At 54.4% G+C, this 57150-nt stretch overlaps 3 protein-coding genes across 4 annotated transcripts; 1 reads left to right on the top strand and 2 right to left on the bottom strand.

Moving 5' to 3' along the window:
- Nucleotides 1-2613: 2613 nt before the first annotated feature.
- On the top strand, nt 2614-12617 carry SLC25A42 (solute carrier family 25 member 42; the record flags this gene model as incomplete). Its single annotated transcript, XM_079701669.1, has 7 exons — nt 2614-2694; nt 6977-7082; nt 8679-8704; nt 9395-9561; nt 9961-10077; nt 10575-10726; nt 12310-12617. 7 exons carry the CDS (start codon nt 2614-2616, stop codon nt 12615-12617), a joined length of 957 nt encoding a protein of 318 aa, XP_079557795.1.
- Nucleotides 12618-21681: 9064 nt separating this feature from the next.
- On the bottom strand, nt 21682-29716 carry TMEM161A (transmembrane protein 161A; the record flags this gene model as incomplete). Its single annotated transcript, XM_079701504.1, has 12 exons — nt 21682-22198; nt 22577-22673; nt 22792-22966; nt 23108-23221; nt 23325-23468; nt 23565-23625; nt 25761-25912; nt 26760-26916; nt 27029-27126; nt 27522-27602; nt 28029-28132; nt 29627-29716. The coding sequence occupies 12 exons, from the start codon at nt 29714-29716 to the stop codon at nt 21945-21947; spliced, it is 1527 nt and encodes a 508-aa protein (XP_079557630.1). The 3' UTR covers nt 21682-21944.
- A 10023-nt stretch (nt 29717-39739) lies between these two features.
- MEF2B (myocyte enhancer factor 2B) lies at nt 39740-44650 on the bottom strand. Of its 2 annotated transcripts, XM_079701662.1 has the most exons (8): nt 44555-44650; nt 43814-44017; nt 42457-42591; nt 41246-41393; nt 40948-41057; nt 40766-40859; nt 40497-40608; nt 39833-40197 (listed from the first exon to the last, which is right to left on the bottom strand). In XM_079701662.1, the coding sequence occupies exons 1-8, from the start codon at nt 44606-44608 to the stop codon at nt 39972-39974; spliced, it is 1083 nt and encodes a 360-aa protein (XP_079557788.1). In that variant the 5' UTR covers nt 44609-44650; the 3' UTR covers nt 39833-39971. The 2 variants fall into 2 exon arrangements, with proteins under 2 accessions (XP_079557787.1, XP_079557788.1); XM_079701661.1 differs by lacking the exon at nt 40766-40859 and having other exon boundaries at nt 39740-40197.
- Between the last annotated feature and the right edge of the window lie 12500 nt (nt 44651-57150).

Here is a 57150-nt window from a genome sequence, read left to right as displayed (position 1 = left end):
AAGATAGTTTCTCAGACTTTCTTGGTTTCGACGACCTTGACGGTTTTGATGAGAACTGGTCAGGTGTTCTGTGGCCCTTGGCCCTTGGTTGGGATTTGTCTGGTGTTTTTCTCATGGTTGGACTGGGCTTTGGAGAGGAGGACCTCAGAGGGGAAGTGCCTTTCTCATATCTCTCTCTCTCTCTCTCTCACACTCTCTCTCTCTCTCACACACACACACACACACACACACACACACACACACACACACACACGTGTCCAGGGCACGTGCCGTCAGTGTGACTTATCACTGTGGTGTTACCTTGATCACGTGGCTGAGGTGGTGTCTATCAGGTGTCCTCACTGTAAGGTTACTCCCTTCCCCCCTTTCTGTGCTGTGCCCTTTGGAAGGAAGTTGCCACATGGCCCACACCTAAGGGGTCGTGCTTACTCTTCCCTTCCTCCAGCACTGAGCCTCTGCGTAACTTATTTGGGATTCTTCTGCCTGGGAGATTTGTCTCTTCTCCCTCATTTATTTATTTATTCAATCATTTATTTATATCCATGTGGACTCTTGGCTATTTATCTTACACTTTGGTTACAATCCAACACTTCTGGGACTTCCCCGGTGGTCTAGTGGTTAAGACTCCGTGCTTCCACTGCAGGGGGCACGGGTTTGATCCCTGGTTGGGGAACTGAGATCCCTCATGCCTTGGTGCAGCCAAAAAAAAAAAAAAACCCAACACTGCTTTATTGATTTTGTTGCTCACAGTGTTCCTGCTTTGGCCACTAGGAGCTCTTTGATTTGCCTTTGTGTCCTATTTTCACAGTCCCATTGACTTTGGTTCCTGCCTGACGCCTCAGCGTGGTCCAGGCTCATCGTTGAGTTTCTGGCCCCGTCTTAGAAGCAGCTATTCATTCCCGAGCCAGGGACCATTTTAGGTAGGAAACAGCGGCAGAGGCCACTTGGAACAGAATCCTGCTTGTGCTTCCTAGGATGTTCCATACCAGCGGGTGCCTGGGAGGACCTGGAGGGCAGGAGGGGCTTCCAGAGCTGACTCGGGGGCATCTGCCTCATTTGCATCATTTTACAGGAAAGCATATTGATTCATTGGGTGATTTTAAAGCAAGGGATACCTCCAAGCATACCGGTGCCCAGTGGCATCTCCGCGACACCAGTCCTTCATCCTTTTTTCCTCCTGGTCCCCTCCCTGTGGTTGGCTGAGCTTTGAGTGCGCCTGTACTAGGAGGTTAAAGGTAGGTTTGTTATCCGAAAACTGGGTTCACGTCTTGGGGGGTGTCAAGCAAATAGACACAACTAAGTCGAAGATGGGGAGAAGGAAGGATGTATTACTTGAGGTTGTTAGGGTGGACCCCGATCCAACAAGACTGGTGTCCTTACAAGAGGAAAAAACATTCTTTCATAAGAGGAAATTCGGACACGAGCCTGTGTTACCTGAAAACTGGGTTCATCTCTTGGTGGGTGTCAAGCCAATAGACACAACCAAGCCAAAGATGGGGAGGGGAGAAGGAAGGATTTATTATGACTTGCAGCAAGTAAGGGGAACACCGGGGACCTTTCCCAAAGCAGTGTCTCCCCAAACAGCAAAACTGGGGAAGTTTTAAGCTCAGGGTACGTGCATATTCATGAAGGGGCTTGAACAGAGGAGGCTTCAGCATAGAATTGGGGCAGAGGTCCACAGAGTCCAAGCTTTAGTTGATTGAAGTCAAGAGGGTCAGCATCATTCCACCCTCCACCTGGGTGGGGGCCTTAGTTACCAAAGAACTCAAAGATATATTTATTATTATGTCTATCCCTTGAGGAGGAACTAGGACTCTGCTTTATCACTGCACTACTGTCTGACTGCCTTTTCTCTGTTCCTGCATTCCTTTGTTTGCTTTAGATCATTAATTACCGAGACCTGTTCAAGGGCAAGCATTGCTGCCAGGCTTAGCTCACAAAATGGCTTAGGCCAAAATGGCTTCTCTTATGTCAAGAGAGCCATTCCTGGTTCTCTTTCTCCGGGGACCCCCTAACTTATCTGCTTACAGGTTTCCAGGGAGGAATCCTCAAGTATTAGGACACTTTACTATAACTTGTCCGCAAAGGGCAGGCAGCCAAACAGTAGGACAAAGATTAATTTGCTAAAAGTATTTCTGTGGACGGAGTCTCAGGTCCAAGCTGGCATAAGCCCAGAGGGCATTGGGCTCCAGGGCAGGTGGAGCCCTCCAGCCTCCACACCCTATACCCTGCCACGCCCCTGCCTCCTGCTGTGTGACCTTGCTGTCAGCTTAACCTCTCTGAGCCAATCTGGGCGGTTGGTACTAGGGTAAAAAAACAGAGGACTCAGAGGCCCATTTGTGAGGATGAAATAAAAGAGCTGATGAGAAGAGCTTTTGTAAATGATTAAGCAGTCAGGTCAGGGGACTGTGGCATCCACATGCAGTTTCGGGTGTCTTTATCCCGCAGAGAGACAGAAGCCAGGTTAGGAGAAGCGTGCCACTGGGGCAGTGCTGGCATCGGGCCGCTTGAGGATGAATCAGAGGCCCCAGGCTGGTGGAGGAGGCCAGATTCTCACCTCGTTCCTTCTTGCTCCCCAGGACTGAGACTCCCACTGTCCTGAGCAGGCCTGGAATGGGTAATGGTGTGAAGGAAGGCGTGGTGCGTTTGCGTGAGGATGCCGAGCCCATCCTGCCCGCTCATGTGTCTTCAAAGGCAAGTACCCTGGCCCCCCCATTGGGCATTCTCACCCAGTCCCTCTTCTGTACTCGCACCCCATTACAAAGCACCCCCTAAGACGCTGAGGGCGAGGCCGGGGGCGTGGGGGGCGATGCAGGCCGCCTCCTATTCCGTTTTTATGGCCCCATTTGTGCTGTGGATCCTGCTGCTCTACCACTTGGCAAGAAGCCAAAACCTCGCCCAAATTTGGCTGGGATGTTGAAGGTGTCCTTGAGCCCCTTTTCTCACTCAGATTTGCCAACGCAGAAGAATTAGCCCAAGGTGGGGTGGGCTGCAGGGGAACTCCTCACTCCAGGGAGGAGTTTACCCTCAGCTCTGAAATTCATCTCCGATTACGCCCTTCAACTGAAGACAAAAGCCTTATTCCCTCATAAAGAAATTGGATCAAGGACTTCCCTGGTGGCATGGTGGTGAAGACTCCGTGCGCTCCCAATGCAGGGGACCCAGGTTTGATCCCTATTCAGGGAACTAGGTCCCACATGCATGCTGCAACTAAGAGTTCACATGCCACAACTCAGGAGCCCATGTGCTGCAACTAAGGAGCCCGTGAGCTGCACCTGCAGGAGCCTACCCGCTGCAACTAAGACCCGGCGTGACCAAATAAATAAATATTTAAGAAAAAGAAAAAAGAAAAGAAATTGGATCAGCCCTGTGCTTGTTCACCATAGAAGCTAGTAGAAGTTCTCTCAGCTGAACCTAGAACATGGACTAACCCACCTTCACTGCCAGGCTGGCTCAGGCACCCGCAGGCAGTTCTCAAAGTCCATGGACTCAAAGCCTGAAGCAGCATCATCCTCTGGCCCTCCTGACCTTTCCCCAAATTCCAAGTCTCCCTGTGGAACGCCAGGCGGGCAGGAGGACTGATTCTTGGGGCCACCGTCACCATGCTGGGGGCAGGGGGTGCAAGCCCCAGAGCAGGCACCCATCCCTCACAGTTCAGTGAACTTCGCGGCAGAGCGTGAGGGAGACATGGCTTTCCCTCCACTGGCCCAATGGGTCCCGCCAAGCGGACATGCCCAGCAAAGGCCCCCGTGCCTGGCGTGCACTGGGACACACACAGCGCCGGTTTTCCTCTGCGCTGGCTGCCACAACCCACGTCAGTCTTGGCCTGCTTGGCCAGCCCAGTGCAGGGAGCTCACTCTGCAAAGTCCCATTTCTTTGGTTAAGGAGCCAGGCATCTTCTCGTGATGTTCACCGCTGGTGTGGATCCCATCTGTGGATCACCTGTTTCCTCACCATCGGGCTGCCTGCCTCCTTTTTCATTTGCAGGATCTCTCCATATGATGGGTATGGAGACTTTGACCATTCAGTGATGCCTATGCCAACCAAGCTCTTTAAAGAATAAGCCAGCTGTGGTCATTTAAGAGTCAGTTGGGGGGCGCTTCCCTGGTGGCGCAGTGGTTAAGAATCCGCCTGCCGGAGCAGGGGACACGGGTTTGAGCCCTGGGCCAGGAAGATCTCACATGCCGCAGATCAACTAAGCCTGTGTGCCACAACTACTGAGCCCACATACCTAGAGCCCATGCTCTGCAACAAGAGAAGCCACCGCAGTGAGAAGCCCATGCACTGCAATGAAGAGTAGCCCCTGCTCACTGCAACGAGAGAAAACCCATGTGCAACAACGAAGACCCAACACAACCAAAAAAATAAAATTAAAAAAAAAAAAAGGGTCAGTGGAGACTTCCCCGGTGGCGCAGTGGTTAAGAATCTGCCTGCCAATGCAGGGGACACAGGTTTGAGCCCTGGTCCAGGAAGATCCCACATGCTGCAGAGCAACTAAGCCCGTGCTCCACAACTACTGAGCCCACGTGCCACAGCTACTGAAGCCTGCGCGCTCTAGGGCCCGTGCTCCGCAACAAGAGAAGCCACCACAGTGAGAAGCACACGCACCACAATGAAAAGTAGACCCCACTGTCATCAACTAGAGAAAGCCTGCGCACAGCAGTGAAGACCCAACTCAGCCATAAATAAATAAATAAATAAATAAATAAATAAGCTACGTGCTGCCCCGATGCCTCTTTTAAAAAAAAAAAAAAAAGTCTGGGAGCGTCTGCCGAAGGCAGCAGCAGCCTCCTCCACTAAGCATGTGAAATGGACTCACAGCATGTCCCTGGAGCACCATATTGAGAGCTAAGGTTTAAGGATGTGTGTTCCCCATGTGCAGAGCTGGCTTTGTGATTGTAAGCGCCACAGGTTGCACAGGAAGTAACCCGGTGAAGGAGATGGACACATCGGCTCCACTTCTGGTGCCCACAGAGCACGTGGACTCCCCATAGGGCATTCCCTGTGCTCACGGTGGCTCGAGGTCAGCTGTCACCACATTGATTCACAGAGAGGAAACTGAGGCACAGGGCCTTGGAGCTGGTGCCAGGAACACCACTGAGCCTTCTGGCATCAGATGTCCACAACCCTTAAAGCCAGTGGGACCAAAGGACAAGAACCTTGCTGTGTGATCCAGAAAAGGCAGGGGTCCCCAGTGACAGGCCTCTGTGAAGCAAGAAGATGGAACCCCATGGTGAAGCTCGGCCTCAGAAACAGGGGAAAACACTGCTGCGGGACTCTGTTCTTTTAGGGAGAGGTCAGCTGGGCTGGTGAAGGGAGCGCCGGGCCCAGACTCAGGCCAGGAGTGTGGACAGACCCAGCCCTTCCCCCTGAGCCAGCCGCTGAGCTGAGCAAACTTGGGGCGTAGCCCTGGACTCCACCATGCCCACTCGGACCCAGGCTACCAGTTGTACCCCCAGATGCCCCTTCATCCCGCCCCTCTCGCAGCCTCCCCTGGTCCCATCCTCTGCCATCTCCATCCTGGGTTTCACAGGAGCTGCCTCTTCTCTGGTTCCACTTAAAATAGCCTGTTCACCTTCCACACTTCTCCATTTCTCTTTAGGCAAAGACCAGCCTCCTTGTCAGGCGTCTACACTCTGTGGGGTCCAGCCCCACCCACCTTTCGTCTCTTCTGTCTTCCCTGTGCCTGTCCCTTTCCCTGTGTCAGCCACCCTGCCCTCCTTGTGGTCCCCCAGGGCCCCCCACTCCTTCTCACTGGGGCCTCTGAGTGTTGCGTTCCTCCCCCTCTAAGAGTGTCACACACGCGCGCACGCACACACACACACACACACACACACACAAGCCCTGCAGTTAGGTGTACCTCATCCTTCAACCTTGGTCCCTTACCCCTCACCCCGCATTCTCCTGGAGCCCCGAGCCCCCTCCTCATAGCCCCTCCCAGGTTGGTGATTCTTCACACATTTGTCTGAAGAGTTAGTTCATGTCTGGCTCCCCCCGTGGACTGGCAGCCCCGTGAGGGGAGTGGTGAAGGCCTGTACATGCCCCTACCCCGCTCCATGTGTCTCCAGGCCCCTGAGGGCACCTGGTCCGAGCGGACTTCACAGATTCCTGGGGTCACTGAGCCACCTGCTCCGCACCAGCCTTGCACGCTGCAGAGTGAGGACATGTGGGGCATGTCCAGAAGAGCACTTCCAGAAAGTTCAGTGGCTGAGTCAGCAGCGGGGATGGAGACTCCAACCCGATGAGCAGGCGGCTTCCTGTGTGACAACTCAGGGCTCCCTAGGCCTCTAGGGAAGGAGGGCTGTTGGAGCCGGGGCTTGGGGAGCCGCAGGAAGACTTGGGAAAGCACTGGCTCTGAGGCTGGCCACGGGGGTGCACAGTGCTGGTCAGCCACATCTGTCACCATCGCCCTTGCCTTGGCTGGATGAAGAGCCACAGATGCCAGCCAGCCCCTGAAGTCCTGTTAGAAAGTTGTGGAAAGGAGACACACTGAACAGTCAGGGTCTGCTTGCCTCATATGCCCCACCCACTCCCCAGACCACCAGGAACCTTCACCCTGAAACACTGCAACGGGAGAATCCCTCACACACAGGTGGTGGGTGGAACCAAGGCTTGAAAGTAGGACAGGTCAGGGGTGACGCTTATGTTTGGAGTTTGTCCCGTCGTAGGCCGTCTCCGAGAACTTGGAACCTCACGGGACAGCCCAGCCAGGGCATGACCTCTCATGTGGTTGGTCCCTGTGGCCTAGGAGGTTTTCACTGTGTCCCACCAGGCTTTGTGGCTGCTGGACCCACCATGGCTCAGCCTGTGCCCAGCATGCTCAGGGCCTAGCAGGGCTGTGTCACTCTGGCCACTGTGTGTCTGTCAGCCCTGGACCAGGGGGAGAAGGAAGACGCTCAGGAAACTTTCCCGAGCAGAACAGACGCCTCCTCTCCCTCTCTGATGACAGACCGCGTGTTCGTGTGTTTTCTTGCAGAGTGATCACAGGCAAGTTCTTAACTCCCTCCTGTCAGGGGCCCTGGCTGGCGCTCTTGCCAAAACGGCGGTAGCTCCCCTGGACCGAACCAAAATAATCTTCCAAGGTAAACGCTGCCTGTCCATCTATCCCATGTGATAGAGAAGCTGCCAAGCAATCCTCCTCCTCCTCCATGGCCCCCCAGGCTGCTCTGCAAAGTGGTTTTTAAAACGCCTCTGTAGATTCCACTTAGAAAGTCTGTTAGTGTTTAGGACTGATGTCACAAAGTACGACAAACCAGGCAGCTTAGAACAACAGGAATTTATTCTCCCACTTTCTGGAGGCCAGAAGTCCCAATTCAAGGTGTCTCTAGGATTGGTTCCTGCTGGGGCCCTGAGGGTGGACCTTTCCTTGCCTCTTCCAGCTTCTGGTGGCTCCAGGCATCCTTGGCTTGTGGCCGCTTCCCCCCAGTCTCTGCCTTCCCCTCTGTGTCTGGGTCCTCTCCTCTTATAAGGACCCATGTCACTGGATTAGGGCCCACCCTCCTCTAGTATGACCTCAGTTTAATTATATCTGCAAAGACTGTTTCCAGTTAAGGTCGTGTTCACAGGCGCGGGGGGTGAGGACATGGATATATCTCTGGGGAGGACACAGTTCAAGAATCCATCTCCCTCCCTTCTTAGGGTTGAGCAGGCACAGGGTCCCCTGAAGATGAGGACTTTCTGTCCTGCAGATGGTGGCCAGTGCCTGAGGGGTGCTGGGAAGGGGGACAGTCACAATCTGAGACCCCCACCCCTCAGCTGTTTGGGAGGAGCGGACTGCTGGGCCTCAGTTTCCTCATCCATATAACAGGAGCCTTGATATCAACCTCCTCCCTGAGGAGGAGGGGGTGGAGGAGTGAGCTGACGTGGGAAAGGACGGGCCTGCAGCTGAGCACACGTCCCTTCCCCACCACCACAGACACACACACACACACACACACACACACACACACACGCAGCTGTGTTGTTCCTGGAACAGATGCTCAGCGTAGCGCCCTACAGGGAGCTCGGGTGTAACTCCGAAGGCAGGTGGTGTGCATACGTCCATGCAGACGGGAGCTCAAGGCTATCCTGGGAACACAGCCGATGCTCGGGAAACGGGGGATGGGGGGGTGAGCCAGGCCGCCCAGGAGAGCGGGAGAGTGGGCACTAGGGTTGCCTGGGCCAGGCCGTGGAGAAGAGAGGGCAGGCTGCAGATGTCAGACACCCCCGTGGCCTTGTCCTGCAGGAGCCAGAGCCCCTTGGCTGACCCCCGCATGGCTGGTGGCTGGGATGCCTCCCCCAAAGGGGTCTGGCAGAACTGGGGTCCAGCAGGGGTGGGGACTGCTGGGTGTCAACCCCGGAGGGGTGCGTCCTCCCACAGGCCCCTACAGAGATCCTCACTGTCCTGGGGGTCAGGCGGCAGCTGGGCTCCCCTTCCTGGGGAGAAGCCGGTGTGCAGAGGGGCCTGGACGTGGGCCGGGGGCGGTAAGGAGGCTCCTGGGAGGAGGCTGACTCTGCTGCGGAGGCCCCCACCTCAGCCCTTGTAGGGGTCGGGGCGGGGGGGGTGGGCATTCCCAGGGGAGGCTCTCACTCCCCGTGCTCAGACCAGACCCTTGCGGAGCGGGTCATGCAGACTGGCGGGAGGGTCCCATCCTTCATATCTCACACTCTCTGTTGTGTTTTGTTTTGTTTTTTTCCAGTGTCCTCAAAAAGATTTTCTGCCAAGGTGAGCCACTAGGTCAGGAGCCCCGGCTCTAGGACCTTCACCTCCGCCCTGCTGGGCTGGCAGTGGCAGAGGAGGAGGGTGGTAGAGGTTGGGGAAACGTTTTTCAAGGTGCTTTTTCCCATTGGTTCTCCCCCACCCCCGCCCCAGGCCAGCTCCAGGGCCCCCGGGTGACCAAGGCCTCCCCTGCCAGGCACCAGGGCCAAGGCCTCCCGTCTGCACCCTGAGCTCTGCCTGGACACAGCCCACCCTGGGAATTGACGGGAGACCCCCCTATCCTTGGGGTAGCGGTGAGGGGACTTGACAGTCTAAACTCACAGTTGTCATATTTGATTTATTTTTAAACACGGAGCAGGTGTTACCTTCCTAATAAAGGAAAAGAAGAATATTTTTAAAAGCTAGACTACCAGACGCCAACAAAACACCCTCTGTGGGGCTCTGAGCCTGCTTTGCAAGCCTGGTTCCCCCTGGCTCGCTTTCCAGTTCCCAGGGCCGGAGGACGGGGGCTGGGCGTGCTGGGGTCCTAGCGCAGAGCCCAGAGAATGCGGGGGAGGGGGACGATGGCTCCCCCCAGGCGCAGGGCTGGGCCACGTAAGGTGGGCAGGGAGGTCTAGCGCTCTGCCAGCAAAGACACTGCTCAGGCGGAGGTGGAGGGCACTGACGTTGCCCCTTTCCCCTGCCCTCCCCCCCCAGGAGGCCTTCCGGGTCCTCTACTTCACCTACCTCAACGAAGGCTTCCTCAGCCTGTGGCGCGGAAACTCGGCCACCATGGTGCGCGTGGTGCCCTACGCTGCCATCCAGTTCAGCGCGCACGAGGAGTACAAGCGCCTACTGGGCAGCTACTACGGCTTCCGCGGAGAGTGAGCCCTCCCTCCCGCCCCCCCCCCAAAAAAAACCCCTCTCAGCGCGATTACATCACCCTGTTCTCCTGTCTTCCACCTGCTCACCGTTTCAGAACTTCTCTTGTTTATCCGGTCTCCCCTCAGAACCTAAGTCCCAGGACGGCCACTGATCCTACCTGTGCCCCAGAGCGGGTAGGGAAGGTGCTCGTTGCTCATTCATTCGTACGAGGAGGGGGAAAGGCAAGGCAGCCAGGGGAACTTCAAAATGGCATCCACCCAGAGACTCTCCCCCGCGCTGCCCGCTTCAACTTGGCTGGCTTCCTTGCAGCCGGTGCCCGTTCCTCCATCCCTCCCGCCCCCCAGACCTGTGGGCACCCGGGGCGTTGGTCTCTGACCTTCCCCGCGACCCTCTTTCAGAGCCCTGCCCCCTTGGCCCCGCCTCCTCGCTGGTGCACTGGCTGGAACGACGGCCGCTTCGCTGACCTACCCCCTGGACCTGGTCAGGGCACGGATGGCCGTGACCCCAAAGGAAATGTGAGTCCAAACACGCACGGCGACGTTTTCACCAGCAGCGGGGGCTCTGTGTCTAGTGGGGTCCCCGGGTGGGCTCCCTCCATTGGGCCCCTGGGGTTTGGGTCTGGGCCTCCACATCCAGCTGCAGACAGAGCTGGGCTGAGGCTCTGCTACCTCCCCCTCCCCCGGCACCGCAGGGCGGGCCAGGTGTGCGGCTCCACAGCTGTTCCAGAAAGGCCGTAATTGGGTCTCTTAGCTTGGGGATCAGTTTCTGCTTCCATCCAACCCGAAGTGTTCATGTGGAGTCAGACACAGCCAAGCGCTGAGCACGGCAGCGTGATCCCAGTGGCGAAGGTGGCTATGGCCTTGGGCATGCACGGCCCCCTCGAATGCCAGAACTTCTGTGAGGTTCTGTTGGTCAGCATCCAGGCCTGTCCCCGCTGACGTGGGAGGAGGCGAGAATTAGTGAATTGAGGCCTCCCCCGCACCCCCCCCCCGCACCCCGCTCTGTCCTGCAGGTATAGCAACATCTTTCACGTCTTCATCCGCATCTCCCGAGAAGAGGGGCTGAAGACCCTCTACCACGGATTCATTCCCACCGTGCTGGGGGTCATTCCCTACGCCGGCCTGAGCTTCTTCACCTACGAGACACTCAAGAGCCTGCACAGAGGTCAGGAGTGTGGAGCCAGGGCAGCACCTCCGCGGGTCACACAGAGCTGGAGGCGGGTGGAGGCAGAGGAGCACTTAGACTCCCCTGGGAGGGGCAGGCCGGGGGCCCAGGGTCTGGATCAGAAGACACATATCAGGCCAGCCCCGGGGAAGCTGGACTCCTGACCTTTAATGCCTCATTTTGAGAGCAACCTTGTGAAGTCCAGAGTGTCACCCAGAGGGCTGGAGGTCCCTGGTGCGCACACACGCCTACGGGTAAAACCTAGACGGAGGGGAAGTGCCCTCGTGTGTTTTGGTAATTTTGAGAAACTAGAAAAGTACAAAGAACATTGTAACCCCACCCATACCTGCCACCCCCACCCCCACCCCCGCCCGTCCGATCAGTCATTAACAAACTGCCTTATTTGCTCCAGGATGTTTTTTGTTAAAGGAAAACGGTCCAGGTAAAGCTGAGATCCCTTGTCCAGAACCCCCAGCCCCACTCCCCTGAGCCTCCTTATTAGGGGTGGGGCCCCACCCCTCACCTCCATTGGAAACCCTCTACCTGCGCTTTTGTGTAGGGGGAACAAGCCTTGTGCTGTTTCCTGGTTATGGGAAGCGAGTGAGCAGTCACCTCCTGCACTTCCGGGTAGTGCAGCTCTGACCCATCCTTTTAGCAGTGGATGTGGGGGGTCCCCCGTTGGGGCGCCGTGAGGCCATTTGTGGGTTTTCTGTGATCAGCTGACATCAAGAGCTCCTCTCCTTGTGTGGGTGTGAGACCCCATTTTTTTGGTTTTACTCTCCACCCTCTGCTCTCCCAGTGACTGCTCTTGCCCTGGCGCCCTGCCCCCTTCTCACCCCTAGTGCTGCTGAGTGAATAGGGCGTCTCCCTGTTTTTAATTCCTAGTTTCCAATTTGCAACACATTTTTAAAGAACCCCTGTGATCCCTTGCTGCCCTTTCCTCCCTCCAGCCCACCCGCCCTCACAGCACCCAGGGGAGGGCACCTGTCCGGCAGGCTGGGCCGTGGAGAGGGTTCCAGACCTGAGTGATGTTTTCCTTTTTTTTTTTTCCCCAGTTTTTTTTTTTAACATCTTTATTGGAGTATAATTGCTTTACAATGGTGTGTTAGTTTCTGCTGTATAACAACGTGAATCAGTTATACATACACACATCCCCATATCCCCTCCCTCTTGCGTCTCCCTCCCACCCTCCCTATCCCACCCCTCTAGGTGGACACACAGCACCGAGCTGATCTCCCTGTGCTATGCGGCTGCTTCCCACTGAGTGATGTTTTCTTTCTTTACTAGAGTGACTGGGTGTGAGCTCGTTCTTGGTCTTAGGACTTGGTTATATGATTCTTTGTGCTTTTCTGTCTTGTAAAAATCTTTTCTCTCTCAGATTTGAGTAAAAACGAGGGACCAGTAGGTGAGGAAGTAGGGAAGCTATGGCCCGGGTGGGAAGGCCCAGGAGAGCCGGTCAGGCCCTGAAATGCAGCTGTGGCACTGCCGGCGCATGGGGGCGCGGGGCGCGGGGTGCACGGGTGGGTGCCCGTGTGCGCCCCCTCCCATCGCCCTCACAGCCCCTCCCCCGCCTCCCCCTGCAGAGTACAGCGGCCGCCCGCAGCCCTACCCCTTTGAGCGCATGATCTTCGGGGCCTGCGCGGGCCTCATCGGGCAGTCGGCCTCCTACCCGCTGGACGTGGTGCGGCGGCGCATGCAGACGGCCGGCGTCACGGGCCACCAGCGCACGTCCATCGCGCGCACCATGCACACCATCGTGCGGGAGGAGGGCGTGGTGCGCGGCCTCTACAAAGGCCTGAGCATGAACTGGCTCAAGGGTCCCATCGCTGTGGGCATCAGCTTCACCACCTTTGACCTCATGCAGATCCTGCTGCGGCACCTGCAGAGCTAGGGGCCAGTGGGGTCGGCTGCTCTCAAGCTTCAGTTCGCGGTGGACCGCTGACCCCTTCTGTTTCTGAGCCCAGCGAGCAAGGGTGCGCTGGGTTCCACCCAGGAGGTGCGTGGATGCGCCTTGTGGAACAAGCTGGGGGGCCTGGGCTCAGTGCGCACAGGTCTGAGGGGAAAGCCAGTGGCCCTCGAAGTGCATTGTTGGGACGGGGCGGGGGGGGCGCGGAGCTCCCGTGCTCTCCTCTGCCCGACTCAGCAGGGCCGGGGCCGCCCCGGGAGGTATTACCATGAACGCCCTGAGTGACGAGGGGCCAGCACTGCTTCCTGGTGTGCTCTGTGTCCTTGGACAGGCCCCTGGTTCTAGTGACCTGGTCCCCCCTGGGCTCAGAGCCAGACCCCGCCTGCCCCTGTTGTTCCGAGTCTATGTCCGTTCAGAGTCTGTCCTCTGGCAGGGGGAGCCCCAGAGAGTGTGGGGCTGAGGCCTGGCCTCCTGCCCTGTCCCCATGAGACCAGCCTCCTGCTCAGCTGTGGCTACAAATGCAGCCTCTCGCCCTGCCCTGCCTGCCCCCGCCTTTCCTGCCTTCACCACTTCCCTGGTAACACGACTCCTTGTCTGTCCCCAGAGTCTACAGCTGGGCACAGCCTTCTCCTAAGAGTGTTACCCCGATCCCAGACTCTATCCCAGGCCCCTGGGATTGGGTCTTCCCCTCTGTTGCGCCCCCTCACGCCCCAGTTTGTAATGTTCTCAGGAGGGTCACGCCTCCTCCGGGCAACAGGGTTTGAGGAATTGCCATGGGTTTGGGTTTGAGGCCCAGCCTGAAGCATCTGCCTGGGTTGCCAGGAAGCTCTCATCCCCGCCCCACTGGCTGCACTAATGGAGGCTGGGCCTCAGGCCCTGACCCTCCGCCCATAGGCATGGGGGCTCATGGGGGGGACCCATGGCATCTGGCACATCCCTGGCTCCCCACCTGAGCAGTTATTTGGCTGGGACGTGGGGCAATTTAAGGCCTGTGGGGTTGTCTGATCTCCCGTGAATGGAGTACATGGAGGCAGCTGGCCGCCTTGATTCTCCCAAAGTGAGAGCCCGAGACAGCATCTGGCCTGGGTGCAGGAGGCTTGGAAGAGTCAGGGTACCCCAGAGATCTGGTCTCACAGAGGAGGCCCCCCAGGACCCACCGGGAATCACAGGGACTTGGAAACACCTGTTTCCTAATGGCATTTGGAGTTTGATTTTTTTGGTTTTGTTTTGCAATTTGGCTGGCCCTGGGTCTAGACACAGTAAACCCTGACAAGTCCAATCTGGTTCCAGGACCAGGACCACCAGAGGGTCAGTTTTCACAGTGGGCTCAGTAGCCATGATGTGTGAAAGGGTCTGAGAGGGTATCTTTGTTGCCACACATGCATTTCCAGTTGTGATTTTCATTTCCTCCCTTCATTCTGTCCTGTTTCTGTTTTTCTTGCCTTAGTCCCATGGGTGTGAAGACCCCTCTTTCTGTCTTTCCTGCATGTTTCCACCAGCCAGCCCCAGTCTTGTCCCCAGACTCTCATTCCCGGGGGCCCAAGCAGCCTGTGATGGCTGTCCTGTTGGGTAAGCATCTGACCCACCTTCTCTCCCAGCCTTGCCCAGTGCTCAGGAGAGGCAGGGGCGTCCATCACAGGGAGACAGGATGGGAACGTGAGGGCCCCCAGGCAAGAACAGCAGGGACTGGAGGTCCACCCCAGGCGGGTGAGACCAAGTAGGTGGTTAGGCAGCACCCTCCTCTGAGCTGCAGGCTGGGCAGGAGCGGGGAGGGTCCCCCAGGGTTGCCAGCCCCAGCCAAGCGAGCCTCGGCAGCACCGCCCCCGACCCCCCAGCCCTGCACACAGTCGGACCTGCACGCTCGGCAGTCACCCCTGTCACTGATTGCCTGGCCTGATTTAGAGTTACATTTTGACGCCATGAAGACACTTTGTTTATATATAATGTTTATATATTTTAAAGATTTGTGACAAGAGAGTATATTTAATAAAAATTAAAATGACTTTTTCTCCTGCCCATGTCTCTTCTTCGGCTCTGACCCTCACCCCCCATGAACCAAAAACAGGGTTGAAGTTATTTCGACAGATTTTTAAAAAATATATTAATTTAATTTATTTATTTTTGGCTGTGTTGGGTCTTCGTTGCTTCGCCTGGGCTTTCCCTAGTTGCAGCGAGTGGGGGTTACTCTTCATTGTGGTGCACGGGCTCTAGGCGCGTGGGCTTCAGTAGTTGCAGCACGCAGGCTCAGTAGTTGTGGCGCACAGGCTTAGTTGCTCCGCGGCATGTGGGATCTTCCCAGACCAGGGCTCGAACCCATGTCCCCTGCATTAGCAGGCAGATTCTCAACCACTGTGCCACCAGGGAAGCCCCATCCAGTTGTATTTCTACCACGTCGGTCCCTGTTGTGTACAGGCCTCATTGTTTAGCAGCAGTCTAGTGTTCCTCTGGGGGATGGTCTGTGATGAGATCCACCCATCCCTTATTGATGGGTAGCTAGGTTGTTAGTGAGCTGTTGCCACGAAAACGTGGTAGTGGCTCCTTGGGGCTCCTGAGCTCACCCCCCCGCCACGTCCACCCCAATTTCTGGTCGGTCCCATTTCTCACACCACCTCCTGAACCTGAGGGGTGAGGTCAACCTCTCCCCACTCTCCTCCACCACTGTGGCATCCTCTAATGTATAGAGGTGGACACGATCTCATCTGGGCCTGTGACAGTAAAGATGTTTGCTAACCTCTTCGAGGGAGAGCTTTGAGACGCACCCTTCCTCTTCCACTGGCCCCGGGAGAAGAAACCCCAACCCTGGGTGGTCGTTGGCACTGTCTTGTGACTGCAAGGTAGGAACCAACCCCAGGGTGAAGTAGAGCAGAGATGAGCAGAGAAATTGGATTCTTGGTGACCTTGTCTGGGATGCTGGATTCAGCTTTACCTGAAGCTGAACTGCCTCAACTTCCAGCAACACGAGTCATTTTATCCTCTTTATTTAAGACAGAGTTGAGTTTCCTGGCACTTTCTGAAACAAACCTCCTTGTAGGTACCTCTTTGGGTTCATAAGCTAGTGTGCCTGTGGCATAAGTTTCTAGGAATGAAATTGCTGGATAAAGATCAGGGATGTATTAACAGTACAGTTGATGCCGATGCCAAGCCTGGAATTCATGATTCGCACCAACTGTTTTTTTGCTGTAAGCCACTTGGACCCAGCCTGGGGTTCCCCTCAGGAACACAGTCCAGGAGCCAATGACTGTGGACAGCTGGAGGGTATGTAGTGCAGCCCCTCACCACCTGGGTGAGACCACTCTCAGGCTGTGTGCTATGTTTGCCCCTCTGAGGTCCCCAGCAGGACCCAGCCCAGATTGCCCAAAGTCGCCTGCTCGCTGGCAACCCCTGCAGGGCTCCTTCCCTCCCTGTCTCAAGCTCCGACCCTCATAGGGGCTTCCTGAGGCCACCTCTCAGGCCGAGGGCCCTGAGACCTAGAGACAGGGTCATCTTTTGGGGTAATCTATCCAAAGATGGACAGAAGTATCAGCTACTCCTGCAAAGAGATGTTATCCATTTACACCACATGCCCTCCGTGTCTGAGTTTCCTATGGCCAGTGTACCAAAGTACCATGGGTTGGGTGGCTTAAAACAACAGATGTTAATTTTGTCAGTGTTGGAAACCAGAGGTCGAAAATCAAAGTGTTGGCAGGTTTGGTTCCTTCTGAGGGTCACGAGGGAAGGATGTGTTCCAGGTCTGTCCTTGAGTTCTAGCTGGCTGTCTTCTCCGTGTGTCTTCACCTTGTCTTTCCTCTGTGCCTGTGTAAGCAGATAAGTTAGGGGGTCCCCAGAGAAAGAGAACCAGGAATGGCTCTCTTGACATAAGAGAAGCCATTTTGGCCTAAGCCATTTTGTGAGCTAAGCCTGGCAGCAATGCTTGCCCTTGAACAGGTCTCAGTAATCAATGATCTGAAGGGAACAAAGGAATTCAGGAACAGAGAAAAGGCAGTCAAACAGTAGTGCAGTGATTCAGCAGAGTCCTAGTTCCTCCTCAAGGGATAGACATGATATCTTTTTTTAAAAAAGTTTTAATCAAAGTTTGCTTTACAATATTATGTAAGTTTCAGGTGTACAGCACAGTGATATGTATACACACACACACACACACACACACATATATTGTTTTTCAGATTCTTTTCCCTATGATAATGTATCTTTGAGTTCTGCAGGAACTAAGGCCCCTAACCAGGTGGAGGGTGGAATGATGATGTGGACCCTCTTGACTTCAGTCAACTAAAGCTTGGACTCTGTGGACTTTTGCCCCAATTCTATGCTGAAGTCTCCTCTGCTCAAGCCCCTTCATGAATATGCATGTACCCTGAGCTTAAGACTTCCCCAATTTCACTGTTCAGGGAGACACTGCTTTGGGAAAGGTCCCCGGTGTTCCCCTTACTTGCTGAAAGTCATAGTAAATCCTCCTTCTCCCCATCTTTGGCTTGGTTATGTCTGTTGGCTCGACACCCACCAAGAGGTGAACCCAGTTTTCAGGTAACATGGGTTCGTGTCCAAATTTCCTCCTGTAAAAAAAAATTTTTTTTCCTCTTTAAGGACACCAGTCCTATTGGATCGGGGTCCACCCTAACAATCTCATTTTAACTTAATCACCCCTTAAAGACCCTATCTCCAAATACAGTCACATTCTGAGGGCCTGGGCATTAGGACTTCAACATAAGAATTTGGGGGAGGACACAGTTCAGCCCATAAACACTAGCCTTTTTGATCTTCCATAATCTGACAAGTTAAAAAATGGCATCTCATGATTTAACGCTACCTGCTTTTTTGTTTGTTTCTCCCCTGAGTCCATCTGGGAAGTCTTTCCTCCTAAAAGGAACTCAATTTTTCATGTTCTTACCAACTATGTAGTTTTCCCCAGTTTATTTACTTGTTCCTAGGTCAGCTTTCTACCGTCAGAAATAATTTAGTACCTGCCACGCTTGCACGATTCACCCATGTGCAAGAATCTCCCTGGGATGTATCCCTAAGGAATCCACTGGCCATGAGGTCACTTCTTCTAGGTGCTGCCAAAGGGCTCCCCAGAGAGGCCGTGCAATGCAGGCACCATAAGTTCATTTGTATCATTTTTTTAGATTCCACATATAAATGATATATATGTCATTGTCTGACTGACTTCACTTAGTATGATAATCTCTAGGTCCATCCATGTTGCTGCAAATGGCATTATTTCATTCTTTTTTATGGCTGAGTAATATTCCATTGCATGTATGTTCCACATCTTCTTTATCCATTCATCTATCCATGGACATTTAGGTTGCTTCCATGTCTTGGCTATTGTAAATAGTGCTGTTATAAACATTGGGGTGCATGTTATCTTTTTGGTGTTTTGTTTCTTTGTTTTGGCCACAGTGTGCAGCATGTGGGATCCTAGTTCCCCGACCAGGGATCAAACCCGTGCCCCCTGCCTTGGAAGAGTGGAGTCTTATCCACTGGGCTGCCAGGGAAGTCCCCATGCATGTATCTTTGAATTAGTTTTCATCTTTTCCAGATATATGCCCAGGTGTGGGATTGCTGGATCATATGATAACTATTTTTAGTTTTTTAAGGAACACTCTTGCTTTTCTTTATGGTGTTTCCACCTTCCTATGTGTCCCTAAACCACATGGTGCTGAGCTCCGAGAGTGGAGAGTACCCACAGCCCAGGCTGAGCAAGCGAAGGGCCAGGTGGCCTGAGCTGCCACTGCTGGGGGGCTGTGCCCTGTGGGCTCAGGGCCCAGCCAGGCTTCAGCTGTCAGGAAGTCCCTGGTGATTCCTGGGATGCTGGGCAGATAGAGCTAGGAGACAACACTCCATCATCTTTGATTCCTGAGCCACTAGGTGTCACTTGTTGTGTCCTTGTTGGGAGTTGGTCCTCATTCTGGAACTTCCCAGAGATGTGCCTTGGGATGGGGCTTTTGTCACCCAGCCTCAGGCACCTGACATCTTTTGGTCCCAGGGAATTCCCCTGTTCCAGCCAGTGTCGTCATCTATTTGCTTGGATTTCTCCTCCCAGAACTCTCACTGTCTGGAAGGTTATTCTGAGTCAATCCTTCCGTTTCCTTTTTGTCCCCTGTTGTTTTCGGTATATTTTATCCTTTTGTTCCTTCTGCAAGATTTCCACAACTTCATCTTCCAAGAGCTCAAAAACAAACAAAAAAGGTTCCTTAACTATTCCTTTTTGTAGTGTTCTCTTCTTGTTTCATGAATACAATCTCTTCTTCCTGAGAACATTCTGGACTGTTTGTTTTGTAAGTTTTCTTCTCCCTGGAGAGTCAATTTCCCCAGTTTGCTTTTTTTGCTCTTTGAGTCTGTAACTGGACACTTCCTCAGATCCCTGAACACCCCTGGACATCTGCTCATGACAAAGAATGGGGACTGAAACCAGCAGATTGGAAGACTGACTGTATGGGGGTGGGGGGGGGTACACTGGGGGGGGCACAGCTCAACTGGCGGCTGATGAGAACTCCATGTGCCAGTGTCTTTAGCTCTTTCTTCTTTGGCCATTTGGATTCCCCAGGAGTCTTCAGTCTCATGCCTGGAAGATTCTGTAATCTGCACACAGGGTAAGAGATGGTGGCTCTCTCCATTTAGCTTTATGTGTAGTCACTTAACCCCATTTGCCACCACACCCCCTACCAAGCCTGGCTTCCCTCCTTCTGGCTGCCCAGTGGTACTGTGGGAGGGACACAGGTACCTGAGAACTTCCCAAACAGCTTCCACACCAGAGGCCTCCATATTCCACTGCCATCTTCAGCCCAGCCCAGTGGGACCTGGTGCACTCACTGCCTATGGAAGGTTCTACAGGTAAATCTGGCTGGGCTTTGGGTTTGGCATCCATGGGCCAGGCAGTCAATTGTGGCTCCTCTCTTAATTCCCACCTTCGGAATGTTCTGTAGCCTCTATACTTTTACTAGCGTTTTGAGAAGGATCAACACAAGAGGATGCATTTAGTTCGCCTTAAGCCTTGTGTTTAACACACTTTTCATTTTTATCCACGCAACAGAAGCCCAGAGTTTCAAAAGTCAAACACCCGTCTAGGGGCCAGGACAACAGCATTCCCGGCTCCCCCGCCCCACATGTCAGCATTTTCTTCGGGTGTCTGGTTATAACCTCACTTCCCTAAGTGAAATCATGCCCCCTCTTAGTGGTTCTTGTACAAGATATGTAGCAAATCAGTGGGGCAGCTGGGCTTGGGAGGAGAGGTTGGTGAGGGCGCTTCTCCCCTCAGGTGACACACACAGGCGAGGGAGCCCGGAGCAAAGCGCAAGGCCCCGAGGTGGGTCACGCTCGCCGCATTGGCTGGGCAGCTATGCTGGGTCCCACACCATCACTTAGGCCCTTGGCTTCCATCCTGGTGAGGGAAATGGCTTTGCTTTGTCTTCTTTAGTCTTTTTTAAAAAAATATTTATTTATTAATTAATTTATTTGGCTGCGTCGGGTCTTAGTTGCAGCACGCTGTATCTTGTTGAGGCATGCAGGATCTTACGTTGCAGCACACGGGCTCTTCGTTGCGGTGCGTGGGCTTCTCTCTAGTTGTGGCCTGCAGGCTCCAGGGCACGTGGGCTCTGTTGTTTGCAGCACGCCGGCTCTCTAGTTGAGGCGTGTGAGCTCAGTAGTTGTGGCGTGCAGGCTTAGTTGCCCCACAGCATGCGGGATCTTAGTTCCCCGACCAGGGATTGAACCCACGTCCCCTGCATTGGTAGGCGTATTCTTTACCACTGGACCACCAGGTTAGTCCCACCTTGTCTTTTTTATTCTTAATGTACATTTTACATATGCTAAAAGATTACATTTTGAAAAAAACAAGACGGGCTCAAAATGGAGTCACTTATGCTAAGGCTTATGTCACCAAACCGAGACTTAATTACAGTTTCAGCTCGTCCAGAAATGGACTCTGAAACCAGTCAATCAGAAATCGCCTGATCAGCACGAGTGAGGTGATCTACCTGATAGACAGCTGCCATCCCCTAAAGGAAAGGGACCTTGCCACAAGTCCACTTTTCGCTAATATAACTTCCTTGTTCCCACTCCCTTCTGCCTTACAAAAGTCTTTTATACAGCTCCTCAGAACTCCTTTCTATCTGCTGGATTGGATGCAGCCCGATTCATGAATTGTTATATAAAGCCAATAAGATCTTTAAAATGTACTCAGTTGGATTTTAACAACACGTACATTAGAATACACACGTGCACGCACACGGGTTTCCCACCGCATGGCCACAGCTACAGGAAAACGCCAGTCGGTGATGGACCCTCGTCCTCCTTCTCCTGGGTCACCATGGCCTCAACAATGTGCCCATTTGCTGTGTGTCACCTTGATAAGAAAGCAGTCCCCCTGTACTTGTGGAAGAGGGCGGTATCCCCCATGGCCCCCTGCCCAGTACCATGGGCTCACCCACCTCCCTCTCCCCCCATTTCTCTCACTTCTCACCCTTGGTCCATTTCTTCTCCCCCCCTTTCATTCTCTCTTCGTTTCTTCCTCCCAGGCCTTTGCTATGCTCTCCCTCCATCATTCTCTTCTTTCAGCCCTGAAGCCCCGGACTCCCCACCCAGCCTGCACCACTTAACCTGACAGCATGCAGAAAGCCGCCTCCCAAACCGCCTGGATCCTTTTTGTAAAAAGCGGCTTGCTTGGGCTTCCCTGGTGGTGCAGTGATTAAGAATCCACCTGCCAATGCAGGGGACACCGGTTCGAGCCCTGGTCCCGGAGGATCCCACATGCCGCAGAGCAATTAAGTCCGTGTGACACAACTACTGAGCCTGCACTCTAGAGCCCGCGAGCCACAACTACTGAGCCCACGTGCCTAGAGCCCATGCTCTGCAACGAGAAGCCACCACAATGAGAAGCCCACACACCACAACCAAGAGTAGCACCCGCTCGCCACAACTAGAGAAAGCCTGTGCGCAGTAACAGAGAACCAAAGCAGCCAAAAATAAATAAATTAAATTAATTTTAAAAAAATCGGCTTGCTCCTTTATTTGTTCAGAAGAGTGCCCCCTCCCACCCCCACGCCCACCCCCACTGCAGTCAAACTGGGCACGTGCAATCTGGGAACAATGGCTGGCCGTGGGACCCTCTGCCGCTGGGCCTGGGGAATCAGTTTCTAGGCAGAAGCTCAGGGTCCAAGGCGTGACCACGGCTCAGGCATGCAGTGAAGGGGACTGGCACAGCGGACGCATCTGGGACTCCCAGGACCACATTGCACCTGGGGACACTGAGTGGGTGGCCCGCCCCCCGCTGGCCAAGGACCAGACCTTGGGGCTGCAGGAGTGTCTGCAGGCGGGCTAGGAGCCCGCCAGATGCTGGTGGAAGTACAGGCCGAAGAGGCTGGAGAGCAGTTGGCAGGTGGCGATCCACCAGATGAGGAAGGCGAGGACACCGCGGAGGAAGAGTGGCGTGAGCAGGCTGCCCAGGACCCCGGCGATCAGGGCCACGGTCTGCTGGGCCTCGTCCTCCTCGGGGCCGACCGGGCCATCGCGGGCTGAGGACAGGGTGGGGGACAGCGGGGGGACGGGGCCCAGGCCCCAGGAGTAGCCGCCTGCGAGAGAAACAGGGTGGAGGGAGGGATGGGCGGAGGCGCAGGCGGAGTTGGCCTCCAGGACCCCCACCCATGCTGACACTCACCCGCCCCGCCCCAGGCTCTGCCTCCTTCCACCACCTCGGCTACCCCAGGCTCTGCCCGCACCACATCTTCGGGCCCCACCCCAGGCTCCGCCTCTGACCTCGCCCCATCTCAGGGCCCTCCAGCCTCCGCCCCGCCCCCTCTATAGCCAGGCCCCGCCCCCGCCTCGCTCAATCTCCGGCCCTCCCCTCCCCTCCCCCACCCAACTACAACTCCAGCCCCTCGCTCCAGGCTCAGCCCCGCCCCGCTCCAACTCCAGGCCCCGCCCCCGCCGTCGCCCAGGCGGGTTCTCACCCAAAGTCTTGAGCAGCAGCGTGCAGTTGAGTGTGAGGATGAGCGGAGTCAGGTACTGCAGGCTCACAACTGTCACGTAGCAGTACACACGCACCACCTGGTGGACAGGTAGCAGTGGCTGCAGCAGGGGACCTTCGGGCTCCGGGTAACCCCACGCCTGAGGGACAGGGAACCCCTCCCTGAGGCCCAGGTTCCCTCCACGCCCGCGCCGGTACCCGCCGTTGGATCTCTCGGGCCTCGATGCGGCCGGCCTCCCGCCGCAGCTGCTCCACTCGAGCTTTGGCCAGACACAGGTAGGCCTGCAGGTGGGGCCGGGTCACCGCCAACCGCAGCAGGCACAGTGCCACCAGCATCCAGAGACGCAGCGAGTCGAAGGCCGAGTCGGACAGCCTGCGCCGAGAGGGGCGAGGGGGCTCGTGAGGCTGCCCTCTGCCCCAGGATCCTCTCCCAGGACCCACTCCTCCCTTAGCCTCAGAGTCTGGAGTAGCCAGAGGGGGCCCCAGCTGCTCTGCCTCCCACTTCCATACGCACAGAGAAAAGGACGTGCTCCCAAAGGGAGCCTGGTGCAGGAAGTCCCGCGCCATGGGCTTGGTCCAGAGCCACAGGACAAACAGGGGGGACAGGAAGCTGGTGTGCAGAAGGAACCTGGGGGCAAGGGCGCAGAGCGGGTAGGCTTGGGCACCCACCATCCCCACCTGCCCCTCCCCTAGGCACCCTAACGCTCCATCCACCCGGTCCCCCACGTAACTGCAGCATGGGCCGGTCTTCCGACATGGTCAGTGCATCATGGTGGGTCTGGGCCAGCCGCAGGCCTGGGAAGGTGAGGAAGGCACCCAGCATGGAGCCCACTGCCGCCAGCCCCACGCGGATGGCCAGCTTGACCAAAGGAAGACTGGGAAAAAGAGAAGGGTCAGGGCCCCGCGGCAGGTCAGCACCCTGCCTGCAGGTCGCAGCATGCCGCTGCTCCCCCTCCCTTCCCAGGACTCACGCCCAGTCCCAGCCCTGTGTCTTCAGAAGTGGCTCCAAGTTCTGGGTCATACTGGCCAGGCCTGGGGAAGACAAAGAGAGGGTGGTGTCTAAAATAGACCCCTGGGGCCTCAGAGCCTACTCTGCCCCCCTCCCAGACATCCTTTTGTTCCCCAGGTAGGAACACACTATTGGCAGCCAGGCCCTGTGACAAGCATGAGGACAATTTTGTTCTCCAGTTATGTGAAGCTCAGGAGAATGTGCTAGACAGACACCCTTGACTGGACTGAGGGACATGGGGGTGGAGGGCACTGAGTCTGAGCTTCCCCGAGGCTGGAGGGTCATGAAGGGCTCCACAGGAGGAAATCAAAGTCCTGGAAAGAATTCTCAGTTCAGGCCCCCACATTTTCCACGGAGTAAAAGCAAATAATGTGAGTTCACAACCAAAATCACCAAACACACAAGACAACAAATTACCATAAAGGTGGGTCAGGAGAAAAAAAACAAAGGACAAGTTTAGACCCCAAGGCTTCTGTGTGAAATGCCTGAGGAAAATAAAAGTTGGAATCGCAGAACAGGTGACATGAGACTACCTCAGAGGACCAGGTGGATTTACAAAGGTATCAGTTAAGCTCTTCCAAGAGGAAAATATAATTATTGAAGTGATAAGTTGTTAAACAGCATCTTAGAAGGAGCCAAAGGAGGAACTAATGAATTGGATCTGAAGAAATCACTCAGATTCTGACTCAGAAAGACAGAAAGGTGGGAAATGTGATGGAAGATTAAGAGATAAGGAGGACAGAATAGGAAGTTCAATATAAGTCAAGTCTGAACCCCAAAGGGAGAGAAGAGAGAGAATGAAGGAGAAGAGATATTGGAAGGGAATTATTGACTGAGAAGTCTGCAGAATGGATGATACATACAAAGTATATAAAACCAGATAAATACAAAGAAATCCATACCTAGACACACTGTGGCAAAACTGCAGAATACCAAAAACAAAGAGCTCACAAAGCAGTCAGAAGTTATGACAGATCACCTAAAAGGAAGGACAATTAAGCTGGCAGCCACTGTCAAGAGCACAAAAGAAAAAGAACAAATAGAAAGTGAAAATGTAAGATGGTAGAGACAAGGCCAAATATGTCAGAAATCACAATAAATGTAAGTGGATTAAACTTTGAAGTTAAATGATACAGACTATCAGACTTGATGGAAAATATCCAGATAGGGAATTCCCTGGCAGTCCAGTGGTTAGGACTCTGAGCTTTCACTGCTGAGGGTGCAGGTTCAATCCCTGGTCATGGAACCAAGATCCCGCAAGCCATGCAGCACGGCCAAATTAAAAAATAAAGAAAATAAATAAAGAAAATATCTATATCTATATATCTATTATTATTTTTTTTAAAGTAGACTACCTCAACATGAGGTCACTGGAAGGTTGAAAGTAAAGGGATGTCAAAAAGATATAACAGATACTAATCAAAAGAAAGGTAGTATTGTATATTTGAAAGTTGCTAAGCAAGTAGATCTTAAAAGTTCTCATCACAAGAAGAAAAAATTGTAACTGTGTGGTGATGGATGTTAACTAGACTTATTGTGGTGCTCATTTTGCAGTATACACAAATATTGAATCATTATGTTGTACACCTGAAACTAATATAATATGTCAAGTATATATCAACTTAAAAAGAAAAGAAGGGGGCTTCCCTGGTGTCGCAGTGGTTGAGAGTCCGCTTGCCGAGGCAGGGGACACGAGTTCGTGCCCCGATCCGGGAAGATCCCACATGCCGCGGAGTGGCTGGGCCTGTGAGCCGTGGCCGCTAGGCCTGCGTGTCCGGAGCCTGTGCTCCGCAACGGGAGAGGCCACAACAGTGAGAGGCCCGCGTACCGCAAAAAAAAAAAAAAAAAAGAAAAGAAGGAAGAAGGAAAGAAGGAAGGGAGGGAGGGAGGGAGGAAGAAAGGAAGGAAGAAAGCTGGAAAGGCTATATTAATACCAGACACACTAGACTAAGATGGAAGTATTATTAGAATCAAAATGGGTCCATACATCATGAAAAAAATGGTTGATTTGCCAGGAAGACGTAGCAATTTTAAACTTGTAAACACCCTGTCAATTAGCCTCAAAATACATAAAGAAAACACTGACAGCAATAACCCAGAGGCTTAAACCCCAGGCCCCAGACTGCAGCAAAAACCCCAGCCCCCAGACTGCACATACCTGGCTCCAGGCCCAGCTCAAGGGTCTCCTCCGGCACCACCTGCACCAGCATGGCCAGAAGGAGGAAGAGGAAGGCGAAGGTTAGGCAAACTGAGCGCTCGCCCCCCTCCTCTGCACTGAAGTACAGCTGGGTCACGGTCAGGAACACCTTGCTGGGGGCAGGGCTAAGGAGGCCTCCAGTGCCTGTAGTGACCCCTCCCCCATCCACCCCTCCAACCAGTGACCCCCCCGACTCCAGAGCACAAACGTGGAACTTCAGGCTTGGAGTCCTGGGGAGCAGAGGAGTGAGCTGCCGGGCAAGCCCAGGACACAAGGCTCACTGCTGCTCAGGCCTGTGTCACCAGCGAGTGGGCAGTCCTGAGCCAGGCCTCCAGCTTGGCCTCATCACACTGCCTGTGGTCAGTTAGAAATGGCCAACTCTGTCTCTGTCTGTCTGTCAGGAGGTCAAGTCTCCCTGACCCACTCAGCTTCCTGGCTGAATTCACAGCTCCTGAGTTTCCTGCTCCTCTGAGAGTCTAGAGTGTAGATACCAGTCTCTATCTCCAATCTGCCCTTCTTTGCAAGCCCATTCCACAAGGACATTGTCTACGACTTGGGTCCTCAAAGTCACAGTTTTGTCTCTCTGCTCTCTATGCAGCTTCCTAAAAAAATTACAGAAGGGACATCTCTTTGCCAGCCCCTGCATCTGTTCTGGACTGCTGAGTTGCTTTGACCCAGAGAATGGACAGGGGTTGGGTGGACCGACTTCAGGCAAAGCCTCAGGAGGCCTGCAGTGCCCCCTTTTCCTTCCTGGCCACTGTGGTGAGGAAGCTTGCGCTAGACCGCTGAAAGGCAAGCCCACTTCGAGCAGATATGAGGCAACCCAGCTGAGCCCTGGCCCAGGAAAACATAAAATAGTGACTGCTTTACACCACTGAATTTCTGGGGCGACAAGGAGCCTGGGGTCCAGCTTCCACATGCCTCCACCTTCCCCACCTGGGGAGCTAAGAGGAAGGATACATAGAGAAGGCAATGGTGAGCAGGCACCAGAATACAGCGATGTTGGTCTCCTTGGCCGGGCCCAGCACATAGTAGTAGGCCTCTGTGAAGAGGTACACGCCACCCGAGTACACCGCAAAGTCCACAAACCACTGGTACTCCAGGAAGAAGCGCAGGACTGTGGGGAGGATGCAATTGAGTCCCCAGCTTAGCCCGCCCAGGATGCTCCCCCCACCAACCCCACCAGGGTGTGAGCCAAGGGCCAGGGGAGTTGGGGACTCAGCTGTTACCGAGGGCATCAACGGCTGTGAGGGGACAGGTCTCCAGCTGGAAAGGGGTGTCTCGGGGCACGGATAACGGCTTCTCCTCACTATAGCCATTGGCCCACCTGGAGGAGGGGGGAAATGTGTCAGAACAGCATCCTCCATCCTCCCTTCCCCAGGCAGCCATGGCGGTCCACCCCACCCCAGCCTGAGAGGCTCTACCATTTCACCCTCAGGGCACAGGAGGCCTAGGAGGTACCTTCTCCCCCAGCCTGGGTGTCCTCTGAATGCCAGGGTGTGGCTACCACCCACCCATAGGGCTGGCCCAGAGCAAACTTCCAATAAGCATTAGACGCCAACTGGAGGCAACCAGTGAATGACAGTGACCATCTCCTCAGCCTGGGGTGTCCCCAATTCTCCTGTGCCCAGAGCAGTGCCTGGAAGTGGGCAGGGAAGGCCCTGTGCCCTCATGGCCTCCCCTGGAAGGGAGCCACTTACCTAAGGCTGGGGGTTCACTCACCGCTCCTTCCTGCCTCTGGGCCTCTGCTTCCCGGCCAGGGCCCGAAGCTCTTCCTCGGAAGGGTGCTTGTATCGGAAGAGACTGAGGGCAGAGACAGGCAGTCAGGAAAGGAACTGCCATGTGAATTGCCCTAGAGAGTTCACAATTTCCACCAGATTCTCAGAAAGGGTCCGAAACCCAAACCGGGACAAAAAGAGTTTCGGGAAACAGATCTACAGCTAGCGTAGGGATGAAGGAGAGCAGGAGTGGGGGAAGCAGCTGCTCTTCTGAGTGCGGAGATGGTCTCAGCGATGTGTACAATCTGTCAAAATTGATCCAACGGTGTACTTCAAATATTTTCAGATTATTGTACGTCAATTACATCTCAACAAAGTTGGTTGTTTTCTTTTTTTAAAACAAAACAAAAAAACCTCGCCTTGCAGGGCTTGAGGCGGGGCTAGGAGAAAAACCGGGGAGGGCGGGGCCTTAGGGGCTCCGCCCACCGCCCGGGGAGGGGGTGTGGCTCACCTGCCATTGCAGAGCAGCCAGCGCGCGAAGGAGCAGTGTGGTGCAAGCCTATGCATGAGGGTGGCAGTGAGCAACGTCACCACCAGCTGCACTCCAAGGACAGCCTGGGGGGAGGAAACAAGAAGGGCAGTGCCAGCCAGAGGATCACAAGCTCACGCCTCGGAAGCCCGGCTATTTATAGAGACTCTGGGGCCAGGTGGCAGAGGCAGGGCCACCCTGGCTCAAGCTGCTTCTTGGGGAAAGGTCCTGGGGTGGGCTCAGACCCAACCCTGGGAGCCCCAGCAAAACGCACGTCCCTCCCCACCACCTGGCTGGGGTATGGAGCGACGGAGAGCACGTGCTGGAGCAGACACTGGGGCTCGCTTTCCTCCTTGTGCTAAGGATTTAAATCTCCCCAAGCCTCAGTTTTCCTCATCTGGAAATGGGGTGCTTCCTATTTTGTTTTGTGTACTCTCACGACCACCTTCTGGACCTACAACGAGCCGGGCACACCCAGTGGAAGCGCTCTTCTCCCACGGTCCCACGGACGCAGTTTTTGTAACTGTGTCTCAGGTGAGCTTGTAGTTTCAACGTTCACCCAGGTGGCTCTGTCCCCCAAGTCTTTCCCATCTTAAATTATCCCTGATAACTGAAGTCACCCTCTCTCCCTCTCCCTCCCTTTGTAATCAACCAAGGAGGAAAGCGGTCTATTTCTGGCCCACTACCTCTTTCAGGATAAAGACTTACACGTTTGAGTGGGATGACTTTTTTTAATTAGGAATTTTCTTACCAAGTTCTACTAACAAACTTTTAAACAACAATTCATAACACATTTTCATATACTTATTTTAAAACGTTTTAGAAAAAATGTTTTTGGTAATCAGTCTGAAGCTGGGTTTTCCTGCTTGAATGCAGTTAATACCAATTTGCTTTCAGTAATTATGTAAAATTAAGTGCTCAGAAGGGTTGTCTGCTAGTATTATGGTATTAACAACTAAAATGAAATAAAGATTACATTAATATTAAAACTAATTGTTAAAATTATCCTTTAATCAGGCAAAAATAAGCTAACTTTAATAGGGAAAGCTCTAATGTGATGGCTATCGGGCCTAGCACTGTAATTCAGAATGACTGCTGAGAAATCCATCATTAAAATAAAAGACTGGGCTTCCCTGGTGGCACAGTGGTTAAGAGTCCGCCTGCCGATGCAGGGGACACGGGTTCGTGCCCCGGTCCGGGAAGATCCCACATGCCGCGGAGCGGCTGGGCCCGTGAGCCATGGCCGCTGAGCCTGCGCGTCCAGAGCCTGTGCTCCGCAACGGGAGAGGCCACAACAGTGAGAGGCCCGCGTATCGGAAAAAAAAAAAATTATTATAAATAAATAAATAAAAGACTAATAGGATATTTTCTTTATGCTGTGACTTGTAAACTGAGACCAGGAACGTTTTTTCAGTAATGAGGTGGGGCGTCATCTTTCTGGTCTCACTGCTCACCCGCCCCCCACCCAAGTGCAGACTGGCTAGCAGGCATTAATGACCCAGAGCACAGTTGGGCCCCTCGAAGCGGCCCCGCCCTTCCTCCCAGGACCCCTCCTCCACTCCTCCTTGGAAACCCAGCACCTCCCAGCAGCTGCTCCCCAGTCTCCCTGGCTCTCCAGACAGTGACCCATCATCCCCTGGCAGAACCTCTCTGCCGAGTTCGCAGACCATGCCTCCTCCAGGCCCTTCCCTGGAGGCCCCAGCACCCACCCATCACTCCCGTGGACACGGCTTTCGGCTCCTCCAGGCGGCCCAGGCCCTTCCCAGTCTCATGGTAAACGTCCAACTCCGCTCCTCAGCCCACAAGGCCAGGCGGACCCAGCTCAGGACCAACCCGGCTCTCTCCCCCGGCGTCCTCTGCGCCCAACCATTCGGGTCTCAGAGACCCTCCCAGACCCCCGGGCTCTCCATCGCTGACCCCATTACCCTCGGACACCTCCCAGGGAGGAGACCCATGGTTCAAACTGCGATCCCAGCACTTGGAGAGGAAGGACGTTAGAAAGGAAGGAGAGGGAGAGAGAGGAAGGGAGAAGAAGAGGGAGGAAGGATGAAGAAGGAAGAGAAGGGAAGGGGGGAAGACATGCATCCCTCCACCTAAGGCTCCCGAGGTCCGTCCAGGGATGTTTCTCATCGCCCGCCCCCAGCAGCCTCCAGTCTTAGGGTCCACGCTATGCAGATCTCCAAAGATCTCTGAAGCATCCCATCAGCCCATGTCCCTCCCCTGCTCAAAGCTCTTCCCTGGATCTGTGATCCCAGAATCCTCCGTCTTTCTGAGAGCCCTTCCCCTCACCTCCCACAACGTCCCGCACCCTGGAACGACATCCACTTTCATCAGTTCCTTCCATCAATGCTCTTACTTCAGACCCACCTCCAGCGCCCCTCCTCGGGGTCACCCCCCCACTCCAAGCAAGGTCAGGCCGCCTTCCTGGCCCCTCCATCCTGTCTCTCCCTCTGTCCAGTCCTAGGGGCTGGGGTGTCTCCGCCCTCGTCCAGCACCAGCCTGACCCACAGGGGCCAGGCTAAGCTTGAAGAATAAACTCAATGGGTTGGACCCAGAACCACGTGAGACCTGAGGGTTCCAACTGTGCTGTCTCCGACTCTGGGGCCCTCCCCCCCCCCCCGAGCCCACCCAGATCCCCTCCGCATGGCCCCCTCCTCTCAGGATTCTCCCTGGTCCTTCGGCACACCCCACACCCGTAGGGAGCCCCGATGGACCCTGTCGGCGTGGCCCCCACGCTCCCGCAGGACACCATCCCCAGAGTGGGCCCCGGGGGACCCCAGATCTCCCTCACGGGGCTCCGAAGGTGTTCAGATCCCCAGTACCCTCCACGGGACGACACCCTCAGCAGGACCCCAGGCCCCTAGAGGGCCCCCGAGGGACTTGTCAGAAGCCCAGAACATTCAAGGCCTTCCAGTTCCCTTGTACAACCCCCGACCCCCTCATAGGTCCCGCAGTGAGACCCTGACCTCAGACAGGGAAACACGGCCCTCAGCGCGATCCCAAATCCCTCAGAGACCTCAGTGCCCACAAAGGGATCCCGGTCTCCTCGGTGTCTCCCTGGACCCCCCTCGGCGGAACCCCTAGCCCCTCAGGGCCCCCCATGCTAAGAGTTGCCGGCTTACCATGTTGCCTGCAGGAGCGCTGTGCTGGGACCCATGGGCCTGGAGCTCGGAGGACAGCTCGGAACCCGACCAATCAAAACCCGACTTTGATCTGACAAGCAGCCCACCCAACCAATCGTCAGGCTTGGAGCCGGGGAGCAAATCAGGAGGACAAGGAGTCTCTCGCATTGCATGCCGGAAGTTGTAGTTCAAAGTTGCTCAACGAGCTCCGACTGGGGTCTCTGGGACCCCAGGGTGACCGGTGTCTCTGAGACTCAGTCTCCTCACCTGCACGTATTTCGCACGTTTGAGTGGAATACACTTATTCATCCAATCACTGTCTCCCGCTGGGGATTTCTGAGCGTGGAACTCCCCTGATCAAGAATGTTTGGTGGGGGCTTCAAGAATGTTTGGTGGGGGCTTCCCTGGTAGCGCAGTGGTTGAGAGTCCGCCTGCCGATGCAGGGGAAACGGGTTCGTGCCCCGGTCCGGGAAGATCCCCCATGCCGCGGAGCGGCTGGGCCCATGGCCCATGGCCGCTGAGCCTGCGTGTCCGGAGCCTGTGCTCCGCAACGGGAGAGGCCACAGCAGTGACAGGCCTACGTACCGCAAAAAAAAAAAAAAAGAATATTTGGTGGGGGCTTTCCTCGTGACGCAGTGGTTAAGAATCCGCCTGCATACATGGGTTCGAGCCCTGGTCCAGGAAGATCCCACAAGCGGCCGAGCAACTGAGCCCGAGCGCCACAGCTATTGAGCCTGCGCTCTAGGGTCTCCGAGCCACAACTACTGAAGCCTGAGGGCCTAGAGCCCATGGTCCACAAGAGAAGACACCACAATGAGAAGCCCGCGCACTACAACAAAGAGTAGTCCCCGCTTGCCACAACTAGAGAAAGCCCGCACGCAGCAAGGAAGACCCAAGGCAGCCAAAATAAATAAATAAATAAAAATAAAAAATAAAAAAAAGAACATTCGGTGGCCCTCAATGACTAGATTCCAGTTGCTCAGACTCAATTCAGAACCCTCTGCCTGACTTCAGTCTGCCGCCAACACTATTGTACGCGCTATAGTACAGCTAGCCACAGGCCATGCTTTCTTATATCTCCAGGCCTCTGTAAATGCCATCTTCCATCTTGGGGTGCCTCCTTCCTCCTCCGCTCCCCCCTTTTTTTTCACCTGGCAAAAGCCTTATTTATCTCTATCAGCCAGAACCCTGGTTGCAAGCCAAAAAAAAAAAAAAAAAAAGTCCAACTTAAATGGGCTCTAGCAAAAAAGGGAAAAATTTAGCTAACGTAACAGAAAACTCCAAAAGCATTGTCAGCTTCAGGCGTGGCTAGATCAAGGACTAAATGTCAGCCTCAGGAATCTGATGTTTTCTGTTTCAAGGCTTAGAGGAAAGGGCTTCGAGCCCAAGTTTTTCAGCTCTGTTTCTGTGGATAAGTATGTTTGCCTGAGTGTGGACATAATATGTGGGTGTGACTGTCTGAGGATCTTTATGAGGCCTATGAGTGGATCATGTTTAGTTGTGTTTTTTTTTAAGGAATAACAATTTTTAATATTAGTTCATTAATTGCCACAAGTGTACCATATTAATGCAAGGTGTTAATAATATGGGAAACTGGGTGTGGGGTATATGGGAACTCTGTACTATGTTCACAGTTTTTCTGTAAATCTAAAATTGTTCTAAATTAAACAGTTTATTTAAACAAAAGCCTAGATTGTGTATAATTTTTTCCAGCGTTATTGAGATACAGTTAGCATATAGCATTGTGTAAGTTTAAATGTGATGATGTGATACACACATATTACAAAATGATTACCACCATAGGATTGGTTAACACCTCCATCACCTAATTATCCTTTTTTTGTGTGTGGTGAGAACATTTAATACTACTGTCTTAGCAACTTTCAAGTATAACAAGGAAAATGAAAGCAGGGGACTTCACAGTGAATAAATTATATTTTGGGGACTATGTCTCATTACTGCTGTCATCTTTGATCATTTATCTGACAGACATCCCCATGGTAAATTTACTAGTTTTCCCTTTGTAATGAATAGGTATCTTGGGGACAGGTACTTCTTGACCAAATATCTTGCTTCTCATCATACCGTAAACCTCTAATTTTAGCATCTATTGATGATTTTTTTTAAATTTTTATTTATTTATTTTTGGCTGTGTTGGGTCTTCGTTGCTGCACGCGGATTTCCTCTAGTTGTGGCTTGCGGGCTCTAGAGCACAGGCTCAGTAGTTGTGGCGCACAGGCTTAGTTGCTTCGTGGCATGTGGGATCTTCCCGGACCAGGGCTTGAACCTGTGTCCTCTGCAATGGTAGGCGGATTCTTAACCACTGCACCACCAGGGAAGCCCATTGATGATTCTTGATTGCAACAATTATTCCTGTGTGTTTGCTTAATGGTAATTTTCCACTTTTTAAAAAATTTTATTTTAATATTATTTTTTATACAGCAGGTTCTTATTAGTTATCTATCTTATACATATTAGTGTATATATGTCAATCCCAATCTCCCAATTCATCCCACCACCACCACCATCCCACCCCCCGCTTTCCCCCCTTGGTGTCCATACGTTTGCTCTCTACATCTGTGTCTCTATTTCTGCCTTGCAAACTGGTTCATCTGTACCATTTTTCTAGATTCCACATATATGCGTTAATATACGATATTTGTTTTTCTCTTTCTGACTTACTTCACTCTGTATGACAGTCTCTAGGTCCATCCACATCTCTACAAGTGACCCAATTTCATTCCTTTTTATGGCTGAGTAATATTCCACTGCATATATGTACCACATCTTCATCTGTTGATGGGCATTTAGGTTGCTTCCATAACCTAGCTATTGGAAATAGTGCTGCAACGAACCATTGGGGTGCATGTGTCCTTTTGAATTATGGTTTTCCCTGGGTATATGCCCAGTAGTGGGATTGCTGGGTCATATGGTAATTCTATTTTTAGTTTCTTAAGGAACCTCCATGCTGTTCTCCACAGTGGCTGTAACAATTTACATTCCCACCAACAGTGCAAGAGGGCTCCCTTTTCTCCACACCGTCTCCAGCATTTGTTGTTTGTAGATTTTCTGATGATGCCCATTCTAACTGTTGTGAGGTGATATCTTATTGTAGTTTTGATTTTCATTTCTCTAATAATGTGTGATGCTGAGCAGCTTTTCATGTGCCTCTTGGCCATCTGTATGTCTTCTTTAGAGAAATGTCTATTTAGGTCTTCTGCCCTTTTTTTTTTTTTTAAAGAGTTTTTAGAATTTGGCTTTTCTTCTTTTCTTTTAAATTTATTTATTTATTTTTGCTGTGTTGGGTCTTCGTTTCTGTGCGAGGGCTATCTCTAGTTGTGGCAAGTGGGGGCCATTCTTCATCGTGGTGCACGGGCCTTTCACTATCGCGGCCTCTCTTGTTGCGGAGCACAGGCTCCAGACGCGCAGGCTCAGTAGCTGTGGCTCACGGGCCCAGTCGCTCCGCAGCATGTGGGACCTTCCCAGACCAGGGCTCGAACCCGTGTCCCCTGCATTAGCAGGCAGATTCTCAACCACTGCGCCACCAGGGAAGCCCCTGCCCATTTTTTGATTGGGTTGTTTGTTTTTTTAATATTGAGCTGCATGAACTGTTTATATATTTTGGAGATTAATCCTTTGCCCGTTGATTCATTTGCAAATATTTTCTCCTATTCTGAGGGTTGTCTTTTCGTCTTGTTTATAGTTTCCTTTGCTGTGCAAAAGTTTTTAAGTTTCATTAGGTCCCATTTATTTTTGTTTTTATTTCCATTACTTTAGGAGGTGGGTCAAAAAAGATCTTGCTGTGATTTATGTCAAAGAATGTTCTTCTGGGCTTCCCTGGTGGCGCAGTGGTTGAGAGTCCGCCTGCCGATGCAGGGGACACGGATTCGTGCCCCGGTTCGGGAAGATCCCACATGCCACGGAGCGGCTGGGCCCGTGAGCCATGGCCGCTGAGCCTGCGCGTCCGGAGGCTGTGCTCTGCAACGGGAAAGGCCACAACAGTGAGAGGCCCGCGTACCGCAAAAAAAAAAAAAAGAGTTTTCTTCCTACGTTTTCCTCTAAGAGTTTTATAGTGTCTGGTCTTACATCCAGGTCTTTAATCCATTTTGAGTTTATTTTTGTGTATGGTGTTAGGGAGTGTTCTAATTTCATTCTTTTACATGTAGCTGTCCAGTTCTCCCAGCACCACTTATTGAAGGGACTGTCTTTTCTCCATTATATATCCTTGCCTCCTTTGTCATAGATTAGTTGACCACAGGTGCGTGGGTTTGTCTCTGGGCTTTCTATCCTGTTCCATTGACCTATATTTCTGTTTTTGTGCCAGTACCATATTGTCTTGATTACTGTAGCTTTGTAGTATGGTCTGAAGTCAAGGAGTCTGGTTCCTTCAGCTCCATTTTTTTCCCTCAAGATTGTTTTGGCTGGATCGTGTATAGTTGATTGCCTTGTCTCTGTGGGTGTTTTTGTCTTTGTGTATGAGCCCATGTGGATGTCTGTTTGCAGGGGATTAACTATTTGTGACTTTGGTCCTCTGGACTCAGAGCATTGGCTTGAGAGAGTGTGGGTGGCAGTGGCAGTGAGGGTCACTGGGATTTCCCAGGACCTACATGGGGGTCATGAGACACCCCTCAGAGCTACAGCATCCAGGTGGGATCCAGGGAAGCTGGGGAGGGTGTCAGAAAAGGTGGACCAAGAAAAAAAGGGGGACATTTGCTGCAGGCCCATTGCTCATCAGGCTGGGGGTCTGACTCGAGTGCTTTCTCCAGCAGTTCTGGGTGCTGGGACAATTGTCCCCATTAAACTGATAAAGATACTGAGACTCTGAGAGGCCCGAATCTAATTCACACCCTGACTTCTCCCATGGGCATAAGGTTTACGAGTCCAGGCATCACAGCACCCCCATGTGGTGAGCCACAGGCAGCTCACACACATCCTGGCCCCAGGAGCTCTGCATCTTCCCTCTGCAGCCTCCCCTTTGCAGAAGAGGCAGCTCCATCTTCCAGGTGCTTATCCCCAAACTCTGAAGTTGGCCTTGAATTCTCTCTCTTGCTCCATACCTGACCTGTTAGCCCCTCCTGATGGCTTCACCTTCCAAGTGTAACCATTGTCCCAACCAGCCTCCTTCCCTTCACAGCCTCCACCCAATCCAGCCTCCATCATCTCCCACCTGCAGTCCCCTCCTCCCTGGTCTCCTGTGGCTTCCATTCCCCACTCCCCCCCCCCAATCTGTTTTCCCCTGAGCAGCTTAAGGGCACCTGTTAACACTTAAGCCAGACCGTGTCCCTCCTCCGCTCACAATCATCCATGGCTCCCACCTCACGCAAAACAAATGCCAAAGTCTTCTCTTGGCCCATGTACTCCATCCCTCGTTGTTTGCTCAGCATCTCAGTTCTACATTGACTGTTCTTCACTTACTATTCTACATGTCATGTGCTATGTTGTCTGTTCTCCATTGGACATTCTTCCTTGTCTATTCTCCATTGGGTGAATCCACATTCTGTCCTACACTGGGTATTCCATTTTCCCTGATCCTCACTGGACACTCCCTATGTTTGTTTATGCTAATGTCCCACAATCTCTGTCTACACTGAGGTCCACACTCTCATTCCACACTGTTTCATTCTATGGTGCTCTCTAAAATGCATCTCTGTAGTGCTCTCAAAAATGCATCTCTCAGATCTCTGACTTCCATCATCATGTTCGTACCCAGGCCATACTTCCCATGGTGCTTCCAACCAGTGACCGAGCCCCTGGGAGGCTTGGAACCCATCTGATAGTGACATTGGCCCTGGCCAACATCACCATGGTGTCCTTAGCAAGACTGGCAGTAGGACACTTCCACACAACCCTCCTTGCTTCCTCCTCCACACAGCCAGCAGGGGCAGAGCTAGGGTCTGGACCCAGAGGACTTTCCAGAACCTAGTAGCATGTCCACTGTCCCCTTATGGCCCAGAGCACCTCAAGCTGTACATGTATAGTCCCACACACATGACATGTGACACAGCCCTTTTTTGGTTCCCCAGACTCATAGACTAAAAACATGGGGCAGGCTCCCTGGAAGGCAAGATAGATTTTATTTACTTATTCTTATTTCCACTTTATTTTAAAATTTTGAGTGGGGAGTTCAGAATCCAAAGGACACTACTGGGCGCCACCTAACGGCAGATGGTAAAAGTGCAGCCTCCCAGGGATGACGACATAGAGCCACACCAAATGGCCCTGGGGCTCCCCAGCGTTTGAAAGCAGCCCACATTTTTATGAACTCCACACTCGGCACTTACCCTGTGGGCACTGACTTCAGAGACTGGCCCACCTTCTTAACCACAATGTGGGTAAGATCCAGAGGCTGAAAAAGGGGCCCTTTCTGGACATGCCTCAGTTTCCCCCAGAGGACCTGCTGCCTTGGCCTCTCTCCTCTTCCCAAGTCCCTGGTCCTGCGTCTGGTTGTATGGGGGAGCTGTGACTGCGACACTGTGGGGGGCCACCAGGTTGGCGGTTCATCCACCCCATGTGCATGGCCAGGGTCCTTGAGACCTGAGGACGGGGATCCCCAGAAGCGTAACCCAGTTGGAGAAATTTGCACCTGCATGGTGACCATGGTGCATGTGGCAATGGTGCTGCTGGGGTGGCAGGGGCTGTGTGCTCAGCTGGATCCCCAGAGGCTACTGTCATAGGCTGGGGTGGAGACAATGCCTCAGCCCTCCTCTGAGGATGGGAAGGGACAGAAGGGAGCAGGTGGGGAGGATTTAGAACCTGAATCTGAGTTGGGTGAGAGAGCTCTCCAGCCTAGCTTAAACACTCCACAGAGGCCTTGAGTTCACCCCACACACTCTGCATTCTCTGCAAGTTTCCCTGTGTTGTAAGAGGGGGCTGCAAGTTGCCCATGAAACCCTTTACCCTACATCCGAGCCATCTGCAGGTCCTGGTAGCTCTTACCTCCAAACACACCCTGGAATGTCCCTCCATTGTCCCTCGGCCTCCTGCCTCTTTTGTTCCTGGACCCCACCTCCACCTCACGCCACAGAAGCCCCAGCGAGGGAGGCTTTCACAAACCTTGATCATGCCATGTTTCTCCCCTGGAAACTAGGGCTCCAAAGCCCCAACTTCACTGGGGATGAAGGTGTCGAGGACCAGGAAGATTGGAGGACAAAGTCCAGGCTGGATCTGGCATATGAATGGTGCTATATATATGGCTGCTCAAGCAAGTGCGCTCATGTCACAAAAAAAGGTCTGGCACTTTACACATTTTCCTCTCTCTCCCTACCCGTCAAAGGAGTCCACCGAAAGTCTTGGCTGGGAAGGGGGACTATAGGAGAAAGGGAGGTGACTTTTTTAGAAGGCTGCACACATTTTTGCCTCTGTATCCACATCCAGGTCTGTGTGTGCTGGTGGTGGAATGCAAGGCATTGAATTTTACTGAAAAAGTCCTCTGTGGAGGGCTGGGGTGACAGGGGACAAGGGTCTTGAAATTATTGGTCAAGCTGACTCGCCCACAGCCAAGCTGGACCAATCAGCTTTGGATCTTCGTAGAATGATGGTGGGGTAGGGGCATACAAATCTTATAAACATTGATACCAACACCGTGTGTTTTTCACATTCTTGTCCAGATCGGTGATCTCCACTAAGCAGACCCTTTGAGAATTGTCAGAGCCATTTCTCAGCTTGGGGCAGTGAGAGGGCTTCCTGCAGGAGGGGTCAGGGAGCTAGGCCTTGGAGGGTAGGAAGCAGTCTAAAAAGGAGGCCAGTTGGGGGTTGCAGGAGGTGGCCCAGGAGGAAGGACCAGCATGGCCCTAGCTTGGAACAGCAAGTATTTCTAAGGGCCTCAGGGCAGGAGACAGAGCGGGTGAGGGCAGCTGAGGAGCTCAGGAAGGTCGGGGGTCAGATCTGAGTGTTATAAAGATCCCACTGAGACCACCTGGGGGGTGGTTGGGGGGGAGGAACAAATGGAGCTCCCTCTGGCTCCCTCCTGGACCCCCAAGTCTGCCCTTACACAGGACAGGCCGAAGTGGAGGGAGTTTGCACCACCCCAAAGTGGGTGGATAAATGCCTGGCTCCCTCCTTCCTCCGGTGGAAATCGCTGGGTCAAGAGATCAAGGGATATGCCCATTTAAAAGATGAAGAGTGTAGCGGCCGCTCCAGCGCTCCCATAGCCCAACATTCACGGTTCCCCACTGCCTCTTGCTGCAAGCGATTGCAACCCAGCCTGAGCCCTCGACCCAACACCCTCAGGAGCTGGAGCGTAAATAGCCCAGCCCATCACCACTGGGGTGGAACCACTCTAGGTGCCCACCCTATGCGGTGCCCTAGGGCCCCCAGCAGGCTGAGCACTGGCTGCCCACTGCGTCACCTGCTCGTTGGCGCCCCCTCCAGGGCTCCTCCCCTTACATCTCCGTCCCCCCCAACCCCGACCCCGCTTCCCCCCCTCCCCACCCGCCTTCCCAAGCAGCACTGGAGTCCTCCTCTCAGGGTCAGGTTCTGGAGTGGGTACCCAAGACACGACACGGCAAGATTGAGGCCGCTGGGGAAGAGATGGGAGGACCCGGGCGGGGGTGTGGCTCTGAACAGCGACGGTTTCGTTCACGGATGCCCCGTGTGTTTTATTGATGGATACACACACACGGGAAGGGGGAAAGGAGCACCCCAACCTTGGATCCGAACCAGGCTTTCCCCCCTCCAGGCCCCTGCCGCGGAGAGGGTCGTAACTGCTGGGTCTTTTCCAAGGACGCAGGGAGGGAGGTTGGGACCCCACGTGCCCTCACCCCGCCTGGTGTGAGGGGCAGAATCGGTGCCACCCCCGGGCCTACTACCGGGGCCAGCCGTCGGTAGTGGGCAGCCGGCGCAGGGGGGGCCCAGGCCGTAGGGGCTCTGCCAGGGGCCGGGCCAGGAGCAAGGGGTAGGGGAAGGCCTTTGGAAAGTCGCCGGGGCCTCCAGGGGCCGGCGAGAGGCGCTCGGACTTGATGCTGACTGGTGGGGTGGGCGAGGAGGCGCCGCGGGCTGGGGGGCCTTCCTCGCCCAGACTGCGGCCCCCACTGCAGGGAGAGAGAGAGAGAGGAGCGGGGCCGTGAGCTCAGCGAGGGAAGCCATGGAAGTGGCATGGCTTGGGCAAAGACTGGGCAGGAGGACCTTGGGAAAAGAGGGGGTGGCGATCCCTCTTGGGGCCTCCAAAATAGCCGCCCATCCCCACCAGGACCAGTCGGGAGGGGCTAAGTGCAGAACCGGGAGTGGCCACCAGGGGTCAGCAGTGGCTGGGGCTTGGAAGACTTGGAGGAGCCCCACCCTTGAACCCGGGGTGGGAGGGAGCGTGCAAGGAGGCAGTCGGGGCACTTACCTGGGCTGCGCGGTGGTGACCGGGGGCCCATCACCCCTGGAGGGCTGCCAGGGGGCCAGGGTTGGGGGCTGCAGCAAGCCTGGGGGCGGAGGGGGGTCTCCCAGGCCATATTCTGGGGGGGGCAGGAAGAGTAAGCTGAGGCCCTGACCTCAGGGAGCCCCTTGCCCAAGCCTGACCCACCCCACCGGCCAGTTTTCAGTTCTGGAGGGCAGGGGAGTGTGGACCCCCAGCAGGCAGGTGTGTGGATGCCTCCCACAGCGGGTGCATACCTGGGGGACCTGCAGGGAGGAAGGGGAAGCTCCCTAGTGGGGGTCCCGGGGTGGCAGTGGAGCACGGACTCTGCAGGCTACCATAGAGGCCTCTCTGTGGAGAGACAGGGGAAAGGGGAAACTGAGGCCCCCACCCAGGCCACCGTGCCCCCACAGCCCTTCCACACCTTCCCCTCACTCACCGAGGTGCTCAGTCCCCCTCGGGCCCCAGCCAGGCCACCAGGCAGGTCTGGCCTCCTCCCATCCACTGCCAGGTACAGGGGCGGTGGTGTCTTGCTGCCAAGGTGGCTTGCTGAGAAGAGAGGGTGCGCCAGGCCTGGGGAGCAGGAGACCCCCAGAGAGAGGGCAGGTGGCCATGTCATCTAATGGAGTCCAGAGTGATGCCCACAGCCAAGCAGGGCCAGAGCCAATATTCCTGCCTTGCACAGCCCCCCTGGGACTGCCACCCCTCCTCCCCCAGGGCCTATGCCCCATGCTCACCTGGGGGGCCAGCTTTGGGGGCTCCTGGACGGAAGGGGGATGGGCGGCTCTGGGCAGGCAGGGCCTCCCCAAGCCCACTGGGGTCGCAGCCTGGTGGGGGCAGGGCCCCATATGCCATGTCAGGGCTGGGCATAGTGGGAGCTGCTGGCTGAGGGCAGAGAGGACAGGATTGGCTGAGGAATGTGGAAATGAGGGCATCAAGTCCAAGACAGAAAATCCCAATGAGTTCAGCCGCCAGCCTCCACCTTCTGCAAGTCCTCACTACCCCTCCCTCTGGCCTAACGCCACATGGCTGGGGGAGCCTGTGTCTGCCTCTGTCGCTCCTTGACACCTAGGCCCAGAGCTGAGGCTTCTTAATCAGCATAGGGTTGGCCCTGAGGGGGCTTCCCAGGGTGTTTGATGAATCAAAGAAATAAAGAAGGAAGGAACTGGGACTTCCCTGGTGGTGCAGTGCTTAAGAATCCGCCTGCCAATGCAGGGGACACGGGTTTGAGCCCTGGCCCAGGAAGATCCCACATGCCACAGAGCAACTAAGCCCGCGTGCCACAACTACTGAAGCCTGTGCGCTCTAGGGCCCACGTGCTGCAAGTACTGAGCCTACATGCTGCAACTACTGAAGCCCACGTGCCTAGAGCCTGAGCTCCGCCTCAAGAGAAGCCACTGCAATGAGAAGCCCACGCACCACAACAAAGAGTAGCCGCCGCTCACAACTAGAGAAAGCCCACGCAGAGCAATGAAGACCCAACGCAGCCAAAAATTAAAATTAAAATTAAAAAAAAAAAAAGGAAGGGGCTCCCCTGGTGGCGCAGTGGTTGAGAGTCCGCCTGCCGATGCAGGGGACGCGGGTTCGTGCCCCGGTCCGGGAGGATCCCACATGCCGCGGAGCGGCTGGGCCCGTGAGCCATGGCCGCTGAGCCTGCGCGTCCGGCGCCTGTGCTCCGCAACGGGAGAGGCCACAACAGTGAGAGGCCCGTGTATAGCAAAAAAAAAAAGGAAGGAACTGTCTGCCTGTTGAACTCTTTTCCTTTCTTCAAAGCCCCTGCTATAATGCCCACTTCTCCAGGAAGCCTTCCCTGCCCACCCAGGCATAAATCTGCCCCCAAATTCTAGGATTCCTGGTCTTAAGTCTCTCTCTCAATCTCGGCCTCAGCCATTTGGACCTCAGAAGTGGGGGAAGGGCCCCATTCATGGCGGGGCAGGGAGTCACTTACATAGAGCCGGGGTCGGGGCAAGGCTGGGTCACCCCCATCACCTGCCAGCCTCCGCAGCTTCTCTCCTGGGCCCTCAATCCCCTCCTCTGGCTCCAGCTCTTGTCCATCAAGGCCCACGCCCCTCCGTTTCAGTGTCTGTGGAAGGGGGAGACAACAGGGTGACACTCCCCCGATCCTGGCCAAGGAACCTGGTTCTACGGGAGAGGGGAGGACCTATCCCATCCAGCTCTGTGGGCAGGCAGGGTGCAGGCACAGCCTGCTCCAGCCAAATCCTATTAACCGAAAACCCCAGTGAGTTATCACCTAGTAAGTTCCAACTATGTGTGAGAGAGGGACTGTCCTGCCCTGGGACCAGAGAGGCCCGGGTCACACAGCAGAGGCCGAGATGCACCCAGGCCTGCTGGCATTATCCTAACGCTGCTCCTGAGCGTGATTTGGTTCCTCCATTCTGCACCCACATGCAGCCTCGGAGCCTGGTGTGCAGTAGGTGCTTAATAAATGTCAGCTGACTAAACACCTGAGGACAACTTTATAGGTTCTCCTAAGCTGCCACCCACCTGGGAGCAGTGACCAGCACACTCCTGGACCCCTGCCTCTCCTGTGCCAGCTTCTCCCCACCCTCTGCCACATTGGGGCTTCCTGGGTGCAGTCCTAGCCCGCTGCTCTCTCCAGCCCAGTGGCTTTAGCTTCCCGCCCTGGGTAAAGATGCCCACATCCAAAGTGACAGTGATCTTGCCCATCCTGGGTCGTGGGTGTGAGGGCTGCCCAGCTAATGCAGGGGCTGCTCCTGCCTCTTTTTCCTGAGGATACAGCGGCTCAAGCAAAAACATTCCTGTGGCTTCCCTGGTGGCGCAGTGGTTGAGAGTCCGCCTGCCAATGCAGGGGACACGGGTTCGTGCCCCGGTCCGGGAAGATCCCACATGCCATGGAGCGGCTGGGCCCCTAAGCCATGGCCTCTGAGCCTGCGCGTCCGGAACCTGTGCTCCGCAACGGGAGAGGCCACGACAGTGAGAGGCCTGCGTACCGCAAAAAAAAAAAAAAAACATTCCTGGACCTCAGTGAGGTCTGTTTGCTTTGTGGTACCTTTTCTTCCCTGCGTCTGTACTCACCAAATGGGTAACAGGAGCAAATGAGATGATGTGTGTGAGGGGCACATAGTGGGGCCCTCCATGTTTTTTATTTCCACTATCCAGGAAGTTGCCCCTAAAAGGGACACTCTATTACCCCAAACCTGCTTTGACTAGCAGCAAAGCCAAATTGCAACGCTCATCTTTTGTGCGAACCAAGAGTCCCTAGGCTCTGAGTGAGGAGAGTGTGCTGGGCTTCAGGAGGCCGGGGAGGTGGGTCCCAGGGGTACCTCGAGGATGTCGGTGTTGGTGCGGCTCTCGTGAGGCTCACTGTACTCTGTGTACTTGAGTAGCACACGGTCCATGTCCGTGCTGGCGTACTGGAAGAGGCGGTTGGCACTATTGAAGATGATGAGGGCGATCTCACAGTCGCAGAGTACACTTAGCTCATAGGCCTTCTTCATCAGCCCAAACTTCCGCTTGGTAAATGTCACCTGGACCCAGGACCCACAGGCGGGGCAGGAGAAGACAAAGATTTGGGATGGTGAGAGGGGAGGTGGAGGGGCCTAATTGTTCCCTGAACATGCCTCGTGATTCCATGCCTTTGCATGTGCTGTTCTTTCTGGCTATACTACTCCTTCTCGTTTCTTAACATGGCAAACTCCTATCGATGCTTCAAAACCCAGCCCAAATGTCCTCTCCTTTGGTAAGTTTACCTTGGCCTCCAGGCAGAGCCCACACTCCCTCTCTGAGCTTCCCCAGTTCTGTGCCTCTCTTTGGTCCAGTGCTTTGAGTTGGGTGTAATTGTATTGAGTTCCATCTCCCCTGTGACTGGGGCTCCAGTCATCAAGGAGAATCAGTGAATTAATCATCATGAGAATGAGTAAATGCTACCTCTCAAACTCCTGACATTGCATCAAGTCTCCTTATTCCCTTGCAGTTCTCCCAGATGGCCAGGCCTTTGCCCAGGCCGTGTCCCCTGCCAGGAATGCCTTTCCCCAAACCACTGTCCCCCCACCCACTGAACTCACCTGCCGATTCCTTTGATCCAGAATGCGTGAGATCTGAATTTTCTTCCTCCCCATTGCCCCAGGCTGGGTGGAGTGTCCTTGGTCTGGGGGTCGGGGTGGGAGGAGAACAGGACAGAGTAGGTGGGTGGAGAGTGGGGACAGGCACCCCAGTCTACCCCCTATCTTCCTCCTGCCCCTGCCAGGTGCTGAAAGGGAGATGATGGGGGAGATCAAGGCAGGCTGGGTCATCCCCACAGCCCACACCCTCGACCAGCCCAGGATGCAGCAAATGCTCATTGAACACCTTCAGACCAATGTTTTATAAGGAGAAGGCTGACCAAGGGGGAAAGATTGAGAGGTATGGGTGCCCCTACCTGAAGCTTTAAAGCAAAACAAGCTGGTAACTGTGGGACCTCAGGGGAGCCTGACCCCGTGTCTGTGCAGCGGGGATAACAGTGTGGTGCACTGCCCAGTGCTGCTGGAGCATAAAATGAGCTAACCCACAAAGGGCATTCAGATCTGCCTTGCAGACAGCAGGTGCTGTGTATGCACTGCTGTTATGAATACTGGCGACAGCTTAAAAGTTCTCAACAGGCCAGGTTGGAGGGCCATCCAATGCTGGTACCCAGCAGTGCTCAGTGATCCTGAGCCTCTGAAAGTAAGCCTGGTCCACACAGCAGACACTTTTGAACTCATTCAATCCCACAATAGCCCTTTGATGAGCAAGGTTGAGGGCTGTGGTTACCAGAAAACATATATTAAAAATATATAGGGCTTCCCTGATGGCGCAGTGGTTGAACGTCCGCCTGCCGATGCAGGGGACACGGGTTCGTGCCCCGGTCCGGGAAGATCCCACATGCCGCGGAGCGGCTTGGCCCGTGAGTCATGGCCGCTGAGCTTGCGCATCCGGAGCCTGTGTTCCGCAACGGGAGAGGCCCCAACAGTGAGAGGCCCGCATACCGCAAAAAAAAAAAAAAAAAAAAAAAAAAAAAAATATATATATATATATATATAAAACGTATATTTAAAACTGTATTGAGGGGCTTCCCTGGTGGCGCAGTGGTTGAGAGTCCGCCTGAGACGGGTTCGTGCTCCGGTCCGGGAAGATCCCACATGCCGCGGAGCGGCTGGGCCCGTGAGCCATGGCCGCTGAGGCTGCGTGTCCGGAGCCTGTGCTCCGCAACGGGAGAGGCCACAGCAGTGAGAGGCCCGCGTACCGCAAAAAAAAACCAAAACCAAAAACAAAAAAAACTGTATTGAGAGTGGAAAAAAGACTAGAAGGAAATGCTCAAGCTGTGAGTCAACGCTGGGTGGAAATTTATGGGTGAGTTTTTTCCCGTTTTTAAAAATTGAGATGCAATTCACATAACATAAAACTTGCCATTTTAACGTGTGCAATTCAGTGGCATTTAGAGCATCCACGACATTGTACAACCATCACATCTATCTAGTTCCAGAAAGTTTTCATCCTCCCAAAAAAAGATCCCAGCCCCATTAGCAGCCACTCCCCATTCCCCTCCCCTCAGCCCCTGGCAACCACTAATCTACGTTCTCTCTCTATGGATTTGCCTGTTCTGGACACTCCTTATAAATGGAATAATCATACAATGTGTGGGCTTTTTGTCTTTTTTTTTTTTTTTATCTTTTGAATTTTCTAACATTTCTCCCTCAGTGATTATAGATTTCTATTTTAAAAATTGTGTGTGTGGGGACTTCCCTGGTGGTCCAGTGGTTCAGACTCCACGCTTCCAGTGCAGGGGGCGCGGGTTCGATCCCTGGTCGGGGAACTAAGATCCCACATGCTGCGTGGCACGGCCAAAAAATAAAAATAAAAATGAAATAAAAAGTTGGGGGGAAGCATAAGAGAAACCCTATCCCTGCCCCACCATCCAGCGGAAGGAGGGGGGAATGCCCTGGAAAGACTTAAGCTTGGAACCCTCAGACTGGGGGATAGGGTGGGCCCAGGCAAACTGGAGAGAAACTCTGGACCTTCCTCATGGGGATCTTGGATCTCCCTGGTGGAGGCCCCAAGGGTGGGAATGGGCAGCTCAGCATGTACCCAAGACACGGTCCAGGACTCTCCCAGCAGCCCTCATGCAGGGCTCCTTGGAATCAAGGAATCATGTTGCCTGTTCAGCGGCACCCACCCCACTGTACAGACAGCCACTCTGTGGCCCCCGAGATCCCCTCTGCCAACTCTATGACCACACTCCACTCCCCCAGCCCTCCCATGTCATAGGTGGCTGAGGCCTGCCCAGGGTGAAGTGGGCCTGCTCTCAGGTCTCAGCCAGTCTCTGAACAGAAGAGCGGTCTTTAGCAAGGGAGGCCTCTCCCTTGGCCTCAGTTTGCTGTTCTGTGAATGGGGTGGGTATGAAATACAAGTACCTGGCACAAAGCCTGGGAATGAGCTCTTGGGAAGAATAGGGAAATGTAGGTCTGTCTCTGGGAGTGGCCATACCTGCTTCCCACACCCCAGCCCGAGGGGTCTGAGCAGGGTGCCTCATCTTCCCACAGACCCAGGGCTGGAAGTATGAGACGCCCCAGTCCGTCATATGCAGCCCGCTGTGTCACCCCAGACACACCCTCCACCTTCTCTGGGTTGGGTCTCTGAGCAGTCACAACTATGCAAATCCCAGGCCAACGAAAGCCCCCATCTCAGCCCCCCAGCTCCAGCTTGACTTGCTAAATTTAACCTCTGGGGCTAATTTTAATCCCCGGCTGGAATCAGGCTAGTTCCCACGGCTGGGATGCGTTATCCCCGCCCTGACAGGTCCCTGGGGACAGAAGGAGGGCACTGGCCGGGAGGTCTCGGTGCCAAGATGACTCAGGAAATGCACCCCACGCCTGGGGTCCCATGGGAACATGGGACTTGGACATGAGTCTCTGGGCCTGGAAGATCAACTCTGGCCCCTTCTCACTCTGTCCCCATTTTAGACAAGGACATCCTGGCTAGGGCAGGGTTCACATAATGGGGGAGCCCCAAGAGTCAGAAGGTCAGGGGGGGTTTCTCTGAACTGAGACCCAAGAGCCAAGACAGGAAGTAAGTTCCGGGCAGAAGGAACGGCAGGTGCAAAGGCCCTCAGGAGGGAGGAGATGCATCAAGAAGACTGGAGTGAGGAGGCCAGCAGGAGAGACTGCAGAGGCAGGGCCACTCCGGGTCCTCTGAGCTGCAGGAAGGCCTGTGGGTTTTGGTCTAAGAGCAGTATACAGCCATGGGAGGGTTTTGAGCAAGAAGGCACAGGACTTTAAAAACTTGGCCATGGGGCTTCCCTGGTGGCACAGTGGTTGAGAGTCCGCCTGCCGATGCAGGGGACACGGGTTCGTGCCCCGGTCCGGGAAGATCCCACATGCCGCGGAGCGGCTGGGCCCATGAGCCATGGCCGCTGAGCCTGTGCGTCCGGAGCCTGTGCTCCGCAACGGGAGAGGCCACAACAGTGAGAGGCCCGTGTACCGCAAAACAAAACAAAAAACTTGGCCATGGCTGCCATGGGGAGCAGGACTGTTGGCGGCAGGGGTAGAGATGACAGGAAACTACCGGGAGGCCAGGGCTGTGTCCATCTGGGCAGAGACTAGGGGTGAGGCCCCCTCTGTGCTATGCCTGAATCTTGCACTTTAAGTCACTGTACTCTAGGGCTCTTTGGGTCCTCTAGAAGCCACTAGGTCCTCTGCCATCTCTGGAGCCAGGCCTGACAGGTGCAGATGGGCTCACACAGGGGTTTGAGTCTTCTGAACTTTGATGACCTTGGAGCCCCCAGTCCTCACCCAGGAACCAAAGTCATCCCCTACCTTGGTCCTTGAGGGATCTACCCAGCACACAGCTGATCATGTCCCTTCACTGCTCATGCACTCCTCATGGCTCCTCACTGCCCTCAGGAGGAAGGAAGTTCCAGTCCTCAGCCTGCCATTCAAGGCCCTGCCCCAGGGACTTCCCTGTGGTCCAGCGCTTAAGACTTCGTGCTCCCCAGTGGTTAAGAATCTGCCTGCCAGTGCAGGGGACAAGGGTTTGAGCCCTGGTCTGGAAGATCCCATGTGCCGCGGAGCAAATAAGCCTGTGCGCCACAACTACTGAGCCTGCGCTCTAGAGCCCGTGAGCCACAGCAACTGAGCCCGAGTGCCACAACTACTGAAGTCCACATACCTAGAGCCTGTGCTCTGCAACAAGAGAAGCCACTGCAATGAGAAGGCCGCGCACCGCAATGAAGAGTAGCCCCCACTCGCCGCAACTAGAGAAAGCCCACACGCAGCAATGAAGACCCCACGCAGCCAAAAATAAATAAATAAATAAATAAAAAGAAAGAAAAATATTAAAAAAAAAAAAAAGACTCTGCACTCCCAATGCAGGGGGCCTGGGTTCAATCCCTAGTCAGGGAATTAGATCCTGCACACCGAAACGAAGATCCCGCATGCTGCAACTAAGACCCGGCGCAGCCAAATAAATAAAATAAATTTTTAAAAAAGTAAAAAAGGCCCTGCCCCAATCAGCTCCTGCCCACCGTTCTCTACCCTCAACAAAATATCTCTGCCTGAAAAGCCCTTGTTGCCCCTTCTGCACCTGGCCAACTCCGATTCACATCTCAGAAACCTAGCTCAAAAAAATCCATTCCTCCATGAAGCCCTCCCTGCCCTCACTCTGGTCTCCCACAGCCTCCATCCATCCCCTCCAGTTCTGACTCTGTGGGGCTAAGGGGGTCGTATATCCAGCTCTCTCCCTCTCCCCGAGACTGGAAGACTCTCAGGACAAGTCAGAGGGGTGACTGGGAAGACTTGGTGAAGGGAGCAGGTCACATCTGAAGGGACAGGTCTGAACTCCCCCCAGCTTCCCTCAACAACTTCCTCTCAGACTCCCCCAGCTGACTCCCTACCCAGAAATACATGGGCATGCAAATCCAGCCACTCAGCGTTGACCTGCCTCAGGCCCAGGTGTGAAGGGCCAGCCAAGGAATGCGGAGGCGGAAGGCCCAGGGTGTGCATATATATTTGTATTCACATGCAAATCCCCACCCCAAGCAGCAGACAGACCTGGTGGCCCCTTCTCCAGATGTTGGCGTGACCGGAACTGCTGGGGGGAGGTGGTGGTGCGTGCTGAATCTGCTGGGGGGAGGTGGTGGTGCGTGCTGAATCTGCAGGGCACGAGGGGGGAGGCTGAGGTTAGGGGAGTACTCTTCTGTGTGCATATTCCCCCCACCCCCACCAATGTCCAGCTAGAAAGCAGAGAGCTTGTGGCATCTGCTCAGCAGAGAGGCACAGGTGGACTCATCGACCCAGGAAAGGGAAGAAGAGTCAGGAGAAATCCAAGAGGGCATCTCAAAGGAGGAAGCATGGAGTTGGGCCTCAGTGGAAGGGCTGGATGGGGCCCTGAGCAGATGCGCAGGGGAGTGGGCATCTGAAGTCAAGAGTCCAATACCTCCCATCCCTTTCTTTGCCCCCCATTTATCACGTGCCAACCATTGTGATAAATTGACCTCAAAGGAAGTAGAAAGCTTAAGTAGACCAATGACCACAGAAGATTAGAAAAGTGACTTGAGACCTACCATTAAAAGGACAACACGCCCCAACAGTTTTATGGCTATTTTATCAAATCTTAAAGGACAGGAAAGTGAAATGTTCTTTAAACTACCTCAGACCTTTGAAAACAATGGGAACTGCCCAGGTCATTTTATGAAGCTCTTGTAGGTCAGAACCTAAGTCTAAAAAGAGAGAAGTATTGACCACGAAAGGGGCAATGTTAGAAGCCAGGGATTTCAAGGAAGATCTCTCTGAAGAGGTGACATCTGAACTGAGACCCAAAGCCCAAGAAAGACACAGCCAAGCAAAGAATCAGTTGTGGGGAGATCTGGTGCAAGGGTGTTCCAGGCAGGGGGAACTGCAAGTGCAAAGGCTCAGAGTGATCATGAGTTTGGCATTTTGAAAAAAGCAAAGAAATCTCTATGACTGGACAGTGCGAGCAAGGGAGAGAGGGGAGGGGACTGGTGGTGGGGAGAGTTGTGGCGCTTGGCTCACATAGGTCCTTGTGGGCCACAGTGACGAGTGTGGGTTTTACTCTGAGGGCATTAGGGAGCCACAGAGAGTTTGGAGGCAGGGGAGGGTCAGGACATGATTTTACAGGTTAAATAATCCCTTTGTACTTCCATGCATTGCTGGTGGAAAGAGAAAGAGGTAGAGCCACTCTGGAAAACTGTCTGGCACCTATTAAAGCTGAACATGCATCTACCCTTTGACCCGGCGATGCTTCTCTTCAATATTCACCTAAGAGAAAAGTGTCCATGTTTTACCAAAGGACACAGACAAGAATGTTCTCAGCAGCCTCATTTGTCAGAGCCCCAAATTGGAAACAACTCAAATGCCCTCAAGGGGAGAACTGGTAAATGATTTTTGGTAGATTCTATGCAAGACTACTATACAGCACAGAAAAAGGATGCATTCCACCTCCATGCAACCACACAGGTGAATCTCCCAGACCATGTGCCAGTTCAGCAATACTGGGCTCCATAGAGAGGACACACCATGTGATTCCATTTATATGAAGTTCCAGAACAGGCAAAACTCACCTACAGTGATGGATATGAGCACAGTGGCCACCTGGAGCAGGTACTGTGACAGGACAGCAGGAGTCTGGGGGCTGGGGTGTCCTGTTCCCCGGGCCAGGACCTGGATACATAGGTGTGTTCAGTTCGTGCAAATTTTTTAGCCCTACTCCAATGATTTTTTCATTTTTCTCTATGTGATTTATCTCAACCAAAAGATTTTTTTAAAAACCTCGTCCCTGGGGACTTCCCTGGCCATCCAGTGGTTAAGACTCCACGCTTCCATTATAGTGGGCATGGGTTCGATCCCTGGTCTGGGAACTAAGATCTCACATGCTGTGCGGCACGGCCAAAAAAACAAAAACAAAAAAAACCCCAAAACAAACCTCGTCCCTAGTCATGGCTGCCATGAGAAACAGCATCTGTCTGGGCAGGAGCAAGGTGGCCAGGAGAGGTTGGGGCAGGTGTCTAGGTGGGAGATGTGGGGCCTAAACTGGGACGGGGGCTGCAGGTAGGCAGAAGAGGATGGATTGTTTGGCGACCAAGGGGACAGGACATGCTGGTGGCATATGCCTGGGGTTGGGAGGGGGCCTGGGGTCTCTGGCCTGAGCGTTGTTCTGGAGGGGGGAACTGGGTGTACAAAGGAAGATTTCATGAGTGCCTGGAGCATCATAAACTCTCTAAGGTGATACCTGTGGTCACTAAGTCCATCAACAAACACCACTGCAGTCCTTCAGGCCATGACTGTCATCTCCCTCTAAGAGGTCTCTTAGTCCCCTGGTGATGGAGATGGGGGTCTGGAAGGAATCCCACCCTCCCACTGACCCTTCACTGCTGGCCTCTCCCTGTGGAAGGACTCAGTTTTCTCACCTGTAAATGGGAGCGAGAATCCTTCTCCCACCAGCTGGGGAGGAGGGGGCAGTGGAGGAATCTATCAACCTTGCCTTCTGGCGTCCCAGAAGCCAGAAGGAAGAAGGGCCTTGGAACTGGGGATGCTGAGTCAGCGTGCCATCTTGCAAGACCACAGTGACACTTACTGTGACACGCTGGGCGATATCAGACCCCTACTTCCTCCTCCCCCACCAAATGGGTCACAGAATCCTGATCTCAAAGGCTTTGCAGTGAGGTTTGAGAGAAAAGATCAGGAACAGTCAAGTTCCCCTTCTTGGCTCCCAGTGGGGCTTTAATGGAGCGACAAGTGGCAAAGTCACGCTGCCAGACCCTTGAGCTCAGAGGCCTCAGCTTGGTGGGGGACCCAGGCCGGCGAAGAAAGGAGAGGAGGAAAGGAGAAGTGAGAGGCACGTGGGTGGCCTGGGGGAGATGAGGGCCCGCGGGACGCGGCGAAGCGGGGAGGGGGCGCTGCTCCTGGGCCCTGCAGCAAATCAGGCCAGTGGCCCCGCCTCACGCAACCCAGGCGGTGGTTTCATCACCTGCTCCCCAAGTACCTCATTACAGGCGACAGGAAGAGCCCCTTGGAAAGTCGGGACCCCCCCTCCCCTCTCTTGAGGGCTCCAGCGGCTCCCACCCCAGCTGCTGGTGACACCTCACCTCCCCGAGCCGGGGCCCTGGGCCGCCTCCTCCCCCGGGAGCCTGGGGAGATGGTGGCCCAGGTTGGGGGGGGCACTGTGGGTGACCTAGGGGCTGGCTCAGCCCACAACGTCTCCTGGAGTCCCTCACCTGCCCTGGGGAGAAGGCGGGCTCTAGCAGTGACTACTGTGCAACCAAACATCTCTGGGCCTCAGCTTCCTACCCCAGGAGATGGGGAGAGTCGGTGACACCTCCCTGAGTTGGGGGGCTCTCTGGAGATAATATCACCCTCTTTCTCTATGCAGGCAGTTTTTGCCATCACTGGGCCTGACCCCTCCCAGAAGGCCTTGGGGTCACCTCTCCTCAGCCCTGGGGTGCCCAGCTCAGAGTGAGGGCCCCGGGCAGACCCAGGAAGGGTGTGGGGACAGGGGGTCAGGGAGAAAGCCCTTTCCTCCTACGTACAGATGGGGGGGTTGGGAGATTCCCCTCACAGGGAGACCCCCCAAACACATGCATCACCCCCAAACACCCACATACATAAGTCCCCAAAACACATGCAGTCCACAATACATGCAGACCCCTCCCAAACCCACATGGCTTGCCAAATACACACATCCCCAAAACACACAGAGGCCTCTGCACACGCAGATGCCCAACTACACGCAGACCCCTCAGACACACACAGAGTCCCCCAACACCTGCCGATCCCTCGAATGTACACAAACCCCCCAGTATATGCAGACGCCCCCAAACACACGACCCCCAACAACATGCAACCCTCCTAGACACACACAGAGCTCCCCAAACACATGTAGACTCCCCAAATCCATGCTAGTCCCCCATTATAAGCAGGCCCCCAGACACAGATAGGGCCTCTATCTCCTGCAGGGGTATCGCCCACTCTCTGGCTTCCTGAGGCAGGGTGGGAGCACCCCCCAGGGGAGAGACGTGGGTTCGGGGCTGGGGGTTCTGAGGGTGGGGTGTGTTACCCACGTGTGGCTCTGAATCCCAGAAACCCAGAATGTTCCAGCTGGAGAAAGCCCTTTGTGGGGTCCCTTTGTGTATAGATCCCTCTGGCACTCATGGGGAAATGGAGGCCCAGTGGGGGACCCTCAGACCCACCTCCACAGACCCCTCCCCAGGCCTGCTCCATGAGCTGAGAGGTATGATGGCCTGGCTGTGGCTATGGAAGCAGCCAGATGGGGGTATCCACTCCACTGGCTCCACTGTACACTCATTGCCTGACATGCTCCAAGCCTCAGTTTCCCCATTTGTACAATGGGTCCTGGGGGCGCCTCAGGCACTCACCCACCTGTCCCTCTACTTTAGACAGGCCTCATCTACCAGTAGATTCCCAGCTCATCTTCCTCCCCTTTCCAGGCACCTGAAACACCAGCCCCAGACAGACCTGCCACTTTCCCATTGCCAGGCTTTTGCCCCCCGATGTGCCCTCTCCCCGGAACGCCCTTCTCAGACTCACCCAGGTCTGAGACGCTGCTACACATCCTTCAAGCCTGGGCAGAAATCTCTCTTTCTAGAGGTGCTAATTTCCCCAGACCAGATTTCTCTTTCCCTGTGTCACTTAGTCCTACCAGATATTTTTGGGGCTTCTTTGTTACTTTCTTTGATGATCCTGTTGCCCCACTAAGATGTCCGTTCCACGAGGGCAAGGATGGAGCCTTCCCAGTGCCTGGCACACAGTAGGTCTGCAATCACCCTTCCTTGAATGAATGAGCAAACAAATGCTTAACAAATGGAAGAAACATTGGCAACGGGTTCCGTTTTCTTTTAAATACCTCATGGTTCACAAGACAAATTTGAGGTCCCATCTGGCCCACAGGCCGTCAGTTTGAGGGGGCCCCTGCTCCCCTACCCCCCTCTAAACAGCCCACAGCACGACAGCCCACTGGATGGTGCTCATGCTTCTCTCAGGCCAAGGGGCTGACCCTCTGAAGGTTCCAGTGCCCACCTTGGAAGGAAACTATGTCCCGGGGTCATGCAGGACCTGGCTGCCCGCACAGTCCACTGAAGGTCCTGTCAGGAAGGCCATTTTCTCTGTCACGGCCACTGCAAATGGAGATGTGCCCCATCCCACCTCCCATGGGGCTTGGGACTCCTACCCCTGGGGATGAGAGAGACCGTACATTCAGAACCCAACTCTGCTATCTCACACAGGTCAGAGCCCTCAGCCACCAAAGGCCCCCAACGATGTCCCCTAAGCTGCAGTGGCAGCTGCAGGAACCACCCAAGGCTTCTCTCTCTTTGTTCCAAAGAAAGATCTCCCCGTAGGGCCCCAGAAATTCATCCCCAGAGGCCCAGGCCTCCCTGCTTGGGAAATTAGCACATCTGTCAGAGCTGAGCGGAAGAGACTCAGCCCATAGCCCAGCAGACCCAAGACGCAGCCAGTGGGGAACACAAGATGGGGCCTTTGAGGCATCCCCGGTCCCCACTTTCTTCCTCAAGAAATGTCTGGGAGCTGACCAAGGTGCCAGGGACACAAGGGCAGGGAGTGGACAGACCTATCTGGCCTTTCCCATTGCCCAGTCTGGTGGGGGAGAAGACAGACACGTAAACTGTCAGGGACAGAGCCCTCACCAATGAAATTCTATAGGGCAGGGGTCCCCAACTCCCGGGCCGTGGACCGCTACCCGTCCGCAGCCTGTTAGGAACCTGGCTACACAGCAGGAGGGGAGTGGAGGGCGAGCAAGCGAAGCTTCATCTGCTGCTCCCCATCTCTCACATTACCACCTGAACCATCCCCTCTGCCCCCAGTCTGTGGAAAAATTGTCTTCCATGAAACCTGTCCCTGGTGCCAAAAAGGTTGGGGACCACAGCTATAGGGTGAGGCAGTGGGGGAGGTGGTAGGGGAGGGAGCTGCTTTGGAAAGATGGGCCAGAAGGGACTTTTTGAAAAGGGGACCTCAAGGACTAGAGGACACCAGCCATGAAGGGGTGTGGGTGAGAGACTGCCTGGTGGAAGGAATGGCAGGTGCAAAGGCCCTGAGGTGGGAATGTGCTGGGTGGGTTCCAGGTGCAGGCGTGGCTGGTATTGCCAGGTATGGGTGAGCAAGGGGCATCTGGAGACAGAAGAGGGCAGGGAGGCTGCAAGGGGCCTTGGGGATCAGGGTGAAAGAGTGGGCTGTAGAGCAATGGAGAGTCATGGAGGGTGCATGAACGGGGGTGGAGGGTGGCTGTGGTGCAATTCAGGATTTTCAGCAGACTCCGTGGCTGCTGTGGGGAGAAGTCCTTTGGGAGCAGGAGGCCAGGACAGCGTCCAGTAGGAGAGGGTCGGGGCTCTGATTGTGGAAACTGGACAGAGGCAGGCCTGTGCCCACAGCAGCGACTCATTATCACAACTTGCCTAGATTGTTCCCTTCTGAGGACCCCACCTCAACCTCTGGTGAACCTGAACCTGGAGGAGATCAGGACAGGGAAGCTGACAGGCCTGAGGCTTACTTGGTCCCTGGTGGAGGGTGGGGTGAGGGTGGACCTGGATGGGGCTCACAGGCACGTCCACTCGGTCATAGTTCGGATGGCACCTCCTGTTACTGAGCGCCTGCTGTCTGCCCGGGCCCATGCTCCACCTCATTTACACACAGGACCAGCTTGACTCAGATAGCCCACTGAAGCGGAGATGGCTGCCCTGTTTTTTGTTTTTTTGTTGCGGTACGCGGGCCTCTCACTGTTGTGGCCTCTCCCGTCGCGGAGCACAGGCTGCGGACGCGCAGGCTCAGCGGCCATGGCTCACGGCCCCAGCCGCTCCACGGCATGTGGGATCTTCCTGGACCGGGGCACGAACCCGTGTCCCCTGCATCGGCAGGCGGACTCTCAACCACTGTGCCACCAGGGAAGCCCTGCCCTGTTTTATACAGGAGGAAGCAGGCTCCTTCCCAGGGCCACACGGTGGGACCCCAGATCTTCGCTCAAGCGTGGGCTTATACCACAGGGTTGTCCGGCCGTGCCCCAAACTCACCCCCACCGACCGAGTCTGGGAAGTGGGCCTGGGGAGCAGTGGGATCTGAGACACTCATTCCTGAGTTCCCTGGGGCCAGTGGGCAGCCTCACGAGCCCCCCCAAGATGCAGGCTCAGCGAGGACCTTTGGGAGGCTGAGAAATGGGACCCAACCTCTGTGTACACCCCACTCGGATTCATGGGCCTGGGCTGGGGTGACCTCTCCAACCCCACATGGGATCCCAGGAGTGTGATAAATACTCTCTGAAAAATGACGTCTGTCTCCAGGTGCATGTGTGCCTCTAATATTCCAGAAGGTCAGACCCCCAACATGTCTACACTCATTGCATCTGAGTTGGGGTGACAAATGATTTTAATTCCCTTTCTCCTCTAATTTGCATTTTCTAGATGTCTGCCTGGTTGGGTAATGATTTAATGAAATCAATCATTAGTAGGAGATGGGAAGTAAGACCGGGCTCAAATTGCTCAGGTCACAGGGTCAGAAAGGGGTAGCGATTTGTCTGAGGTCACACAGAGAGGAGAGAGGAAGCTGGGGCCCCTCACTCCTGGCTTTAGTTCTCCTAGGGGCTGAGGGGCCTGGGTGTTTCCACCTGG

This window comes from Hyperoodon ampullatus, assembly GCF_949752795.1.
Source record: "Hyperoodon ampullatus genome assembly, chromosome: 4".
NCBI lineage: Eukaryota > Metazoa > Chordata > Mammalia > Artiodactyla > Ziphiidae > Hyperoodon > Hyperoodon ampullatus.
Note: the sequence above shows the minus strand (reverse complement) of the source record. Positions and strands in the feature narration are given on the sequence as shown.

What these genes read in the sequence shown, in the direction of transcription:
- MEF2B (XM_079701661.1), bottom strand. Translation starts at nt 44,608, where the DNA reads ATGGGGAGGAAGAAAATTCAGATCTCACGCATTCTGGATCAAAGGAAT. An exon ending in TGGATCAAAGGAATCGGCAG is followed by an intron (nt 44,018 to 44,554) that starts GTGAGTTCAGTG and finishes TCCTGGGTCCAG; the next exon opens with GTGACATTTACCAAGCGGAA. An exon ending in GTCACCACCGCGCAGCCCAG is followed by an intron (nt 40,198 to 40,496) that starts GTAAGTGCCCCG and finishes CTCTCCCTGCAG; the next exon opens with TGGGGGCCGCAGTCTGGGCG.